Source organism: Vanellus vanellus (assembly GCF_965231255.1).
Source record: "Vanellus vanellus genome assembly, chromosome: 1".
NCBI lineage: Eukaryota > Metazoa > Chordata > Aves > Charadriiformes > Charadriidae > Vanellus > Vanellus vanellus.
In genome coordinates, this window is record NC_138905.1 from 201154567 (window position 1) to 201226655 (window position 72089).

The window sequence follows — 72089 nt, forward strand, 5'->3', positions numbered from 1 at the left end:
AAGTAAAGAAAAAAAAAGAAGAAAAACCTAACCCACCCGAAGGATCTTGCTTATTCAGAATTATACACAAATCTCAACGGTAATACCTAATAATACAAACCCATCAAATATAGGATTTTGAAATGTCAGAAAAGATCTATACACATTTGTATGAACCAGTGATAAAATTTACAATTTATATATTGTAACAAATATGGTGAAATGTAAGTTAATTTTTATAGTGATATTTTGAAATTCTGTGGTTTCTTTCATCTAGAAAACTCTAAATAATATTAATCACGTCTCTTAAGTTGATACTCTGTTTAGTGGGCAGAAAAACCTACAAGTGAATTTCTGATTTTATAAAAACTTGTTAATATGGGAATATATTCCCTTAAAACATTGAGAGAGCATTCAAGTTCCACTGATAACAGCTGAAAAACTAGGAACTAGCTGTTTCGAGATTTGCTGTCCTAGCCACGTCATTGTCCCTTTCCATATATACCTAGAGAATACGACTATCACCTAATGGTATTTGGCACATACCAAAATGAAACCGTGCCAAATGCTATCTGACACACGGGCAATTACTGCCAGACAGTAATGACTATTCATCTTCCATTGCTACAAACAAAACTACATATTGTAAATCATATTGAGAAAAATATGTGTGACCTAGATAAGGTTGATATTTTTAGTGACAGCAATAGATTTTCAGGGTGATATGCGAGTTCCATTGAAGTCAATGGCAAAAAAATGATTGACTTAGCAGTCTGTTTACCTCCCTTTCCTTCTCTTGAAAACGTCACCAAAAGAATTATGGCTTGATTTACAAAGAATTAACTATTGCACTTACATGTTTTCAGAATATGCATTTTTGTTTTTGTTAAATACTAATTACTTTCTACTTCTTATTTAAGAACAATATGAAAGTGGCATGCAAACCAAATGGAAGAGGATCAAAGGAAGGCAGTTTTATTTCTGCAGATCATCCAAAATTTTCATAATTACAGATAGCATAATTTTCTTAATTAAGTTCAGCGGATTATTAATATTAGTGGCAACTGCTTCTGTTCCTGCCTCTGTGTACAGGCACAGGAGACTATTTCAGCTTTCTAGCCAGAGCCTGCATAAGCGCTGAGTAACACCACCAGTACACATGATGTACTTTCGTATCCTTTCACAGACGAGCTACTTGTTGCTCCAAGTTCCTTCCAGTAGTAGGAAATGCCATTTTAAAAATACAGAGCACAGCTAATATTCAAAAAGATGTAACGATGAAGCAGCAGCAGAGTGACTTTTTGTGAGGATTACATCGTTATGTGGTAGAGGTGACTGTTTAGCACCTCTTCTCATTTTGACCTCCAACCTGCATTTTCTCTGCAAATTAGAACACTGAGCTTTTAAAGATTAAATTATGTTTTATGGACAAATTTATGAGATGGGAATATGAATGGCATTGAAAAGCATTTGAGATTCTCTCTTCTGTTTCTGCTACTGCTTGTAACTTCGCAGAGGTTTTGTAAATATTTTTTGATGAACACTTGCATGTCTTTTATGCTTTGTTTACAATAAGCAAAGACAAGTCCTCAATTCTTCCCTCACAAACAAGGACCAGCCTCACATAATGGTTTTGTCATACAGCTATTAAACTGATTTTTCCCCCTGAAATTTAACGGAAAAAAAACACTGATAAATGCTGACTGGTGTACAGACTTACCCCTGTATTCTGGTTCACATTATTACTCAAACTGTAATGCTGAAATAACACCTTTCAAATTTAGCCAATGATTTAAAAATGTGAAACTGTTGGATCTCTTGTAGAGTTTTGGTTTATTTCAGCAATAGCTAGGTGTAACCTATGGAGAAACATAACCCTACAATGTTTTACAATTCTATTTTTATCTAGCTCTATGTTCCTTGAGTACTCACTCTCACTCCTTTGTAGTTATGTTTTTTACCTCTTTATCAGTCTGTAGAGTCATTTGCTGTTCCATTACGCTTTGTCTTTGGCTGGGTTTCAGCAGCCACTGAGTTCTGAAGTGATGAAACTTCTATGCATGTTCTCCGTTTGGAGATTTCAAAGGACTTTGCAATGTTTCCATCAAGAAACTTAGCTGAAATAAGTACTTCACTTAGATCCTGGTTATTATCCGACTCAACAGTGGCTGCATTCTCAGTCTCGGGACTGCAGGATTTTGCAGATCCTCCAGCCAGTTCTGAATACGATTCACAGACAGAAACGCTGTCGCAACAAGCTGAGTTTTGCATAAGAGGCCAAGCATCTGAAATGTCTCCACAGGTAGAGTGTGAAAGAGAACCAAGGAAGGTAGGAATCATTTCTCCAACAGAATCAGAAGCCCTGCAAAAGGATAAAAGACACATGGTTTCAAATGCATTCTAGAAAATGTTATCAGTATTGTAATTATTGTCATTAATAATTATAGGTATTTCAAGAAGGTTTAACAGTTTTATATTAAGTTAATACTCTAGAGGCATCCTGTACAAACAAATGTTTTTTAAAAGGAATACAATTTCTCACCTGGAAATGAAGAAAGCTCTGGAGAACACTACTAAAGGTAAAGCAGATGCCTAGAGCCCTTCACACTGTGAATTCAGGGTTTTAGAAAACACGAACTACAGTTGGGGATGTTTACAGTCTAAAGTACAGAAATATGATAAAAATTACCATAGTACTGTTCAGATACAAAGACTGTTTTAAAGAGGAAGAAATTTATCTGTTCGCAATGCATGGGCAGGGAGGGGTGTTAAGACAAGATATAACAAGCTTAAGTTGCAGCAAGAAAGATGTTTGGGAAGACTGTGGAATCTCCAACACTAGGGTTTTTTTTTCCCCGAAAACAACAGGCTAGACAAATATCTAGCAGAAGTAAAAGAAGTAAAGTAGGTTCAGTGGGAGAAGGGAATAGACAACAAGACTACTTGAAACTCCTTCTATCTGTGTGATTTCATATTGAACATGCATTCACTTTAGATTTTTCAGTTTCTTCTGTCTAGCCTTCAAAACATGAAAAGAAAAGTTTTTCTCCTATTCTCTTTCATGTGGAAAGGACAGAATATTAATGAAGGGCAAGGATTTTTAATTCTCACAAGGATTTTTTTTATTTTACAGAAAATGGAAGAAAGTGGAAGCAGAAACTCAGTATTATCTATCTCAAGTGTATTTAAGGTGCACGATGGTACTGACATGTCTGAGTGTGCTATATATGCCTATCTCTGTTGAAAGCCTCGTAATGTTTTTTACTACAGTGTACTAACATGTTTTATCTCCAAAAACTGTCTACAGGTTTATAAAACTGTAAAGTCTATATTAAGTCTGATATACAGTAATAATTTGTGTGACAAAATTCATGCCACATTGACATTGCCTGTAATAGATTTTAAGTAGCCTTACTCATTTCCAAAACATGATGCATTAATAGCTTTAATATACACACAAAGCATTTTTATAGATGAGGCCAAAAGTCAGGACATTGCACCACAATTGAAGGAAATACATTATTTTGGCAAAGGAAATCGGAGCAAATTCCATTTCTACTGGAAGGAACCATGGGATCTTTGATGTCCACATAGCATGGATATGACATTTATTTTTAAAGCCTTAACCAAAAGATCTCTCACAAAGTACACAGCTCTCAATTTGTCTGCCTTGGTGGTATAAAAGGATGACTCAAGCTTGCTGGTATTTAAACACGTTGTTATAGAAAATTTAGGTATTTTGTATCTTGTACTTCGGTCACTAATTCATCTTGCATAAACAACACCTATGAAGAAGCTGCCTGTACATTTTTAGTTACATTTGGCCATAAGAAGAAAACAGCTGGAGACCAATTTAAACCTTATACGGAAAATGATTCTAGCCAAAAGAAATAAATACATTGTGTGTTAAAATCTGTAAACGGGAAACTCTGAAAGACACCATAAATTTTATATATTTAGCTCACGGCACTGCTGTAGAAATAACCGCTCTACTACTGTATTTATATTCAGCTGATCAGGAGAAAATAATGGTTACAATCTGATAGAAATTCAGTAATACTAGATATTTCAAATCTCACAAACATTAGGCGTTTCTAAAAAAAGAAAATCTTCATAACACTTCTAAACTGTACCCTAACCACCCCAGATTCACAGGTTTATGCAGCACCTTGCTAATCCATAGCAGAAGAGGGGGTCACCAAAGCCTCTTAAGCACCACAGAGTAAAAGGAAGACTCTCTACTTGTGAGAGAAGTAACTCACTACTTCTTCAGAGAAACTGATATCAAGTCAGCACTTATTAAGTAATATTTAAAATCGATTTTTCACCATAAATATTTTTGCACAAAATGGGAGGGTACGGCTACAGTTCATCAAAATCACTCATTCCACTCCAAAAAGCTATTGTAACTGTAGAAATACTGATATGACAGCATAAAAATATTTAATGTTTAATAGACATTTATAAACTACGTTACCTTTCATTAAGTGTAGTCTGTGAGTGGAAAGCGCAACTGTGACTGCTGTGCTCCAAGCTACACGTTTCATCACAGCACAGTGATGGAATCAAGTGAACTGGTCCTGAGGAATGAAAAATAATTTAATGATGTTAAAAGTGTTAAAGCTCTGTAAAAACTTAAGTCTCCATACTCTTTCAAACTTGAGTATTAGTTTGCCAGATACATTATAATATATGGGTTGAGGAAAGAGATTTCGTATTGCAAAATATGGGTTAAATTATTACTTTAAAATCGAATTATTTATAAATGCCAAGCCCTTCCTCCAGGAGTAATATAGATGCCAGTCATGCGTATCTACTTTTTAAATTAATATGCTTTTCAATTAGATATGCATGAGAGGAAATCCCACATTCTGAGTTAATGTATTAGGATGATATTTAAGCCTGTGCTCTTGTGTTAAATTATGTATTTGCTAACATCATAAATGCATCCATTCTGACATGACTTCACAAAATCTCAATAATTTGAATTGTTCAGGTTGTTAATGTCCTTTAGCGTTCATATCACATTCTTAGATAGTCCGGTAAATCCTTCACACTAATTCAAGTCTCAAAGCCAGATACATTGCTATTTTTACCAGAAAAAAATGAGATAGACATTTAAAGCCTTTTTTTTTTTTTTTAAGTGAAGGGTCATTGGAATGAAAACAGGAAAAAAAATTATAACCAAACAGCTACTTAGAAATTCTATCTGCTTATTGAGAAATTAGCCTAGGACAAAGGGTAGTTTGACAATGTTAGCTCTGTTGTTAAAGTTAAATGTCACAACTCAAGTGTTAGATAAATATCAGATAAATGTTCATGATGCCATAAAGTCACCTTTCAGTACACATACCACATGTCTGTGATGTGCTTCTCTGGCACTGGCAACACGTTCTGCGGTCATATTCATTTAGCCGTGGTCTATCAAAACATGACAATTCAGAGCCATTGTAGTGAATGTCTTGTGATCTCAGAGACCCTTTGGATAAAATGAATAAAAATATATATTAGTAAATTATACTCTTTTTCCTGCTCAGAGCCTCCTATCTTCACAGAATGTTTAAATGTCATGATGGACAGCATTTCCATACATTGTCCAACTGAAAGATCCACAATGATCATATGGTTTCATATAATGAAAAACACAGATTTTGCAACAAACCCTGTAACAGCTGGTTCAACCACAGCCTCTTCTAGGAAGACATCAGCTCTTATTTTGATGATTTGAGAGTATATCTTATTCACTGCTACATTTTCTCAGTGTTTAAGAATTCTCAGTGATTCCCATCTGAAATTTTCCACGTTCAGCTTTCAGCCACTGGGATTTTGTTTATGTTATCTTAAAGAGCTTTATATTAACAGCAGAGTTACTTTAATCTATATAATGGTAGGCCAATGCAAACGAGTAACTAAACTTCACTAACTGAAGTTTGAATTCACTGTGTCTGAATTTCTCAAAACTTAGATTGGAAAGCATCTTCTAGGTTAGGAACAAGTCTTTCAATTACTCTCTCAATCTTTTTGTTTTTGATTCTGCTGTAAGCAGTGATAATGTCAATGCTTCCTACGTATTATTCCTGTTTGACATCCAGGGTTCACTAGATGCTATAAACATATTTTAATAAAAGTTTTTTTAAAATTATAAATGGGAACTAGAGTGCGTTTGACTTTTTTCTTTCTTAATTTAAGGGCCAGAAAAAATGTTTATTATAGACAAACAGAATTACACAGATGAGGTGTTATGGATTTTCTTTAAAATTTACAAATCTAACTGGCTTAGGCATTTAACTCATCTTGAATATGCTCATAAAACCAAAATTGTTAATGACAAATCTGCCATCTACACTAGCCACATTCATTACCTTGATGAGCTAATCTGTGTTTCATAATAGCATGTGATGCACAGATCCTCCAAGCTGGTATTTCCAAATTGGCACTGCAACTCTATAATGATGTCCCAGCTTGGATCCCAAATGGTCCAAATATATCTGTGCAGCATCTAACAGAGCATGGCACAGAATCAGTGCAACTGGACTATTTCTGGACATCTGCACAGCATTTTCTCAGTAGAAGACGGAACATCCACACAGAGCTGGCAACCTTGTATGGGGTCTCGGGTTTCTTCTAGCTTGTTCATCTCAACACTAAACTTGCTTAAATGCTGTAGGCATTGCATTCATTCACCGACAGAGAGATCTGCCAAACTAATACCAGTATATAAACATGACAAAGAAACAGTAATATTTGGAAACTCACAGCTTGGTTTCTTCTCCATAAACTGCCTCTTACAATAGATAACACAAAGGATAAGAAGAGCTAAGAGCACTGTTGCAAGTGCACTGCATATAACTGCTGCTAGAGCAGTGTCTCGAGGACTGGAAGCAGTTGAAGGGATCTTCACAAGATTTACTTTGGTGGTACCTGAAATATAATTAAATAATAATTAAGGTGAAGTACAAAATATAGTCATGTATAATAATAAATAAAAAATAGTCAGGAATATAGTCATGTAAATGAAAGTCTGGGAAATAGAAGAGGTTTGTAGAATAGAAAAAAAAAGAATGTTCCATCTGTAAATGTATAAACATTAGTTGTACAAACAAATAGATAAATTATCAGCAACCACCTTATGAAAAAAATTTTGAAAAAAATATATTGCAAAAAGAGTGATAATAAGTGGAGATGCACACAAAAGCACAATCTGAGTGTCCATGAGAATGGAATCAGATCTTCACCATGAAAACAAAGACCTCAATTTTTAACGTAAGATGATTTTAATATGGAGAACATTTCCTAGTGTATAGTTGAGAAAGCTATCCACTAGAGGGAGTCACAAATGCATGAACTTCCCTTTACAAGGAAACTTTTTGAGAACGAGGACACTCGCAAAAGTTCAAATACTGTCAAAAGTATCATTTTGCTTGGTTATGTATGTCATGACAGCATGATCATTTCTAGGATCAGACCTAGGATTCCACTGTGCTATTTTTATTTAGTGATAGTTTTTTAATACAGATACTACCTCCAGTAAAAATTCAACAGATTGACTTCATATCCATATTAGTAAAGACTTAAGCAATATTTCTAGCTTTGATTGACATTGTTACTTCTAGATGGAAAGTGAAAAAGATTTTAAAAGTATTACAACTTCAACTACAACTATTGCAACTATCTTAAATTACGAATGGTCTTATAAAATTAAATTATTTTTTAAAAACTTATGACTTTTGGTAGCTCATCTATTTCATCTACTTTGAAGACCACATCAATTCAATAATATTTTATGAGTAAAAAGGAACAAAACATTGAGCATTTCTCTGACAGCAAATTTTTTAAAAAACACAAACCATATTTTATTAACTTTTATAAATAAGTTAAATGTGCCTCTTTACCATTGAAAACCTTTGGTTAAAACCTAAAGACTATAGTTTCCTAAGAAATGGTCCATGCAGTCATAAGTTTAAATTGGGAGATAAACGTCTGCCAGAGACATTCAATTGCTTGACATCTTAACTGCAATACCATATTAGCAGGAGAGAACTTACTTACTACCTTAGTTAGTGCAATCAATGGAATTATACTAATCATGAATAATTATCTGAAATAATGATGGTATTTCCTCTACACACATCAAACGTGAGCACCAGAGCGTTTACAATACCATATTGCTTTTTTATAATGGCCAGATTGCCAAAAAACTAGGTGTTTTGAAAATCAACTTAATTCCATCCAATTCTAAGTCTTCAGAGCACTTAACAACAAAGAAAATATTAACTTCTAGGAAATAAAGGACCCCAATTTTTAAAAAAGACACCCAACATATTAAATAAAAACAGTTTCTGTGGGTTATAGTATCTTGTAGTTGCTGGTAAGTGGAGAATATAAAAAAGTGTAGAGGTCAGATCATGGCTATTATTTAGAAGAAAGAATGTTTAATTGCTAATTTCCTGATTTCAATGTGAAGAGAAGCAAGTATTACTGCATTTACATCTGCTCAAATGTTTCTTTCATTTGCACTGTTATGCTCCACTGTCACATGTGTGAAGAGCAAATTTATAGCAGCTCTTTCTTATATCCTTTTAACTTGCCAGATTGGACAGAGTGGAGCTACTGGAGAGAGTCCAATGAAGGGCCACAAAAATGACTGAGGAACTGGAGCCCTTCTACTATGATGAAAGGCTATGTCAGCTGGGACTGCTCAGCCTGGAGAGGAGAAGGCTCAGGGGAATCTCATCAACATGCACAAATCCTTGAAGGGAGGGTGCAAAGAGGACACAGCCAGGTTCTTTTCAGTGGACCAGGGGCAATGGGCACCAACTGAAACACAGGAGGTTCCCTTGGAACATCAGGAAACACTTTTTTAACTGTGATGGTGACTGAGCACTGGCACAGGTTGTGGTTGTGCAGCGTCCCTCCTGGGAGATGCTTAAAAGCCATCTGGACAAGGTCTTGGGCCCTAGGTGACCCTGCTTGAGCTGAGGGGTTGAACCAGGTGATGTCCGTAGGTCCCCTTCTACCTCAACCATTCTGTGACTCCAAGTTATGAAAATACAGCAGATCTTAAAACTCAAGTCAACAAAGAGGCTGAAGTCTCTACCTGAACTAGAAATACATTTTGAAACTCTGTCCTTGTGCTGAAATTTAACCATTTTTGTTATCATAGCAGATGGTCTATGTATTGTTTGTGTTCTAGATAACAGAATAAAATTCCAATTCAGGGTCTCAGGTACTTTTCCTCTCAAATAATTAAGTGTCCTTCTCCTTATATTCTTCTATAATCCCTATTACTCAAAGACCTAAGTTCTATGACCTCTTTTCAAGATCTTCGTTGTTATTTACAAGAAAAAGCAACCAATGTCATAATCTTTTTGTCACAACTTGAATGCTCTTGGCAGCAGCATTGCAATCTTCCACAGAGAAAACTTTTCACTCTGTTTCTAGGATTCTTGCGGCTGTAGTTTTAAGTTTATAGTTTTAACAGACTGCATAAATTTCTGCATGGTATGTAAACTTCCAGGATATAATTCTGTGAAAAGCAGTAATACTTTATATATATTTTAAAAAAAGCTGTCTATACAGCAACATGTACTGGCTTTGGCATGAAAATCAAGGACTGTGCTTTGATATCAGGTTTTCAATTTTAGTCAACTGCCTGATCTAGTCTTTAGAAGCTTAAAGACAGCCTGGACAAGTATTAAAAAAAAAAAAAAAAGACAATAAAAAACTGATCAGAATGTCTTAATATATTTTTCACATCAATATACCTACTTGTATCAACGTACCTACCTAACAGCACTAAACAAACAGTTCTTAGAAATTAGGCCTTCATAATTAGTAGAAAAAAGAATTGTTAATTTTGAAAGCAAAAATAGAACAAGAGCACTGGAGGTGGAGCTGCTATATTTTTGTCCCTCTTCATTTGCTCACAAAATATATCTATTTGCAAGTGTAATTACATATTACGCATTCTGGGAAATTATAAATTATATATATTTCTTTAGTGCCCATCAGCAACACCCAAACTCAAAATACAGCCATTTTATTTTAAATAGGGATGGCAAAAGTTTAAATTTATTATAGCCATCTAGTTTTTTAAGATTTATTTTATTTGGTTGATTTTTTTTTTTTTAACTCGAGAAAGCAATTTTCTATTCCTGAGAATGCCTACCACTCATCTTCACCTTCAAAGAACTTTTTGGAGTAGCTACTGTGAGCAGTTCATTGTAGTGCAGCTCTAATTATAATGATAGTGATCTTCCCTGCAGAGACCGACATTTCAGAAGAGAATTGCTATTGTAGAAGTGGCCTGTTGGGCATTGCTGAACTCTGCTTTCAGTGTTACGCAGATATGTATGCATTTTCATAAACTCCCTCTTTCTTTTCAGGCTCACAGACTTAATGGCCCCATTTCAGTAAAGCAAGAAGGGGCATTTTAAACTTTAAACTTGTACGTACATCTGTTAAATGATTACATGATTAACTTTAAATGTATAATTAAACATTTTGTAAATTGGATGTGATACATTAAGAAAGGAGAGAGGAGGTGCACACTGGTTTATGATTCTGGAAAGCACGTGCATATTACGCATCACAAAAATAAAACAAAAAATACATTTTATTTAAGAAATAGATTTCCTTTTCTAAGTCTTAGTTCCAACATATTCTGGAAAAATGCCTGTGCTAAAGAAGAATTACCCCAAATACCAAGCTGTCTCCTGCATAATTTTGAGCAGTAAGCCTAAATACACATTCTTCCTTTAATTAACCAATAGTACATCATAATGTTAATATACACAAAGGTGTGATTCTTAAAAGCAAGCAAAGTTTCTCTTAATCCAAGATGGTTAAATATCAGTAACTCAGCTGATACGGAACATATGAATCCCAGCTGTATCACTATAACTTCTGCCAATAAACAGAATAGTTGAATTTTCGGCCTATTCTACCAAACATCCAGAGAAAGGACAAAATGTAAAAAGACCTCCTTTATCACTTATTTCATGCCTATTTTCTCAGTTTCTTTTTTTCAGAACCATGATTAGCTACAGTCACTACTAAAATCAGCATGCCTAAAAGAAAGCTTTCTGTGGTAGATTAACCATGTGAAAACAGAACTTGCAATATTTTATGTTTCTTCCATGGTTATAATAAACAATACTATAATAATAATATAATAATTACCAAAGTTGAGGAGAATAAAATGTGGAATATTATGTTTTGGTCGTCTTTTTTACTGTGTCAAGTCAATGGTAACCCAAAGAGGGTTTACTCAATAATCGAAGCTCATAGATAACCATAACATGGTAACAATGGACAGAGTGCCATCTTTTACAATCAGGACTGAAAGATAATATACAAAAGTAAATTAAAATGTTGTTAATTCCTGGAATATGGGTATTTCTGTTCAAGAGAGGGGAAAAGAGCATTTGCCTATTATATAAAGTGTTTGCCCGTGGATTGGCCCAAGTCAGTGCTATCAACCTTAATTTGACAAGAATTAAGGGTTCAGACATACCCTCAAGTTACAATAATTTAACAAGTTACTGCCTGTCAGCTGAATTGCAGTGGCTATCTGTATGTGTGCTCTTGATCTATAGGAAATGCAAGGCAATGTGACTTATCTTGAAACTCCTTCGTTTTGAAAAAAGTTTAAAAGATGATTATGTTCATTTAAAAATAAAAAGGCAGTACCTCTACCTGGTCCCCAATAAGCAAAAGAATGTATATATATAAACATGATGTGTGTATATATAAATCAGATAGTATATGTATGATATATGTATACATATATATAAAATACATGTGTAATATATCCTGCTGAGCATTAACATCAATGGAAAGTAAGTTGCCCTGAGTGTATTTTTGAGTCTTTACAAAGCCACAGATTGCCTTCCTTCTCCTGATCTTTCAAGCAGGAGGTAAGAAACTTGGTTAAACTTTACTGTTGGAGACTGTGGTAAACATTGGAGAGAGAGAGTCTCCCAAGATCTGTAAAAGGACAGCCATTTGTGTGCATGGCCTACACCCAAAAGCTCATCATGTCAAACCACACTTTTCAAATGCACTCCAAGTGCTGACTTTAAAGCCTTTAGTTTCCAAGTTAGTACCCTACAACTTTCTCGTTTTATTTTGTTGGGTTTGTTATTTTTTTAAATAAATGTACCAAAAAGCCGTAGGGGAGAAAATTACTATTCAAGTATTTATCCATCGTTTGGAAATCCTGAGAAATGCGCTTATAAATTAAAATCTTTGGAATTTGATTTATTCATTTCCAACACCATTCCTCTTGCACTGCATATTTTCACAACTGCTGACAGCCTTTTATGTTTAAAATGGTAGAACAATTACACTGTGTATGTGAATTTAAAATATGTATGAACTCCACAGTACTAGATACGCACCACCATGTCTGTAAGGCATAGTCAACCTCTGCAAGATGTTTTTCTTTTAGTAATTAAGAGATGTTCATTCTTGGTACCACCCCGGTCATCTAAATCTAACTGATATATGGGCACAAAAGTAACATTGTTTCATGCTTTCACCTCTGAGAATTGCCCAGCCTTTTAAAAATACTACACAAGAATAAATCCTCAAATCACCAGTACCCTCAAATAACCTGAAAAAAAACCTGAGAGCAAGGAAAAAAATCAGAAGTGGGATGAAAATCTGTGTCACTGCTGAACTACATATTCTCCCCCCTCCCAACATAACATAACTGGTTATCAATGTGAGTATGTCTCTCCTCCATAAATTGGAAATACTTAGCACGATCTGGTGGCACAAAGTATATATTACTGTTAATATGACTGTGGTGTTGTCAGCAATTACCTTTCTGACTTTTGCTACTAGCAGCTCACTTTGCAACTCTGACAGTTGAGGGTGTCTAATACCTACTTTGCAGAAAATGCCATTTCTTTCTCAGGCGTTTCCATGTGTTAAATCAGAGAGGGGCTTCCATCTGCTCTTAAAACTCTCCTGAGAACAAAATCTATGATCTTATTTTAAAATTAAATTCAGGGGGAAGAAATAATGAACATGGCTTGTAACATCTTTCAGATGCAACTCTTTCAAAAGGAGATAATGACAGGGTTTCTCCCTTCTGTAGAAGCTTAAGTCCTTTGCTAAGAAGCATGAGATGGGGTTCAATTGCCTCCTCTGCCACCTCCATGGAGACTATTTTAGCCATTAGGCTATAAGTGGAGCAGGGTAAAAGCTTATTTCATCTTTCCAGTTGAATTTGCCGAGTTGTAAAGCTTAAGTAGAAGTAGTAAGGACCCCTCTTTGTGTAGCCAACAGTCACATGAAATACATTTGTGGAATGCCATAAAATTAAATAAACCATACACAAGCTTGCCAGCTTGCCCACCACCTCCCCCCGTTATAATTATGTTAAAATATCATTAACATGGGTTAAATTGTCCAGGCAAGGCAACTACTTCTAAATGTGGGGTGGGTGGGTGGTTTTTAGGGGGTGGGGTGGGAGTGGGGGTAGGGTGGGATTATTTTTCTGTTTTTTAAAAACCTAACTGCTAGCCATTTCCACATATTGGGGGGAAAATGTCTGTACTATGGAAAACACAGAGTGTGTTTACGTAATTAAGACTGTTTCATAATACTTACACACAACTGGGTTGAATTATGATTCTGAATTCAGGTGGAAGTTAAGAGTTGCATAACCAACCCTAATAGTATTTTCTTTCTCACTTTTTAATGTTCAACTTTGCAACCTCAGCATCTTTTAGAAATGTTTTTTGGGAAGTATTCTGAAATACATGGGATTATATATAAATTTTCATAATGTTCTAACATATAGCCTTAACACCTTTAGAAGTTGGACATTTATCACCAGCTTACTGTAATACTGCAAATATGAAAGTAAATGTCAAGATTTACTGCAAAGAAAATTACCTGCTGTGCAATAGCAAGCATGCACATAAAAACTATAGTACAGATGAAAAAGCTGTAGCTTTGAAGTCAGAAATAATAATAGCTTATAAAAAGCAGTTTTTAATTCACCACTTAAAGCTTTACGGATAAAGTCAAATCATACAGAACAAAAGGCTGCTGCATACAAGATCCTTGCTTTGTTATATTACCTAATCTGAAACATAACATCTCCCCACTTCAACAGAAGTCAATGAGAATTAGTCATAGAATACAGAAGACACTGAAAGGTTATCTTGGAAAAGTCAAGCTCTATTGGCGAGATCCATCTGACCAAAGCAAACATCTGCTTCTGAGGGAGTCACCTGAACTTTCTCTACCCAGTGGTGGTCAGGAGGAGAAAAGTCCTCTTACGGTGCAATTAATCTGATTTGTTTTAAACAACTCTCTTGATCATTCCTTTCCACCAAATATAGAGTGAGCCTAAGGTCACCAGCTTATAGACGTAGACATTATAGATACCCACAGTCAAGAAGGAGGCATCCTACTTTGGGTTTGTCAAGTAAGGATGCAGGGTCTTGGATGCCTTTGACTGTTTTGACTTGAGTTTCTGTTTCAGTTCATTAACTGTATAACAGTCACTATACGTTTTACATCGCTTCTATTGTAAAGATAAAAGTCAGTAACAACTGCAAAAATTTGTGACAACTGCTTTACAGCGGCAGAACCACAGAAAAGCCCAGCAGTAATTAGTAGCTCACATTCTGCATGGAATATAAAACAGTGTGCAGCAAATAAGGCCAGACAGAATTATAGGTTTTGCCTATGCTGTGCTTTGGGAAACAGCATATGCAACAATGTAAATAAAACCTGTATCAGAGTGACTATATACAAAGGAATCTAATTATGGCTGCAGGCCTCAACTCTGACACATTCTAACTTTGGCAAGTTTTCTTAGAACGGGGGCTTTGGTTTCTAAGAAACATTTCATCAAAGAATACAAACACATTTTTTTAAATTTATTTTTTATTTATGTTTTTATTTACTTAGCAGGAGTGAAAAAAAAATAACCTATAGTCTAATTTTCCACCTTAAAATTAATAAAAAAGGTAAGAGGAAGATCAGGTTTTAAGACAGACACAATTATTCAATACTGAATTTGCAGTTTTCATCTAACCTGATACTGGCAACTAGATGAAACTAACTTCAGAAGTCTAAAGGTGAAGTCAGAACTACTCACCTTGGGCACTCTTTCTAAAACAGAGCCAGAATTAGAAATCTTCAGAGAAGTAATTAATCTGAACTGTCTTAAAAGACTGATTAGTGTTAGTTATTGAAGCTTACCTTATCTGGCTTGCCTGAACTCCTGAGGTACCTAATTCTCTCCAGTGATTATCACTGGGAGTTCGGGCTGACAACTTCAGCGCTAAGCATTAACTTTTACATGCCTAAATTAGGGTGCATTAATACCATCCTAAGTTTCCACATACAGCTATATAACTATAAATATATGTTCATTCAGCAGCATGCACATACAATTATACCATTGGTCTTAAATGAAACATTAAAACTGGTGGATGAAACCCTTTACTTAAGAAAGCTATAACAAAGAACTAATCTTTTTAAGAAGCAGTCGCAGCCTATACCTCAGACAAAGGCACATGTCACTGCCCAAAATAACACGTCAGATGGCTCTATGATCTTTGCAAAAGAGGTTGGCAGCGCACTGCTTTAGCACAAGTGAACCAGTAAGAGTGAGAATGTATGAGGCCTATCACCCTAAAAATTAGAGGGGAGCAAACTAGAGAGCAACAACTGGAATGATACAAAAGCAATCAGTAGGAACGTTAGGCCTTTTTCTATTCGGTTGTTTCCAGCTCATGAGGTGTTATTTCATAATGAATTACTGAGGCCCTTAGTGCATGACTTGTTTTAAGGCAACTGCATTTTATCCTATTTCCGAAACATTCCAGTCTTCCAGGTCATTCCACTCCTCTGGTGAGATATTTCAGTGTTATTTTGGTTTTCAATTATTTTCTTATTAATAGAGAGTTGGCAATATGGAAAGTTTCAGCCTACACAGATTCCCCGTTTTCTGCTGCTGGTTTTATTTTTTTTTTTTTAAACAAGAAAGTTAAGAGAAACACAGCCTGAGTATTTTGTAGCCAAGTAACAGAGCCAATAGTATCTACCAGCACAAAGCACAATAAAAACACCCAACACACTATCGTGTGATGGTTTAGCAGTATTTTATACTCGCATGTCAGTTGTGACTTGGACTCTCTGTACCCGAAATCCGTAACAGTCAGCATGTATTTGTATGGCAGGCACCAAAACTCAGTGCTCTTGAAGAGGTGCTAGTGCAACCATTTCCAAAATTAGTTGGGTCGTTATATGAGATAAACTAGTATTTTCAGTCTGAACATAGCTTAAAAGCATGTTATTAAATTCATGTATTGAAAATAGTCTAATGTTCTGTAATTCGCAATTGTCTAAAAAAAAAAAAAATCCTAAAAAGTTACTGAAAAGCTGTAACTACTACTTATTGTTTCAAATTACCACTAAACACAATAAAGTAAAAATTAACTGAAAAAATGTTTTGCAGCTTTACTGCAGTGTATGCAATACTGGAATAATTTTGATCAACCTAATGGCCAAGTTAAATAAAAACCTTGCAAACCCACTCCATACAACAAACAGGCGATTGCCTATAGCCACTGCAAGACTGGGCTAAAGGGCTAGCCACATTACTAAGGACACATAAGAAAAACCCCATAGGAAATAGTACTTATTCAGTACAGGTCAACGATTAGCCCCTTCTCTGTAACTCAGGAACTTCAAGTTCACTTTAATCTAGTGTAATTGAGCTAACCAGCTCTTATATTAAAAAGTAATGATTAAGTTAAATTTCTTGCAGACATTCTGTACCTAAAACAAACATGCAGTATGCCTCTGGCAAAGAAGGATACTAATTATAGGATTGACTCATAAGATGAAAGGTTGCACAAGTTACTACTAGAAACAAAAGTATGGCAAACTGGTTTGAAAAAACATATTGAAATTCTCATACTCTGCAGTTAAGACGAGAATTTAATTTTCTAACTGTACTTAACAGTGTCAAGAAACCAAACTAAATATGCTTGCAAACTGCTTGTTCATGTTTTAGATGAACAAACTAGAAGTAAACACTGCAACTACAAACTTCATCATTCTATACACTAAAGAATTTTTTTAACCTAATAACAAAGTGAGCTCTCTACAGTGAATTTTTACTACACAAAGCCATGAAAAACTAAGTATTGGTCACCCTCAGTGTTCTTTTGTTATATAAAATATGCTCTTAAATGGATATTTAAGGATTCATTGCATTGTCAGGCAATAAATTCCTAACTTTGCTCTTCATGCAACAATTCACTCTCTGATTTAAAAGGAATCATAAAAGAAACACATCACCAACGCTCCAGACATCTGGGGGGAAGGATATGCAAATTCAAAAGTAGTTTTGTATTTCAAACTGAAGCTTTCATTGGAATTAGCAGATAGGGTTGCCAGCTGTGAGTTAGAACAAAGATACGAAATCTGCCCTATACGTTACTGTGTACTGATTCAATATAACCATCTGAATGCCAGATGGGCATCACTTGTGTAAACTCTTACTTACAGTTGCATGAGCTTGTGATGCAAATTCATTAAATAAATGGAATTTAATTCAATTTATTCTAAAATCATAAGTTGACAACTCCATTTTCATCTCAAGCTACACATTTTCCATCATATTATATCATATTATAGCAAGCAGTAAGGAATGTATTTTCAAAGAGTTTCACGTTGGTATTTTGTGCTTTTTACAAAATACATCAATACATGCTTTAGTAGATAAAAATGGATTACACACAATTAGTTCAACTCTCATGCTGAAACCAGAAAGCCAATGCCTTTCAGTGCAATTCAACTTTGTCAAATATCACCTCAGCTTCATATCATCTGCTTAAAAGTTTACTGGATTACGATCATACATATTTTATATATTACATTTTCAGAGTTTACAAACAAATAGTGTTGAAAAACAACATTTCAATTCCTAATTTATTCTAGGATGTCCACTTGTATGATGGAAGCCATTTACATCTGCTCACTCTGAAAATAATTTAATAATTATATTGCTAACAGCTTTCTAAATAGGGACTGCTAATAGTCATCTTCTATATTTTATATTAGAGTAGATGATTTTTTCTAGGGAGCTAAACTTCCAGTATTCAGATTTTCCAGTTCCCCTCCATAATCATAATAAATGAGCACTTTCAAGAAGTCTACAAATTGCCATTTGTTTTACATTATTTTCCTGTAAGTAGATTTTCTGTTGTTGAAGAATGCGGTAGGAGCTTATGCTACAACCTTCTCAGTAAGTGCACTAATGTAGCTCCCTATTCACTACTAGATCACTTGTTTTTATAAAATCAGGAAATTCCTTTTCTGAGGTCTCTGTTACTCTGTCCGCGTGGACAGAAATTAATTATGAGGGTCAAAGGATTTCAAAGAGATAATAAATGACATTATCGTATACACTGCATTCACTTACGAAACCAAACTGAAGACGACACAATTCTAATCTTCTAATATTATCATGTATCTTAAGAAGCCGAATCTTTAAAATATTATGAGGTTTGCAATAACACTTGAATTTACAATTCTGAAATTATTTTTAGCAGCCAGAAATGACAACTGTCACACCTATGGGTCACTGGCAACATTCACTATGTTTCAAATATTTCATAGTTAAAAATAATTAAAGACAAATTCTCTGTTCTCAGAACCCTGGCCTTCATGGGCCAGGAAGGGAGTTTCCCCCTAGAGAATGCTAAACTGCCAAGAAGGAGAATTCTTTCACGGATCCAGAGACTAGGATGATGCAGGCATTAAAGAAATGATCCATGTGCTCACCGATAAACACCAAACACTCTGATCAGTGTTCAGCCAACAAACCCAATTCAGCTCAATACCGTAAGTCTAGAACTTAAATGATACAGATGTAGAATGACAGGGAACATTTGACTGTCAGCAAGAAAGGACTTCCTATTAATAGCCTCAGGCATGTCTGTGAGGGTCAACCAGCACAAGGGTGGCGCACAAAACAATTCTGGAAGATAAAACCTTGAGGTAGCATCCCACCTGCGTTACATCACAAGCTTGCACAAAGTAACAACAGGAATGAACTAGAAAGGGTTGTTTTGGTTTGGTATTTTTGCACTGTCAGAAGAGCTAAAGCATTCCTTCACTCGTCAGCTAGCAACAGAAGTAGTGATATTCATGAGTCTCTACCGCTAGAGACAGTAAAGTGTGAATCCTTAAAAAGTACAAATGTCTTAATTTGCATACTGACACAAAATGAGCATTCTATCTCCTTATTTATCACTTACTAGCAGCAACAGTATTTTGCATAAAATGTATATATATATATGACTCCCCTTGAATCAAAGGAAAGAGCATGATTTTCAGACACATATAAAAAAAACCCAACCTTTACTTTTGCCAAGACAAAGTGAGGTTACGATATTGTTTATTTACTGAAAGATGGACGGTTTTCACTGTTGGTGTACCAGTTTGGGCTTCCTTCTTCCATTAAGTACCACCTCAATCAGACAGATTTTACATACAAAAAAAACCTCTTCGCTGTGGAACTTTCTATCTACATTTTGATCCAGAAGAAAGTTTCACAATCCACCAATCCACCTCACACAGCCTTAATTATGGCAACATGTGTGATATCAATCTAACAAACCATGTTTTGCCAAGAGAAAAATCACATACTGTAATTACCATATGTAATAAAAAAAAAAGTTTTAACAATTTCCTTGAAAAATGACACAAAGAAATGGGGTAGTCAAAGCACATCTTTCTGGAGAGCCTCCAGAAACAAATACTATCAAGTATGCATTAAATGCAAATCTTGTTTGGCTTTGCACTGCTACTGCAAATTCTACGGTAGTGAACCATACCTTGATCTTGCATATGCCACAGAAATATTTAATTGTATTTCAAGGATATTCTGTGCTTTTAAAGCTGCTCAGAAAATATTTTCATTACAGAAGTACAAACATAATTATAATCTAGGAAAGAAAAAAAGACAATACTTTTCTGAATGAAAAGGCACAAAACCCACACTAGTTAATATAGCAGAAATGTCTTTTAGTGATTCTTTTGTGCAGATTCATTCCCTGACGTACAGGATTATTCATTATAGTGCATGAAGCAGTGCATTGAACTTTTTTGGTTCAATAAATCGTATTTTAGAATGTATTCCTGATGTGTTCTACTTGAATTTACAATTACCAAGTTTCATCCCATTACTCATAAACCAGTTTCTGGAAAACTGTGACATACTTTCCTTCCTGTTGATCATTCTTGGGGGGGTAGAGGAGATCAAAGGTAAACTTTTTGTCTGGTTTATATTTTTCTTCCTTTTTTTTTTTTTTGATGTGCGTTGATTTTTGCTAAACTTTGCAGAGTCTTTACAGAGCGGTATTCAGCTTTTTTAATTTCTATTGGATATTACCAGCAGATCTCCTCTAGGATTTGCTGGTCAGTCTTAACACATCTAGTAATACAAAGGTAGCGAGAAGGAAAACAGAGGACTGCCCATTACTTGAGATTAAAGAGCAGAATAATTGAAATAGAAAGTCTGACCTAGTCACCTGTGCTTCACACAAACACATAGAGCAGGAAGTAGGGAGGAAAGTTTGGCTGATTAGTCAATCATTTAAATTGAAATTCACTAATTTACAGCTTATACTTTACTTCAAAAATACAACTCAAATTCTTACCTATATGAAGAAAATGAACAGTCATATTGGTGTACTTTAATCAGCATATCCAAACAGCAGATAGCGGATATGCTTTTCCCCTCATTTTGAAAAGCTATTAGTATTAAATTGGAATTTATTATTTAACCATCACTTGTGGCTGCAGTCAGAATGGGAGAATTATGAACAACGTCATTATCTTAAGAAGGTATCTTAGAACAATTGAGCTGTATTCAGACTTATTAATTGGATCAGGCATGAAACTAGGATCACAAAAGAGGCAAAGGCCTTACAGTGCTAAGCACTCTACCATCTAGGCTGCGTACACCACAATAGAAACCTACTTGTGATATAAGAATCCAAGAGTAAGGACAAGAAGCCAACACACTGTCAACATAAGGAAAGAATTCTGGACTCAAAGTAGTTATCAAGAAAGAGACTCCTAGCCAATATCCCAATCTGCTCTGCTGAGCTTGGCATCAGAAGACACCATACAACAAATTTTCCAAAGATGAGTGACAGACTGATTAGCTTTTAGATCCTGATGGTTTCGGTGCCAGCTGGGCACATAGCTGCTCAGCGTTGCAAAAATTTTGAGATGATCACTGAAGAGTAGAGAGAACGTTGTACGCACCTCCTTAAATTCCAATTCTGTTACCTCTTGGATAAACTATGAAAGAGAATGGGGTCTGTATTCTCCAATTAGGCACCTATTGAGACCATCCTGCCCAGTCCACGCATATGTATTTCCTTCCATGGCAGTAAGGGGAAAGCAAGTGAGCCACAAGCCTTTTGGCCTAACCTAAAGCTGCAATGTGTCTAAGGCACCTGGACCCAGAATCTCGGAAATGCTCCTGGAGACCATTGTCTATGAATGTTTTTAGGTCTCTTGGGCTTTTAAGCATTTGCACAGTTAGGTAGCTGTCAAGCAGGACAGTTGGTGATGCAATTCTGGAGTCAGGATCCCAGGCCTATTTGGATATTTAAGTCTTAACTACTTCTAAATACTTGACAAGGCTAATGCTGTCTATACTAGGCATATTTCTAAAACATTCACTACTGGCCTAGTTCTCTTAGGTTGTAGCTTGAAATGGGTTACTTGAAACTCACTTAGTGAAATAAAAATTTCACTGTGCAAAACAATGTAAGTTAGATTTGAAGTCACAGGCACAAAGTAAGTGACCCTGCTTACTGTCGTAGTAAGAGCTTCAATGAATACTTCAAACACTTGTTAGAATTGCTGAAGTTGTTCAGGTTACTATTCTTGTACTAGAGACTCAAACGATAAATCTTTCATAACAGAGCAGACATACTATATTGAGTACTTCTAAGTGAATCAATTCACTAGAACAGCCCTCACACCTACAGTTTTGCAGTACTAAGCTACGTTACATGCGATTGGAAGTTTTTCTGATAGAACAAGTTTTCCTCTGTAAAAAGTAACCTGCTGTCGTGGTTTAGGCCAAATCCACCACTGGGGACCTGAGGGACCCCAGACGGGACCGACAGATGCTCCCCTCTACAAAAAGAGAGGCAGAGGAGGAAAAAGAGACTTATGAGTTTAGAAGAAACTAAACTACTTTAATGAAATATTAATAATAAAATAAAAAGAAATAATGAAAAATATATATAAAACTGTATCAAGCTCCCGAGATGACAATCACGTCACCAGCTGGCACTGGGGCAGTCCCAGGCTGGACTCAGTGACGGACGGGAACTGGATTCCGGATCTGGAGTCAGGATTGGGATCACAGGCAGACAAACAGACAGAGTCCTCCTCAGACGTCAGCCATCGAAGGAAGAACCCGTGACCCTTTGATCCCTCAGCTTTTACACTGAGCATGAGGCAGATGGGATGGAATACCCTGTTGGTCAGTTTTGGGTCACCTGTCCTGTCCGCTCCTCCCCGCAGGTGGGACCCCACTATGCTTTTCCGCTTCCAACCCTCCAACGTGGCAAATAACCAAGTTGGTTGCCCTTGGCTGTTATAGCAGTAAGTATAAGCAGGAGCCTCTCTGCATCCCATGCCTGGGCATCAGCTCTAAACATTGGTCTTATCACTCTGAGAGAGTGGACATTTTCTGCACAATATGCAGTTAATTTCAGTTGTTAGAAAAGGCCCAGCTAAGAAGCGAAGTTACTGAACAAAATTGGTTCTGTTTTACCTCAAACCAGGACACCTGCATGGAACAAAACATTTAAGGATAGTGCAAGAAAGTGGACTGAAGTCTAACAGGAAGCCCTGGGAGCTTTGGTTTCCAAATTTTGATTCCTTGGTAAAGTGTCTGGCTACACAGAAATTCTGTTGGGTTGGAGTAGCACCTCCTTGCAACATCATTTCAATATTTTTAAGCTAGATTTTCTTCTATGGAAAATTTGTTGGTTTTTTTTTTTTTTTCCATTGTGTTTTGACACACTGCAGGTTTTTTTTTTGTTGGTTTTTTTGTTTGTTTGTTTGTTTTGTTTTGAGAAGGACTAGAGGGGATGGTGGATAGACATGAGGGAAATGCTTCTGACCAGTTCTGTCCACTAACTGTAACACATATTTAGTGATAACAAGCTATATAATGAAGTACTTCTACACATACAGGCACAGAAATTAGAGGTACAGAAAACAGGAGTTAGCGACAGTAAGTTGGGAATGTGTATATAAAAAAGAGCTATTCTCTGAGCTAGACAAGGAGAAAGTTTTGGAACATGATTAAATTACACAATGAATCTAAATTTCCTCTCCATTAAGTAATGTTTCAGAACTATTATGTCTAATTTTAGTGGTAACATCTCTGTTTGCAACTTTTTGTTTTAGGAGGGGAGCCCAGCATGTAAAGCAAATTCAGAACAAGAAGAAAAGGAGCTGTTTGACTTTAAGTCATACATGAATCTTTCCCCAATGGGTCAGAAGCATCACAATTATCAAGGACAAGGAATTGAAAACATTTAGATTTTCTAGGTTAACTCTCTTTGATCTATGATGAGTGAAAGAAATAAAATTCTAATAAAACTTTATTAGACATGAATAGCAATTCTCATCTCTCTGAAACACCTAGTCAAATTTGTTTCAGACTTCCTGGAGATAAGTTACTCCATTATCGGGTCACATATGGAAAATATCAGACTGACTTATTACATTTTTACAAAAGTGTACATTTCATTTATGAGATAATGGAAAGCTAATGTTTCTGTAATAAAACAATACTGATATTTATAAGTTAGTGATGCTTTTACCTGTACCTAAATTAGCTGTCACTCCTTATGACTTTAGTGAAAGGTTTACACAATATTCCAGCTGCTTTCTATCACAGTCTCCAATGTGGCAAAGAAGATTATGAGAGATGATGTGAGGTAACCCCAAATCAGAAAAAAATACCGAAATAAAATAGACATATATGTTGGAATAGAACCAAATAATTAAAAATAGTTTCACTTTTTAGTTTTCAGCTGCTGGTTGCCTCATATGCACATATGCAGCCTACCTTCAAAGGCTGCTTTGCATTAGTAATACAAAGTTTACTGTATAAAACAACCAAATAAAAATTACAGAAAAAGTTAATAGCTGGAAAAACTTTATCTGGAGTCTGAGAGCTTTCAAATCACAAAATTCTGTAAACAGAAAGAAGAAAGTGATATGAATAAATTAAAATTCCACTATGTAAACAGAGGAAGTAATGTAGAATTGAATGTCATCCAAAAATTACTCTCAAGTTAAAATGCTATACTTAAGTTTAATGGAATAATGTAAAAGACTCCAGCAAAGCTGAGACAGTGGGAATTTTTCTCTTTTACCACTAGCAAAAGTATTTTACAGAATATACATGTAGCTAGCAAGCTTCCAGCTCCACCCTTACTTTTAACCATGTATTTTGTAACCCTACAATATTACCCTGCAGACTGTAATTTCTAGGATTTTATCTTCTTTGTTCTGAAGTATAATCCTTGCATACCCCAAATACCCATTACTCTCACATAAAAGTTTACAAAATCACAGATCCTAATCTTGTAAATGTAAATATATACTAAATCTTACTTTTCTTATACTAGCTACTTTTAACACCGGGAAGGAAATGCCACCAGATTTTAATCCCTTAAATAGCACCTTTTCTTAGTGAAACAACCTACCTTGTAGATTTAAAGAGCAAGACTCAGCTGCAGTTTAGGACACTGACATTTACTTCTCAGAAAAACAATTCTGTAAATATACGGAAGCAAACATAAGAAAAAAAACAACCCACAACTACAGCAGAAAATTGTAAACGGGGCTTTACAATTAGTCTTAATGGAGGTAGCCAAAATGTTGTAGAAGTTCCATAAAAAACAAAATTTAAAGCAAGTAAAATATAGATGCCTCACATGAAAATGTAATGTTTTCACTGTGAACTGTATTTAAGACAAAATATGTATTTTGTCTTAAAAAGTCAGTCTTTACTTTTATTCCTCATCCTAGTAAAAACTGTTTATTTTCTAGTTTGAGATATTCTTTATATTTGAAATCACTATCACTGAAATCAATATCTCAAAACATGGCTCATGGCAAAACAAGTCACAATTTTAGACCCAACAGCAGGTTTATTTCAAAGGCACATGATGTTACAATCAAATCTTAGACATTTCCACTGCTGTGACTTATTCAACAAAACATTTCTGCTTCATTGAAGCAAAGAATGCCTTTATTTCCTGGAACATGTAGAGGCTAGTTTCCCAAGCTCCACACGGAATGGTATCCCAGCCCCGTCCTTATCCACCCCAGCTTTCCATGCTCCTTGCTTTGTGTCATGAAGACATGCAGTAGTCTTGAAGAAGGAATGAGTTTGGATGGACATACTGTGCAATTTTTACTGTGTAACTTTTTTTTTTTTATAAATATAATACTGCAGAGAATTAAAAAAAAAAAAAAAAAGACAAGGCTGTTCCTTTGGTGGTAGTTTGGCTGTAAAATGCTGGTGGTGCCTAGGTGTTCATTTCCGCTCTTCCTTGACTCTCACAAGTTATTCCAATTTAATTGTTTGTACAGCCAAATTCTAGACTGAATTTACACATAACAGGGGAACACCACTGACTGTAGATTGGTCCAGAAAGGAACAGTAACGTAGAAGTGCTAGGAACTATGTTTTTAATACAGCTTGAAAAGTTCAATGTCACGGGTTCTTCTGCTTAGTAGAAAGCCTGCCCAGAAGCTAAAGGATTCTGGTGGCCAATGCAGTTCTGCATTGTGAATTGAACAACACAACCGGAAACACTTGGAGGAACAGCTGACATAGCCAAGCTGATAAAATAATTCTGTTGCTTTAATTTTAATCTGCCATCTTCTTATGACCAAAAGAAGATAATGAGTACGGTTTCTAATGTGTTTTTTTGTTTGTTTGTTTATTTGCTAAGATAGACTAGCTGAAAAACATAATGCTTGCTCAAAGAAAGCAATGGCATCTTTGGAAAATCTTCCGCTCCTTTCCCACATCTCTCCTTCGCTTGTACCACCACAAGTGTTTTGCGGTTGAGAAACTCATTAGATTTAAAAATAACCTCAAGAAGGGATTATTTTAATTCTTTTTATTTCATGGATAGCTTCACAATCTATCTTACTGAAGAATTTCATTAAGAGTTTAAGCCTAACCATTGGGGCAGCACAATACTGGCCTGAGCAGACAGAAGAGTGAACTCTGCAAGCCCAAATTGGTCCCGAAAAAAAAGAATCATTGAACCGCATCTACATCACTGTTTCTCTGCTGAATGGAGATCAGTTTGGGACAGTCTATGCTACCTTCCATTTCAGAAATTATGTCTTTGATTGATTGCGTTTTCACTCTAGTTCCCAGTTCAAAGGACTCCTTTTCTGTCATTCAGTTGAGAAAAAAAAATGTCTTCAGGTGAGAAAAATGTCTTCAGTTTACAAAGTGAACATAAATAGCAATTTTAAAAACATGCTTTCATTTCTTATCTAATGTTTAGATGCTGACCCTATATATAGGATTGGTATTTACAGTTTATTTACCTGAACTAAGCAAATTAAAATATAACTATATCATTGTGTATTTAATTTTCTGACATCCTAAAAACACACATAAGTCATTGTGTCCCCTTTAAAGTTTACACAAAGGTGATAGCAACTCTCCTGGCCTCTAATGCTCTCTTTACTTGTTCATTATAGAATCCTTTCAACTTTGCCTCTAGCAATTCACAAACTCATTTTTTTCATGAGTAAATATTTAAACCAGATCTGTTTTAAAATGTCTGCAGAAAGAAAGAAGATAAAAGCAAGTATTTAGATTTATAGCTAACCGGGTAATAATCAACTGCTACTAGTGCTGAAAGAACTTCATCCATGTCTCAGCTTTAACATGAACCTTTAGTTCAGGTAGGGGGCTCTGAGCCTTTGTGCCCTTATGGTAATGTTCTTAAGCAAACAAAAGATTGCCACACACCTCACGGGACAATTAATTCATTGAAACTTTTCCTTTTAATCTGTAATATAAGAGTTAGCTGCACTAATATTTGACTTTCTGTTTCACAGTGGAAAGAGAGAAGGATAAGAAAGGCAGAGAATAAGAACTTAGTCCTCTGATCATTGAGAACTTGCCCCATACACCTCATTGTCTGTCTCCATTTAACTTCAAGTAATGCAGTCTTAAACCTCTAAACTATCAAAATACATTAATTATTGAAATAAACAGCAAACATTTTCAGCATTAGCTGGAAAAAGCTTGCTTTCACACACCTTTACTTATACTTCCTTGTAGAATCATATTTTTGACTTAGTCTTAAAACTATTTGATGTGAAGTAAAACTCAAAACAGATTTCAGTTTATTCAGCTACTGTCATAGGAATAACTTCCTAGGCTGCTCTGAGAAAGGCATGTACACTCTCCTAAACTGAGACAGCTTACGTTACAGACCTGAAGAATCAATATACAAATTCCAAACAAAGCCTTCTGAAAACCACAGTGACATTCGGTAATCATACTTCATGGTAGGGTTTCCATTATTTAAGATTTTAATGGTTGGCTAGTATGTAAATAAAGAACATTTTAATGATTTCAAACTTTTTATTACTGCTTCTGTAAAAGCTGGATATGCTTGCCAATTCTCACAACTTGCCACCAGAAATATGAACAACAAGCAGTTGTTAACACTTACGTTATTTAGTCAAATATTTTTCAATAGTCAAAGTCAAAGGTTTTGTCATGGCCATGAAATTAGGGAACAAAAAAGTCTCTAATCTGGATTTACCATCACAGCTTGCGCCAGAGAAAAATGTTCTTCTCCATAGGGCTGTCTATTGCCCCCTTAAAATTAGTAATTCCTAACAGTAAACTCCTAACAGTTCAATTTAGGATTCAAGCTTAAGCTCAATTACAAAGACCAAATCACTACAAACTAAACAATTATGAGCTATTTCAGAGGACTTGGTAACCATTCTTTCACTCTCTTAAAAAAATCAAAATTTGTGATTTTGGAAAAGAGGGAAATACTCATATCAGTCACTAACTACGGTCAAAGTGGAAAGATGTAAGGGAGGTAATTTCTTCTTCTTCCCTGTCTTTGATAGTGCCAGAGAACAGAATTCATGTTTGAATAGCATGCTTTCTTATAAGAAGGGAAAAACAGGAAAAGAAGAAAAATTGCACAAAATGAATTTACACAAGAGATCATAGATCAGAATAATACTGCTGCACTTTGGATTTCACTAACGTTCTTTTTTTGTAGATAAAAAGAGAGTAAAAACAAATGAAGGGGATAATACTTAGTTTGATCAATTGGGGGGAATTAAAATAAATGTACATATGAAATTGCCTGTTTGGGTTCAAATTCTGTCTAGAAATACCTTCTGCAACTCATTGAATTTGAAGCGATTTCCTCCAGTGAGTCAAGATCAGCTTTTCATTCTTGGCAAACCCCATAGTGTTTGCTATGAAGAACATAACATCTTAAAAGTGTTTAGAGAATGTATGTTGTTTACACTACAAAAATAGTTGATAAATTTTGAATTTACTTTCTAGGCTCATGTTATACATGGGCAGGAGTTACTGCTGCAAACATTGTAACTTATTTGACTTATTCTTTTTATGGAAATCTGATTTACTGGTTTTCAGTGTTGCCACCTTCAACAAAAATTTAATTATTCTGGTTCAAAGGTACATAATGAAATTTTCTCAAGCCATAAGAGAAGCGGACAGGAAGCCACATTTATAAAAACTTTTACTATTAAAGATACTGCCTGAGAATATGTTTTTTTAAGTTTATTCCTCAAAAGACACTAAAACTAGAATGGAAGCAAAACAAGGAAATTGGGCTCATGTGAAAAATTACTACCTAAGCAATATATGAAATGCTGATGAATCCTTATTTCATTACATTTAATGCAATATAAAACTATTTAAAAGTATGATTTTTATGCACATTAGTATATACTTGGTTATACTGTAATTTAGCACAATTAAAAAACAAAGAATGTTTATTAGAAACAGTGTGTGCTTATTAAAGTAGCATGAAGCATTTCAGGAACTTGACAATTTGTTTTTTCTATAAACATTTTTTCTGCTCGGAATAAGAGAAAAAATGTCCCAAAACATAAATTCACAGTTACAGAAACAAACAAGTATCCCCAAGGTTTTCCAGAAGATTATGTTGAATAAATTTTATTTTTCATATTATAAAGCAGACAGCAATAAATGAAACAACAATAATTCACTCCCTTTATGGAATTAAAAAAAAAACAAAACAAAACCCAGGAAGTAGACCATCACCAGTCTTGGAAGAAGTAGTAAAAAGGCTTCTGTTGCAGAATAAAGGGGTTCTCTCCTTTTAAAGAGATTCTGATCCTCTCATTGGCCAAAAACAAATAGAGAAACTGATTACTCATTTCCTTCTTAATGTATATAGTACTATAAAGATATTTATCCATAATGTTCTCTCCTGCTGTAACCTTAGTACGAAAGTTATTTTCAAAGGTATCAACAAATTACCCCTTTTGGGTGTCAGGAAAGAATTCATACTCACCGAGGCCTACCAGATAACAGGCAGAGGGTTTAGGGAGACTGTCTTTCTTTTGGCATTACCACAAAACAGAAATTAAAATTAATATGACAACATCAGAAGTGGAGTCAAGACTCCCTAAATACGTGGTATGACAGGAACGTCTATCCTCAAGTGACTGGTCATATGCAATGATAGTGCTGGACCTGCTGAAATGTAGTAACAAAATCTAACTAACAAGAAAACAAGCCTTTAAAAGATTTCTTCATAACTGTGAGTGTCATTGTTTGCCAAGATTTCAAGTTAAAACAGGAAACATTCTGAAGCAAAAAAGTTAATCCCACTCCAACAGGAGGAAAATGGCACTTACAGTGAGGCTCATAGGGAGGAGGAGGATCACCACAAGGAACACACTCCATGTCTTGAAAGCCTCCAAGCTTAGTTTTCCTGTAAAATCTAGACGATAAAGAATGAAAAAACAGTTAATCAAACATAGCTATTTTTCCACACAAAATTAATCAGGTGTTTTAACAAAATCCTCTATAACTGCAAACTTTTGTCAATCTGTGTCTCCATGCAAACCATCAGGAAATAGAAGAAAATAAAAGTAAACAAGAGTACAGAAGATGTTAATTAATAGTACAGCAGTAGATCTAAAGTAACTTGAGGAAAAATTCTAAATCTGTTAGTCCAAATGCATGTCATCATAGTCTTATATTCACATAAGAAATAAACAATTCTGGAGATTTCAGACAGAAATCAATATCCTGTTTTCCACATAGAACACAACATACAAGACAAGTATGACGAAGTTATATTATGCAAGTTTATTTATACATTTAAAATATAAAAATGAACTAGTTAATCTATATAACTCTCCTAAAAGAAACAAGATATTCAAGGTAATTATCACCACTAACAGTATATAAAGGACCAGACGCCAATGCTTTCTAGTTAAAATCCCTAAGATATCCTCTAGCTCAGAGAAGGAAGAGGATCACTCAAATTGGTTCATTTATGTGCTTCTACAGAAGGGCATCATCCCACCCCCCCCCCCCCCCCAAAAAAAAAGTTTTAACACGCTGTGTGACAAAATCTTCAGAAAATAAGATTATTCTGATCATTTTGTAGAATGGCAAAAGAGTAAAATAGGCTCTTTAGAACTGTATTTTAAGAAACCAACAATCCTCCTCTGACTCTTCCTTGTCCTCTAGGAAGATCTTCACCACCAACCAAAATCACAATGTGCACGGACTATGAATGCAAATTAATGAAGAGACCATGTGAGTCTTAATCTACATGATCCAATTCTCTGTTTTCATATTTCAGTTAAATGTATAGTTTGCTATCTAGAATTTTTAAACATTTCAAGGTATGAAAAAAAGGATATTGCAAACAGAAGTATCAGTCAGATGGTTTAGATAAGTAATAGCAATGGGAGGCCACAAGCAGTAACAGGAAAACAATAAAATAAAACTCTATAAGCAAACTAATCAGCCATCTGCTCATTCCTAAAGAAATTAATGCCAAAACATTAAAAAAAAAAAATAACAGCTATGTTATGTATGACAGTATGCCATTATCTAAAGAACTTATCTACAACAGCTCCCTAATCGCATAGGTCTTTCTGTCTTGCAACCAGTCATGAGTACTAGGCTAAACAGCTGTGGTCTGTTCAAGATGAGTAAGTGAATTGTTTTCTGTAGTGGTAGTAGCACATTAAATAACAAGTACTAACTCTACCTTTGTTAAATTACTAGCACTGCAAGTGCCATTAAAGTATGAAGACTGTATCAGCTAAGGCAAACAGCTTTCCAACTGCTCAAGAAACTCAGCTTTAACAATGTGAACAGAAATTCATAGGCTGCAAGACTGAAGTGGCCACTGTGATCATTTACTCTGAAAGAAGTGTGTTAATATTTGTTTTTAGCTGACATGCTCACTGTAGTGTTTTGAAGCTGAACAATAGGGAATGGTATGTTGGAAACCCGTGCAAAACAGAAATAAATATGATTGCTGAGAGGTAAAACATTAGCCAAACCATTTGGTTTGGCTAGCTATATTCTCCATTCACTTAGGCAGCATCTAAACTGATGACAGGTGTGAGTGGTGGGGTGTTTCACAGTTCTGTTCCCCAAAACGTCCAGATCAGATGCCCTGTGACTCCCCCAACCACTATTCCCTTCCTCCTCATGTTTCCAACTTTGCTGCCAGTAAATGCAGGTTGTGGAAACAGCTCTCATTTTAACTTGTACTCAACACACATATCTAGAATACATTCTAGACCAGAACACTAAGAAGCATTACCAGGTCCAGTTTAGATTTACCCTTAATTCATGTTTTACTCTGGTTTCTTTTTTGTCCCTTTCTCAACTTCCAAAATTTACTTATACTGTCTACACCACAAGAAGGAAATCTCCCTGCTGAGAGCCAAATAAGCCCTACAATACACATATATATTAATCTGCAATAAGAGCATAAATCAATCCACCACGTGGATGCAGGTAGTATCAAAAGTGCTTGTGAGTAAGATCTAACACCTGGAGCTGCACCTTCTTATACCATGATTTAAAATAACATTAGTTACCATTGCTTTACTAAGTGTTTTTAAATGAAAAGACCTCATTTCTGGCTTAAGAGGAATAACTGTAGGAGCTTCAACAGTCTTCAGGTATTTGATAGCTGGTATTAAAAATAAGTGTATAAAAATAAATAAGATAAAATTGCTGATATATATATAGGAAACAAATATATGAACTTCTAAGCATCTTTGAAATATATACCCTGAAAATACAAAGGCTGTTACAATTGCAAGTTAGTTCTCATAACCTACTCCTATCAATTAAACCACCAACCCATAGTTCAAGAAAGCATCGGAAATGCCTTTTAACAAATTCATGACAGGTATTTATAATAGCAGAACTTGGCCACAATATAAAGAATAGCCTTTTAGAAATCTTAATACTACAAACAGAAAATTAGCAACAGAGATCTGGGATGACTAGACAACAAACTAAGCACAGGTCTTGATTTAAAACTGCAGTTTCAGTGAGCCTCCACAGTGTTACAATTTGTTCCAAAACAATTCTTTCAGATCCATTTATGATTCTCAGGCAGAATCACGCTCTGTGAATTTACCAACATGGTGAAGGAAACTCAGGAGCATAAACCACAACCAACACTTTTGACCTAAGAATATACGTGCATAATAATTATTTGGTATTGACCAAAGGAGATGAAAAAAAGCAAGCAAATAATGTGATCATTCTTCAAGAAGGTAACTATGTGTTTTCCAAATGTTTAATTCTTCATAACAATGAAGTAAGCCACCAGTAACACTCAATATTTTGAAGTATTTTGCTCAGGCGCTGTATAGACAATACTTTCATAGATCACATAGTAATTATCAAGCCATTTTTATAGATGTGATAATTAAGCCTGCAATTCTGAAATTATGTGCTCAGATCATACAATAAATTGTTGGCAAGGCCAATATTAGAACCTAGGACTTTCACATATACATAAAGGATACAAACATTTATCCAGGAAACATGAAGAAGCAAATGCTAATGCAAATCAGTTTTGAATTTGTTCAAGTCTTGTCTTCAGAAATGGACTTACCCTGGTAAACAGTCTCCACATAGCGCATTGCTGGTGGCAGAACAGTTAGCCTTCTGAAACCGGTTAACTAATGCACAATCCAGACAAGGCTTGCACTTCTGAAAGCCCCAGTCTTCCTTGAATCTGTTTGGTCTGCATGTCATGCACTGTGCATCCTCCCCATATCCAAAGCCGCATTCCTGTAGGGATTAACAAGCAATAGCAAGCTATTCAGTCACTGAAAGCGTGAACAAGAAGAGAATGCTGGGATAAAATGAAGACCTAGTGTAATTATTACTGAGAGAGTAGGTCTTTCTAGAGACAAAAGCCATCCTTTCAGCAAGTTCAAATGTGTCTTCCACTGCTAATAATCTCCCTTACTGCTATAAGTAATACTTAGTCATCCACTTTATTCATGAAACCACAGTGCATTTGAATGATAAAGGGCTTCGAGGACTCCCACAGTTTCATTATTACTAGCTTATGGTAGAATTATTGAGCTGTCTGTTTTTTAATTAGGTCAGTCATGTGAAAGTGCAGAAACTGGGACAAGTGAAGTATAAAGGCACTTACTCAGTTACAAAAACAGCAAAGAAGCACTTTGATATTAAGGTTCATAGCTAAGGTGAACAAAGTTAATTGCTGAAGAGAGTGCACTGATCTTCAAAGGCTTGGAATTTCTGTTACCAAATAAAACAGAGCCGGTTAATGACCATCAGCTAGGCATGAAACGTTGCTTAGCCACTCACAATTTCAGAAACTCAATCCGCTCCAGTTCTAACAGTTCTTAAACTGTTGGAAAAGTTTAATAGCTCTGTGGATCACAGGGAGGCACAGTACTTTACTATACAAGAAATATCGTTACGATTGGTTATTTATCCCAAACTTAGCTGTTTAAAGTCATCATTTCCATTCATTTTGCAAAAGGACACCCAATACAACTGACAGGCTGCAAAGAGAAACACTTCATCCAACAATATGTAATAGTTTGGGGACTGAATTATACAGATTATCAAGAACTATTAATCTATTTCATTTTTATGTCACTATTTCTTAGAATTATCAAGTTACTAAGAGTTGCTATGCCTTATTCTTATCTGAATATCCTATTAATTTTTTTGCAGTACTTCGAAGTTACATTTGATGCATTAGTGACGCACTGCAAAATGGCAAGAGGAATACAACAAACTGCTGGAAAGGACTTATTGGGAAGGGAGTAGGTGGGAAAGGTATAATGTGGGGACCACCTCCTCCAGTATGTGGTCTCAGTGGAAGAATAGGGCATCTTCCCAGTGGGAAAACAATAGGAAAGCTTCAACTGTGGCAACTTAAGAGAAGGTTTCCACCAGTTTCGTCCACAACACATGCATGTTTGATGCATACAAATAACCTTTTGGAAAAAGTCACCCACCTGTGCAAATCTGCTGCACTAAAAAAGCCTTGAACCTTAGAAATGCACTCAGGATTCTCCAAGGTTTTGCATTGAGAAAGCATCATGGAACAAGCTCTGTGCTAGAGTTGGCCAATATGTATTTTATAGTGCCTCTAATTCGCAATGATGAAGTAAAAATAAACAACTTTACTGGATACATTTTACTGGATATTCTAAGAATTTTCAATTTTCCCTTATGTCAAGAGTACCTTTACTATCCTCTGAAGAACAAGCACTCAAGTACACAGAAAACGGACAATTCTAAGAAAGCAACTACAAATGGACACTGAAAATAGCTTTCTTCCTCTGTCTCTAGACCCCTAGACCCATGAATTCAATGTTTTAATTTTTGGTTTAGTTCGGTTTTTAGCTGAAATGTAATTTCTTATTATTGACTATTATTCCAATTAAGGAGCAGTAAGACAAATCATTGCAGTTAGTAACAACAAAATAAGCATACTACAGCTTCATACACTGTACAGCACAATCCTCCTGCAAGATATTTACACTAATAAAGCTGGTAGGGAAAAAGGGGGTAAAAATATTTCCTTTTTTTTTATTTTACATTTACTTCAGCCATACAGCATTTTCTAACATTTTATTTCAAACCTACCAGTTTCTGCTAGGAACCAATGCCAAAATAATGGAGGTTCTAGCAGTTCTATTTTATGTCATCTAAAAATACCTTACTGTGTTCAGTTTTACACTCAATTTCATTTATGCAATTGTAAGACTGTATGCAAAGCTACATGATTAACACCAAGGACTGGAACTAGACTAATTTCTGTTAGGAGGTTTTGCCCTTCCTAAGTCTAAATAAATTTTTTCATTGAATCTCATTATTCCTTAACACATTCTTTCTAAATACCTACTCTTTACTCTTTCTGTTTAGATCAGCCAAATAGTAATGTTATAGGATATATTATACAGCTCAGTCAAATTATTCGTATCTTTTGATAAATCACTTGGAATCAGTCCCTCCCAAGTCCTAGTAAACTTTCAAATATAAGGCTTAAATTAACTTAATTATAAGTTTTCCTTACCAGACTACCTTTGAAGTTTCAGATTAAAAACAAGCAAACACCAGGAAATAAAGTTAGAATTAAATGCCTTCAACTCACTGGCCCAAAGTACCAAAGCTTGAGTAAATTGTTTCTAGCTCTATCAGATCTGCTTTGCCATAGTTGGATGTATGGACACATCTTCCTGGTCCTTTGTAACATGGAATGGTATACTTTAAAGCTATAATAATGGTGGATGCAATATAAAAAAAAATAATCTTCTGCCCAAGGAATTTACAGTCTCCAGTCTTTTCAAAGATGGCTTCTAAGTCTTTGCCAGAAATTCTGCAGATATAATCCATAACAACTACAACTTTATGTATGTGCTTTTTATGTTCACATAATATTTGGTAGTTAACTGCCTGGCAGGTGCAAATAAATATTTAAGCTTGTAAACCAGGCAGAACTTCAAACAGATCTGTACTCATAATTAACCACATTCCCCAAACTGAAGGATATGATTTAGATGATGGATTCAAACCCTTTGAAATCCTAGACTTTATTAGCAGTCCAGCAAAGATACAAAATTGACCGTTCATCTTTTATCAGTACATGTGCAAAAATGATGTGCACCAGTTTTCTTAGTGCTCTGTTTATGAAGCTGTCAAGTTATGTGTCTCATGAGATCTGAATAGTTCCCAACTTCCCTCACCCCCTCTACCCTCCCACTCCTATTTTTAAAAGAGGGCTTATCTCCTGTGGCAGTTCACCTCAGGACTGCAGAAAAGAGAAATAAAACTTGTAACCTCAATTAGCTAAATTTAAAAAAACCCAAACACCTTTTTTTTTTAATTTTTGTGCTAGAAAGAAAAAGAGCAGGTAAATATATCCTATATTTATGTCTCCTATTGTGAAGCATATTGTGAAGAACACTTAGCTCACTATTCCCTTTCCACTTTGCCTTTTCGACGCTACTATCAATGGTACCAGATAACATTAACAAAAAATTTCCCTCTCAAATGATACACAGTACAAGCCAGAAAAACTCAAACTAATTTAGAAAGCTGCATTAAAAGTAATAATAATAAAAAAAAATCCTCAAAATTCAAATGCACTTCTATTTTCTGGATATTTATGCAGCTTTCACTATCAAAGTATTGTGACATCTCATTACCTTTAATGTATGTATCCCAAGAACAACTTTGTTCAGAAGTGGGTTTCACTAAGGTATCAAGTGACATGACTGGTCAAAGCCACGTAAGAATCTGTAACAAGCTAGTTAACTAATCTCATAACTTATTGTATGCTTTTAATATTTTTAGCTTGAAACTAATACAGACACCTCGTAAAGTACTACCTTGGCAGTGTTAACACTTTATTTTGGTATATACTACACAAACACTGACTCAGACAGAATGACCAAAAGTATAGCAGACTATAAAGGGTAATGGAGTTAAGTGGTATGGTTTTTCCCTAAAAGTTGAATGCAACGCAGAGAGTAAATGAACAGTAAATTAGATTTTAAACATTCTTTCAATTAAAATAACCTCAAATTTCATTTAAAAATGCTTTCAGGCATTATTAAGATTATAATCTGCCAGTCCGTTTTAGAATTTGTTTCTAGTTCCACTGATTATCCACAACCTACGTAAGTCCCTAGATAGTAAAGCACAGAGAAGTTCCACTTAGGCCATGATGATTACAAGAATATTTGATTATTCTCAAGAGAAAGCCTTCCAGTCATTGAGGCACTTTTAATTGATGTCAGGTCACATAACAGGTTGCAGCACTACACTGGCGCTGGGAAATGAAGTTTTTAGTAATACCTTTGAGTATACGGCCTTGTTAAATAGTACACAGTTTTAGCTTCCAAGAGTACCTTAGGCTTTGGATCAGCCTCATCCAGGATCCAATAACCTGCTGTATGTATCAGCAGAAGTCTCTGAGCAGGACAGGCTGCAAGTGTGCTGCAAATGTCAAATTTAGCTGCTGTTGCAAAGTGCAAAGTTAATGTCAGAAAAGTTTTATGCTCAGTAAGATCTGACATGCCTACATGCAGCTGCTCCAGCTTCCAGGAGACTGACCCAGAAACATGTGTTAGCCTCTCCCGACCTGAGATACAGCACGCTTCCTCACAAGCTGCTCTCTTGCTTTGAAAAGTTACAGAGTGCCTGCTAAACATGGTAGCAGCTGCTCTCAGCCAGTTCACTGGGACAACAAGTCAGACATAGCACATCACATTTCACGTTGTGTATGAGGACAGTTACATACAGAAGTAGAAACAGTACCTTCCTGTTTAATTCACAATTCCTTTTCTGAGACAAGATGCAGGTCTCCTTTTCCTTTATCACACACCTGGTGCGAGGAAGCAACCTATGATATGCAGCCCTGCTTCCGCAACCATCAAGCTCCCTCTGTCCCACAAGCTCTCTGTACAGCAGCAGTCTCTTGGTGACAGTATTTATCATCACATATTTGGTGGCTTTGCTGGCTTAAGGCACTCTCTCCTTTCCACCTCTGCTTTTTCTTGCTTGGCATACATTGTCCTCAACTGTACTGATACAACTGATTATGAGGCTGAGCTGTAAATCTGACCACAGGACTGATCCAGGTTAAAAGTGATCAGTTCAGCAATCTGTTCCGTAGTACAGCCTAAAAATATACTGTGTCAGTATAACCGCACAGGTAGGACATTGTGGAAAGAACTTACTATTGCCAAAACTGTCATTTCAATGTTTCTGAACTACCACCTCAGATGTGATCTGTTGACAAAACAATCCAGAATTGCAGGTAAAGTTCTGAGTTGCAATACAAGCCTGATGAGGCTGAGATACAGATTGCCTTTTCATATATAAATAAATACATGGAAGCTACAAAAAGGTTGTGTTTGGTTTTTTTTAAAGGCAAATTACAGTGAAAGGACTAGAGGACTCATTTCTGCACTGGAACATTTTCAGGAAAAGGCTGAAACCCAAACTATCCCAGTTTATTTTTCTACATTAATTGTGATTTATATAAGTTTGAATTATATATAAGCTTTGATTTATACAGAAACACATTACTGGTAAGATATGACAAAAAAGGCTCTTACTATGAAGCCACACCAATGACTATTCAGGCACTGGCAACTTGAAGCCACTTAAAGAATGAAAACCCCATGATGCTTTGTTTCCTACTAAATGAATGAGAAATAAAATAATGTTGAGCCACACAAAGCAAACACTTCTTTCTGAATCAATACAATCATTTTAGTGTCCCACCCTAGGAGAAAACACTGCTTAAAAAAACCAAAACATCAAAATAAAACAACCAAACTACAAACCCAAAGAACAACCCCAAACAAAAAACCCACATGCTCAAAATCAAGCTATTTCAGTGGTTCAAAGGCTTCACAAATATTATGGAGGACACATGTTTATGAGAAAAGGCTATAGTGATATTTTTTTAAATGAAAAGAATAGAAACAAACAAACAGGAAAAGCAGGTTTCACTCCCTCATCAATGCTAAATTGTTGATAAAATAACAAAGCTGGCTTTCTTATGATGGCAATATGTTAATAGTACTTATGTTGATTGTGTTTTTTATAAAGTAACTCACAGATTTTAGTTCTAAGTTAATGCAACATCTGCATCACTGCTGTTAGAACAGTTGACGGTGAATCAGAAGGAAAAGTTGAGGGTGTAACATTTTTTTCTTATTTTAAGGAGGAATTACTTTAAAAACATTGTTGAAAAAAAGAGCCCCACTAAACTGTGACAGAGAAAGATGAAAAGAACTTATGCTCTAAACTGGTTGCTGATCAATTCAGTGGCAATGTATTTAAGTCATAGTACCCATCTGTACCATGATATTTATCTTAATTTTTATCTTGAGAGCTCCGGTCTTCCTTTCATAGTGTTTAGCCTACTAATTCTACTTGGCTTTTGAAAGGAACACAGTTCCTATTTTTGTCTAGTCAGTAATAACAAGAGAGAAATCTACATATTTCGATTGTAACTAAGATGGAGTAGTTTCTCATAAATAAGAGTGAAGTGATGGCTCTACAGTCCTTGACATCGGACCTGTCTGCTTCAGCTTACTCAGCAGTAGAAGTTCTACCTGAACTGAGTTTCAAGGGAAGGAAATAGGGACCTATGTTTTATGTCAACTGTTCACATGGTCCAGTGCTGCATGACCCAACAGCTGGCTTTTTGTATTCAACAATATAGGCTGAGGGTTTTTTTGTTACGAAGGTAAAAAATAAACCTGTCAGTCAACTGCTTAAAACACTTGGAGGGGGGTGGGGGGGGGTGGGCAAAGCAAAAAACCCACTGATAACATTGTATTTTACTATATACTTAAACATACAGTCATGCTCACATAATCAGCAGTATATCTTGTTTTATCCATAAGCACTAAATATTTGATAGGAAAACAGAAATATTATTTGTTATTAAGAAACTGTTATTAAACTACAGCATAATTATACCACTTCTTTCTCACATGTAAAAAAACCCAAGCAAACAAGACTCCCCCTGTGCTGCAAATTACTTCAAGTATATCATTAAATCTCTTTTCCCTTTGAGTTCTGACCTTTGACTTAACATACTTTGTCACTTCAAGCTGTAGTTCAGCATGACTACTCTCAACTGCATTTCAGTAACAGCCACAGCATCACATCCTTCACTAGGATTCACAGAAAATTGTACCTGTTTATAAAGGAAATTATGCTTCCTCTCACATTCAGGTTTGAGCAAAAGCTGTTTAGTTATTTCAATTCTAGTGTAGTAGAAAAAAAAAAAAAGTATTTGAAATCCTATTCATGTCTGGGAGAAGTAATTGCTTACACATTGAAATTAATTAAGCATTCATATTTTCAGAAAAAGTAGTCCTAAGAATCAGGACTATCAGAGTTTAAACAAAAATAGTGAAAGTAAAAACACTGTTTGCAATAGTACACTATTCAAGTTATGACCTTCCTATTTTAGTTTAGCATTTCTTTATTAAATTGGAATAAAACTCTAAGTACTGAAGGCATTAGTTCCTACACTTTTGGGTTTTATTTGCTATATCAATGCATATAATACTGCTTTACTGGGACCACTGTTATGAAGTGCCATGTTTACAAGTGCCTTTATAAATTAGAACACACCCCCCAGAACCTTTCAGTCCTCAAATTTAAGGCCAATCTGAAAAAAAAAAAAAAACAACCAACCCAAAACAAAACATCCAAACAAAACCACATCCATACCATTAGTCATCTTCAAATCTCTATTTAACAGCACTGTTTGTATGACTAAACCTTAACTAATACTGCCTAACATAGAAAGCAATCCTCACTAAACTGTAAAATTCAAGTATTTTTGTTAATGCACTGAACACTAGCTACAGGGGGTGGAGAGATAAGGAAAACGTGCCACTCAATTTCAGTAAATCTCTTCAAACTACCCACAAACCACAATACTTCTGCTTTTTTCAGAGCTGAATATAGTAAGGAATACAAAGCCACAAACTGAAAGCTTCTTTTTCCCTGTTATTTAAACACACATATGCACCAGACTTAGTAATGCTTTCTGTTAATTTTTCTTTTTTCAAAAATAACATTTCAAATTCCTGCTTGGATCTACAAAGGCAACCCTGAAAATTAGATTTCACTCCTCCTAAATAATACCTTAAATTCCACCTTTATCATCCTTTTTATGCTATCAGTAAGAGTACAAAATAGAGTAACCGGTATCCACCAGACTGCACAGATACGCCGGGGACACAGTTTTACACTCCTAACAATGAGCAAGACATAGGTATAGTAGCTGGACATTGAAGAATGAATCTTATGCATGAGACTTGACAAGTGTTCTCACCCTTCTTGATACCAGCTTGCACCCTCTCTTTTTTGCCTGACAATCTTCACATCTCTAGCATGACACACCTGCTCCCCCAAAACATCCAGTCTCCCCATGCCTCATAACTCATTGTTATCTCCCTCATCTCCAGTGATCAAGTTAATGAATCACACCACATCCCTCCCTCCCTCCCTCTAGTTTCAGCTATATTTTCCTTTATAGTTATCGATTCTTGCTTATACAGAGCACCTACTTTGTCTGTGCTGAAAGCAACTAAGATCACCCTCGTGACGTGCATTCAGACTTGGAATTTTGCTGCAAGTGTTGCCAAGTTAACTTCCTAGTTCTACTGAATCCCAGTCCATATCCTCAGTCACCATTCATCTCCATTTATTCACTTCTGCCCTCCTAAAAAAATCTTCTATTCCTAAAACTTTTATGTGGATTTTCTTTTGCAACGGATGCAGTTCTAAAAGAAAAAAAAAATTACATAAGGCTCACAATAACAATCCTTCCTTCTCCGTGATATTAACAAGGACTTCTTATGTGCTTTCTTCATATTACCATGAATTCTTCTGGCCTCAACCTTCTCAATTAATTTACACAGCATAAAGATACAGACTAGGTTAGTAGAATTTTCAGTAAGTTGTAAAACAAAGAAATTGAGCCCTACTTCAATGTAGATCCCCCGCACAAAGTGCTCCAAACCACTGAGCTAGTGAAAACTGACCAATCACCTGTCTCCCAGCTGTTCTAAGGAAATATCTCTGTTCTCACTTGAATCCTATTCTGTATTTATGTGCTTATGCCCTTGTTTTTATTATAAACCATTGTGCTAAAACAAGTCGTTGTAGAGAAAACATTTCAACATTGCCTATAGTGCCAGTTTCACCTAAAATCCAGAACTGATTCTGAAAGTAGGCACTGTAAAAAATCAAGCACCCCCCAATTTAGTGGTCTGTACCAATCACTAGTTTGAAATGAGGTTATTCAGTCTTAATTATCTGTATTTTTTTTCCCCTTATGTAGCACTAACTCACCTTTAAAAAAAAATCATTTTAATTTGGGAGCCCAGATCCTCTAATGGTACTGCCTACTTTATTAATAGCATCATCACTTTCTGAACTAAGAATTTTATATAAAGAGAACCAGAAAACACAATACTTGAAAAAATGTAAAAGGTTCAAATACTGAAATCAAAAGTATTTCCATATGAATACAGATATGTATTGTTTTAACCACATATGTAAATGTACTTATTGGAAACAAAATAAATTCAAGAAAGCATGATTGGCTTACCTTTGAGAGTTCCATTCCAGGTCCACACTGTTTGCAGAGGACACAGGTTCCGGTGTGGTCCCTAAATTCTTGCTCTCTGCAATCTCCAGTCTCACAAATTACCCTAGTTAGCTTAAAAAAAAAAAAAAAAAAAAAAAAAAAAAGGTAAACTCACTAAAATATAATTACTCTGTGATTACCTTATAATGTATATGAACTCTAAATCTGAGGAATAAATTCCTGTTTCTATCTTAAAAATAACTTTCTGCATTACAAAAAAACTTTAAATATGTCAATGAAAGTTAATAACCTAACTCCAAAGATGGGTAAGTGGCCTGAATTTTAAAAGTTCTCAGTACTCAGTCAGTTGCAGTAATTTTACACTTTTTAGAAGACCTGCTTGATATTTGCATTATGAAAAGTGGACATGACCATTTACTAAAGCTACAATTTTCATGACAGTAAGATACATCATATTACATTATATTGCTGTGTTTCATTTATTTGTGATTTTTAAAGTTTTTTAATGATGCTATTACAATTGACTAAATTAACTAAAATGCATTCCTTTGAACATAAATATTTAGAGATTTCTAAAAGGTCACTCAAACCTGCTGGAAACTTAAAAAGCACCCCAAATCTACATGAATACCATTTATTCTAAATTTCACTGTCACTTTACATTTAATGGGCCCAATGAGAGAATCCAATGTCTGCCTTCAAAGACATGCAAGTACATTATCTGACCAAACCAGAAACTAAGGTTATGAGAAATACCATAAGCAGTAATATCAGCCATGCAAAGTCTCAGTATAATCACTGGCATCCTACCCAGGAGCATTAGCAAACCCTGTGAGATCCCACAATAGAATTTTAAATTAAATGCCTACATACAGACTTCCATCACAGAAAGCGCTCTCCACAACTGCTACTAAATTCTTACTTTGTGTATTACTCTTTTCAGAAAGACCAAAGCCTTTCTGATAGCTATGAAGCGTTAATTACCCTTAGTTCTAGAGCTTGTCTCTGCAAGCCAGAGTTGAAATATGCTTAGTAGGCAATGTAATTGTGGGCTATGCTATGTTCTGTGGATAAACTGAATACTCCAAACTCATAAACTATATATATTAGCATACTGTACTAAGAGACAGCCACTGCAAACTGCCTAGAATTCTTGGCATCTCTCTACAGTGAAGCAGTATCACCTATTCATCTGTATTTTCTGTCCTAATCCTTCTTCCATGAAGAGGCTCAGAAGGTAAAATTTCATAATTGTACGTGAGGAGTAGCGAGAAATTATAGAAATCAGTTGACCAAGCTCACTTTTAAATTGATCAAATGAGTATGTAATTGTCTGTGTATGTGTGCTTAAGACTTTTAGTGTTATCAGTAATGTGTAAGACAAAAGACACCATTCCTATGTTCAATACAGTTTTTTCAATGTTCATCCTGGGGAAAAACATAAAAAATAATTTTTAACTTACCAAATATGCTAGTAAAATTATAAGCATCTTCAGTTTATCTTCTCCTTGTAATCCTTTAGCATCCATTTCTTCCAATTAAACCTTTCGCCCTAGGAAAAAAATAAAGGAAAAAAGAAAAAATCATTATATTTCACAATGTTGTTTAAATTGCAAATGTAATATGCCCATAGTACTTCATGTCACTCAGCATGTCAAAATATGTATCAGTTAATGCCATTAAAATATGTCAGATGGATTCCTGCAAGCTAAACAACAAACATACACTTTAAAAATCATGTTCTTTTTTAGATGAAAAGGCAATATACACAAAGTTTCTATAGCCTTAATTCTCAAAGGAAGAGACTGCTATCAGTCTAGATTAGAGATCAACGTTTGTAAATCTAACATCTTCTAACATCCCTAACATATCTTGCTTGCCTGTTAGATGCTCAACTAAGTACATGATTAACAGACAAAACCCAATTTTTTCAAATATCCCACATATCAGCCAAGACAAAGCTGACCATGGGAATGTTCCTTTTATGTTGCAATGTGGAGCAGAATGGGTTTGCCTAGTGGTCAAGAGAACCTCTTCTACCTCATTCTGAACTAGAGGCATACACAGGATCTGTTTCTGTCATTTACCTAAGGAATACTAACTTCTTAAGATGTATTAACATGATCATTTATGATCTGGTAGGCAAAGAGTATTATAGAACACATTTCAAACAGCATAACCAAATCGCATCTTATTGCGGACAATTTTTATCAATAGCAGAAAAAGAGGAAAGAACAGTCAATAAATTCTTGCTTAGTTATTTTTTAAGAAGTAGTAACAAACATGATAAAAAAATGAAGGGGAGCTATTTGAAACCCTCATGGAAAGGAAGTTCTAACTTGGAGTTAGGATTTATGGATTATTAAATCAACAAATTGCACCCCCAATCATTAAGAATATTGTGCTTGGCCAACAAAACATTTTTTCTCTGCTTCTTCTCCTTTTGTTTATTTGGGTCTTTGTGTTAATTTCCAGTTTCTTACTTTTTTGGTTTTGTCATTTACCTGGTAATGCAAGTGTAACTTTTAGTTCAGAAATCCAAACTATATAGGAACAATAACCAGAAAAGAATAAATAAATCCAGCCTACATAACATGCTATTTGAATTTTATCTTCGTTTGCATACCTTATACGACTGTAATATAATGTCATTGCTTTCAGCTAAACGTGAAAAATGTTTAAAATGGTTTTGGCCTACTTTATAGCCTAAGGACTGATGCTAAATTATGCTGTTTTAAAAGACAAGATAAGTAATTTTTATCATTTAAGAGTAGAAGACACTGACAAATGAAAGGATGGAACCCAAAACATAAGGAATACAGTATAGAAATAGATTAAGAACAGTTGCAAAATACTTTACAATATGGAACTATAACAACGATAATACACTTCAAAAAATATATAACCAGAATGAGCATAAACTATAATTAACACACAAGTTCACATTTTACTGCATTAATATCCTAATTAACAAATTCTACTCAATAAGAAAGCATACTCCAGTGGCACTATTGATATATTTTAAGATAAACTGCATTTTGAAGTGTAAAAAGAGCTAAACTCTGCTAGGAAGAACGGAACGGGCAAAGAGGTGTGTCAGTTAGCACTCTACAGGAAAGCCAAGATTACATTTTTATGGTTATTTCTCACTTAGTGATGGCGATGGTCTATGGGCCAAAGACAATTACCAAATTATAAGAATATCAACATGGGTAAAAAAGAAGGCATACCATCAAGTAATACAAATACACACCAATACAGTATTTGACAGAGCTTGGGGTTTTTTCATTCTGAGGAAGAAAAAAAAAAAAAAAAGAAAAGCTAAGAAATGGGAAAACTCAAAGAATTCTGGATGACCCAAATACAACAGTTTGATGTAAAAAGTACTGTAGAACAAATGGAAAAATGGAAGAGTCAAACTTCAAAAGTTAAGGGCACAAAGTTGGCACAAGAAGCTGACAGTGCTAATGCTGCAAAGAAAGTTATGTGTATAAGAACAACAGTATATAGGATAAAAACAACTTCTAGTAATAGCAAAGATGAAACAGTGGACAGAGACAGTAAAAATACTGTTAAGGGAACCCAGAAGTTTAAAGAAATGTTTCTTATCTATGTTTGGAAAGAAACAAGATGGATAAAAACCACACACCATTAATAAATACACCTTCTAGCTGATTAGTAACTGAAGAGCTGCTAAATAAAAACAGATTAGACAAAAGACAAACTGTGAGACTGTACCTCAGTAACCTTGAAAAAAAAAAGGTATCAGGAAAGACTTAAGATTGCTGCTTTTTAATTTTTATACATTTGGAATGCTACAGAAATTCAAGAGCAGTAATGTTATGAAAAGATTAAAAAAGAACAAAGAATAGTAATACAATAAACTCCTCTCTGCAAAAAAGCAGTCCTGCAAAACAAATTTGACTTCATTTGATTCAGAGAAGACAAAACAATAAAGCTAAAGGTCTAAAAGCACCATGATCCAAACTGATTAAATATGACTTCAAAGAATCAAGCTGAAATTAAAGGGCTTTGGGAAAAAAATCCCCATTGACTTCTTGATTTCACATAATGGTATTCAGTGGAATAAAATAAATACTTTATATGCTTTCTTAATTGCTATAGGATGCAAAACTTTACATAAGCGTGCAAGTGAAATAAAACCGTAAATGTAATTGCTTTGCTTAGAACTGAATGTCGTGTTCTAAGTCGTATCAATTTATAGACATTAAATTCCTTAATACTATTGTTAAAGAAATAGAACATAGCACAGTTCTAATGTAATTATCACCATCTATATAATAGTACCAAAATTTTAAAAATAGGATTCTTTATAAGTTTAAATGTATGTTTTATTTTAAATTTTAAGATTTACTTTTGCTTGTGAAAATAGATGTGTGACATATCAAAAAAGAAATTGGATATCATAATAATTGTACATTTTTATGTCATTTCATATAGAATTATCAATACAAACAATATTGCTGAGCTATACTAAGCCTAATGATCTAAAATATGGAGCTGTGGCATAATCTAAACAGTCTGTATTTTTCTGAGCACATCACCTGAAGTATGGAAAAATAATGAAAATTAAGAACAGCTCGATTAACTGGCCAGCAGATTCAGTACTTGCCATCTTATTGCAATTAAACTATATTAGCTTTATGTAATGAAGCCACATTCATCCTATACATTTTTCCAATATGCAGTAACCTGAAGAATTAATATGGTAAAAAAGTTAGCTAGCATATAAACAATTTATTAAAATCAATATTGAAACAAAGCTAATGATGTATTTTCATGTTTGTAATATTCTGCAGTTACAACTGGACTCAAAACCAAATGCCAGTTCTTAACAGAAGGTAGTACAGAATAACAAGCAGTATTAAAAATGTTGCTGGTGATGCTGACAGCTTGTATCTCAGCTTTTGGAGTTTCCATATCTATTACACGATGATCTCCTAGAACGTACTTCAAAGATTTTCAGAACACAGAAAGCACACGGAGAAGCATGCTGTATTAAAACACATTTTGTTGACTTAGGTGTGGAAATTTTATTGCACCTGTGAAATATTTTCTATTTAAAAGAAAGTCTGCTGCCTTTATAACACTCTTGCCAAATCCAACACCTTCAAACATCAGGAGTTCCAAAACCCAGAGTAAATTTCCAAAATCAAGTAATTCAGAACTGGCATCAAACTATCCCTGACTTCTCCAACTCATCTACACATTTTACTGGGCTTCAAATTTGTAGACTGATCATCGTCTGTAAGATGCAATCTCATGGCTTTAGGTCTATGATGTAACACAAGATATCTTCTAGGCAATTTGTCTTTTATAATCATCAGATCTTCCAAAATACGCTTGCAGGTCTATGGGCCTTAAACTTCAGTGCACTTAGTAGCACCAAAACATGTTCAAATCATTTCAGAAGACACGTATGAATGCCTGTGGTATTGTATCATGCAATCATTGTGCTTATTCTCCCAGTTCCTACCGAGAAAACCCTCAAAGACTATATACTGGCTGTAACATACGAGAAAGAAATTAACTGATGTACAATCAAAAACCTCTGTTCAGAGTACAAAAAAAAGCAAAGGTTTATCAAAGTGTTGTCATGAAAAGAAAAATAATGCAAATGGTTAAGGCACATTAATAACTCGTTGTATTGAAAGCAAGTCCCAAAGGAGACGTAACTGTGCCAGCTGCTTGTTTCCTGTTTCTGTCTGCAGTTCGGTTAAAAGCCCTGCTTAAAAAGCAGACACTGCAGCACTTAATAATAGGTTGCCATTGGGCAAATTTGTTCTGTCTTGATATCAAGTGGCATTACACTGATGTCTGTTGGAAACAAGCCACTCACCTCATATGCATTCAAGTAAGAAGTAACTTGAAGAATTTTTTCCTTCTAAAATAGAGGCAAATAGACTAAATAGAAGTTCAATACATTTAAACACTCTTTGTTCTTATTTGGATACTGATATTTACAATGCTGAGTTCAGTTAACCTCATTTTTATTAAATGAAAGAAAACTGCAGACACATATTTTTGAGGTCAGTAAATCATTCCAAATGCATCTTTTTAGGTTAACAGTAATACGCTTCACCAAATTACTCAGGGAAAAGCAATCATCATTGGCAGTGTACTGAACTCAAAAGATACAGAATTTCCATTAAGAAATGCGATTGCATAGTTTTAAGGTTGTGTGGGCCCTACTATGCATATGTATAAAGAGGGCAACGTCAAACAATAAATAAAGAACATGTAATAAATATACTGTTGAAGTAAGAACTTCCGACCTTCCAGGGTCCTAGAATCCATTGTCCTCCAAAATTTACTCCTACTTTTACTTGCTCTCCTGAGCTGTAGTCATCATTCTATTTCAAAGTCAATCTGTCGGGAAAATATTTCTTCCATCTCTCAATTGAAAAAAAAAAAAAAAAAAAGTTTCACCACCAACAACATATCACTTCAAGACCTGACGAAGCGTGATTAAATTAAGGCCTACTAACACATTTCTCATACATATAAGCATCGAAATTTGAAGTCAATATCATCCATCTTCCAAGGGAAATTTCTGAAGGGATGAAGGATTCCAACTTCAAATTCACTTAGCTTTCCTACATCTCATAAGTTTCCCATATTTGATTTGATATTCATACTTGACGACCACTTTTCAGCTTCTCCATAACACTGGCAGAGAGTACTCTGAGAAGTTCTGGATAAGAGAGAGGGAAAAATATAATCACCTTATCTTGCCAACAGAGGTCTCTAATATCCAACAAATAAGATCTCAGCTCCCTTCTAACCACCCTGTTTCCCACCTGCAGCTGTCAACTGCATGCAATAAAATGACAAGGAGCAGCAGATGGCTTTAGCAGAGTCAGTGCCCCACAGGCAAGAAACAAGAGGAGGGAAAGTACTTAGGCTGCTGCAATGATAAAGACAAAGGGGAAAAGTTAGGGACATGAACTTCCACTACAGAACTATACATTGTTATTCTGTCTCATACTTGTAGAACACCTTCCCTTCACACCTTGCCTACAACCCTTGTACTCTTCACCTTTGTGAAGTAAATGAGGTCTTGTCTGACCACACTTGCTCCAACTGCCCTGAAAAGGCCCACGTGGGGGAAAAAAAAAATAAAATAAAATACTGTCAGCTAGGTAGCATTCATCACATTAAATATTGTGTTGAAGAAATATGTATTTTTCAGAAGCTGCCATACATGAAATTGTACAAAATCAGGCAGCTATGAATTTATTTCTAGAGTTGTAAAGACAGAGATAGCAAATTAAAGTTGGAACACTGCTGGTAATAGAAAACATTTATATGTATTTTAGGGGCTGAGGGAGAAGAGAGATTTACACATAGCCAGGAAACATTTGTGCTCCTTCTGAGTATGCCATGCTTTGCGTTATGTTAGCTGAAAACCTGACTTTACAGGAATAATGGCAATAATAATTTAACGCCCCAAAGAAGCATTGTGCATACAGTGTCTTCATTATCATATACAGGATTTACAAAATGCATTATATCCCAGTGTCTCAAAAAGGGTATAATCAGCAGAACTTGAGAATGAACTACGTGACTCATCCCTGGTTTTGCTACTTGCAAACGTTGTTCCAAATCCATACTAGTAAAACTATGTAAAATAGTTATCATCCATGTTCTTCAACATATCCAGACTATCATTAATTAGCAATTAGAATGGCATATCATAACAAAGGTGCAATGTGGTGACATTTTTCCTACACTTCAACAAAGCTTTTTACAGGATCAGAACCTGTGATTCACACAACTCCTAATCCCATTGAAGTTGATGAGACTGTTTATAATGAGTAATTCTGTGCTTCAACATCAAAACTAGTAAAAAAATGTTACTCCTTCTTTTTAATACATCTCGCTCATCTCAACTTCTAGTACTCCTTCTTTTTAATACATCTCGCTCATCTCAACTTCTAGTACTCCTTCTTTTTAATACATCTCGCTCATCTCAACTTCTAGTACTCCTTCTTTTTAATACATCTCGCTCATCTCAACTTCTAGTACTCCTTCTTTTTAATACATCTCGCTCATCTCAACTTCTAGAAGACACTAGTTTGCTAGATGAAACCTCAACATAAAGTTGCGTTTGTAAACATTTGTACTTAGAGATGTGAATAAGTAATACAACAAAATTAGAAGGCCAATATTAGATTCATATTTCATTTACACCAAATTATACTAATAATTCTTTTTCAAAGTAATTCTTAAGAATCGTAAATTATAACGCATTGGACTAGTTAATACAGTAACTACTGAAACAGTGCAATACTAACGTGCTACATTTATCCCGCCACCCTTTAGTGCTTTTGGATAGCGCGGTTTTGGATAGCACGCAATGTATTCATTCTCAGCATTCTCTTTCATTAGGATTGCAACTGCAAATTGTGAGAACTGAGAAAAAGTAATTTACTTCCTCCTTAACTAACAATTTAAACATCTTATTACTGAACTAATAAAGAAGTTTAGTCCTATTTCTGAAAAAAATCCTCTTTGCTTATATGGTAAAAAGCTTCCAGTTAATATACCCAACTTGTTTTACGTGTGATGGTGAAGGTATGCTTGAAAGAGATAATGCAGTAGTTAACAAGCCTATCTACAGATTGAATCAATTTGCCACTTTCACGTATACTAACTGCTACCGGACCCCTTCGTTAATTTGATAAAAGCATTCGTTTAAAGTAGTTGTAAGTACAAAGGTGATAAATAGGTAGTAAGTATCAAGAGTCTTCATGAATATCAGGCAAAGCTTTCAGTCCAAGGTCAGATCAATGGAGAGAGGCATCAGGAAAGGAAGTCAAACAACCAAAGGCTTTTCAACAGAACCGTAATTGTGGCTTTTCAACCTCTTACCAGCCAAGAGAAAAAGTTACTAGCTCCTGTTACTTCAGCTCCAGCTCCAAAATTGTTTGAAGCGAACAGCAACTTATTTGTGCAGCAGACAGGAGAAGAGCCTGCGAACAAGAGCCCGGCTTTCAAGGGCTTTTTGTTCGCCGCACCCCGGAGCGCGGAGGAGTTACTCCAGGGCTGCCGAGATCTGCAAAACCCAGCGACATCGGCTGCGACCCCCCTGCGCTGCGCGGAGCCCTTCGTACCCACCGCGGGACACCTCGGGGCGGAGGGGCCGGTTAGAGAGAGGCGGAGCTGGAGCCATCTCGGAGGGGAAGGGATCCAGCGGAGCTCCCCCCCCCCCCCACCGCAGCCTGCGTTTATCCACAGAGGCTCACTCCTATCATCTCCCTCGCCGCCCCCACAGGAAGGCAGAGCGGGTCGGTGCCAGGCGCACGGCGGGGCTGCGGGCGCCCAGCACTCCCGGGTCAGCGCCCAGCCAGGCCGGTGACCCGTGGGGGAAAGCTGCGCGGAGCCCCGGGGAGTGGGGGCGCCGCTGCTTTCCCCCACACACACACACCCCGGCGGCTGCCCCGCTCCGCGTACCCCCACCTCAGAGCCTCCCTCCTGCCCGCGGACGGGGGCGAGAGGGCGCCTCTCTGAGGGAGGGGGAAGGCCGGGTACGCTCCGAGGCTGAGGGGATTGGGCCCGCCCGGATCGCCCACGCACCCACCTGCCACGCCGCGGCCGCCCGCCGCCGAGGAGCGCTCGCCCCGCGCCCACCCGCTCCCTCCTTCACCTCCGCTCGCCCCGTCACCCCGGCAACGCCGCGCCGCGCCGCTCCCTCCTTCGCCGAGGGGCCGGGCTCAGGTGACCGCAGGCAGCCAATCGGCAGCAACCCCGGCCCACGTGCCCCGTGGCGGGGAGGCGCGCGCCGGCGGAGGCAGCCGCGGGAGGGAGGGGCCGCGCGGCCGAGGCGGTTGGGCGGCGGCGGCGGTTGGGCGTCGCGCGGGCCCCGCGGCGGGGAGCGGCCGTTATCGCCCGCCGCCTCAGGGGGCGGGAGGGGCCTTGCTCCCGCCTCGTCCTCTGTGAGGGGCTGCCCGCCTCCCGCCTGGGTCTGCTGCCTGCCGGGAGATGCGCCTGCTGGTGAGCGGTGGGGTGTGTCTCCTACTAGTGGTGCTCGGCCAGGGGGAACCACAAATGAGGCGCTCAGGTCCCTTTTATCCTACCAGTAGGGTGGCGGAGACTTGCTGTGTGCACCTAGGTGGTTCGTTGCAGGCTGCGGCTGCCACCCTGCCTCCAGAGGCTGCCTGGGCTTTGGGGGCTGCAGCCTTGGTGTTGCTGATGTCCCTCAGTAGGAGTCCTGGCTTAGAAGCGCCTATGGCTGCCTAGCCGTGGGCTCTTGGGCTGTTGTTAAATGGACTGGGCAAAACCCTTTGCTACCATTCAGAAGGTGAATGTAGGAGTCCTTGTAACTCACCAAAGTCCTTTCTGCCTACCCCACCCAAAGTGCACGATGGAGACCCTCTGACAATGCACTGCAAAATTCTCTCCAAAGTACTTGAGTAGCTTTTTTCCCTGCTGGCTCAGCCATCTATAAACGTTTCAATACCAAATGCAAGTTCACAAATGCAGCCCTTCAGAGAGAATAAACTATTCACAGTCACTAGAAAGGGTGTACTTCACTGATGCTTAGTGGGATGTAAATTAGGAGCTTTCCTGAAGTTAGTGATGCTCCAACATTGGTGAAACCAATCTTGAAGACCTTGGTGGAAGGACTGCTACTGCAGGGATTTTGGGTCATTAGTTTTACTTCTAATGAAAAGGTTAGTGATACCTCTACAGTCTAGACAATTGTATGGATACACTGGGAACTGAGTTAGGTTCTGAAGAGAATGAATGAATGGCTATACTTGGCAGTAAAGCATTTTCAAATAAACAGAATTTTGGGGAGCTTCTCACAGAGATTTTGGAGCTTGCCAGCCATGTGGACTTCTGTAAAAACAAGTAGTTCCTGTTGAAATAAAGCAAGATATCTGTGAAGAGACAAATGGTTGCTGCAAAATTAGTTGTTTTCAATTTTAAAAGAAATTCAAGTAACTCAGAATTTGCAGGGATTTTCATGTAATTATCTTATAAAGGGCCTTCAAAGAAGAGTTTTGCTTCAGGACCCTTGCCAGAAGGAGCTCTGCAAGAGGGTGGAATTTCAGTGAGGAATGGCATGCTGCGGCGCATCTGTTGTGAAAGGCAGCTGCTGCACAGCACTGAGCATGCTACATCCTCTCGCTGTTTACAACTGGTTTGTATGTTGTCTGTTTTCTGTAGACACCAGTGAAATGTATTGTGTGAGTTTCTTAGTAGAGTCATCACGTGTGTTTCAGATATTTGTTTAAAAGTAATATAGTTAGACAAAATAGATGTGTTAAAACATCCAGGAGTTCTTAAAGTGTTGACTAAACACTGAGGATTACCATATAAAGAAATATTAAAACTTTCTCATCAGACAGGGGGTTACTATACTAATGAATTAGGGGCAAAGTGTAGTCTGTAACACTGAAACTTAAAAGTTTAAGTCCCTGTTGTACCATGTAAAATATTTCCTCTAAATGTAAAATGGATGAGTTAATTCAATTCATCATTGAAAGATGTTGAAAATTGCAGGGTTTCCTTTGTTTTAAATCATGATGCTGCTTCTAAGGAAAAGGAAGAAGCGAACTAACTGTTAGAGCAACTAGTGCAGATGCAAGTATAGAGATTCTCACTACAGTAGAGAAAGCAGAAAAGAATATTTGGAAAGTAGTTTCAGCTGACCCCTTTGATAAGACAAAGTTGCGTGACATATCTGATGTGGAAGCAGAAATTGTACAGCAATAGGAAGTTGTTATCTCCATATCTCAAATGCTAACACAGTTCTCCCAGACAACTGTGAGATAGATCTACTCTTGTTATGACAGCTGTTGGAAACTGATGTCAGTAAAACTGTGCAATGTCTTTTGATAGTCTTAACTATTACAAACCTTAAAATATGTTTATGATGTTATCTAAGACACAGTGTTTGGAAATGGCTCTATTTATAATCAGAAATTGCTCAAGCTATTTTAATAAATAAATTATATACTTGTGAGTTTCCCAGTCAGATTTGCTTGAAAAAGCATTGTCAACTACTTCTTTCTGAAGACTTAAGCCTAAGGATTAATTAATGTTTATATAGCACTTTGTAAAAGCAAAGTCATAAGTGCCAAGAATTATTATTATTTAATCTTTAAAAGTCAGATCAATGAAAGACTAAACTGTCAGAGAAGTGCTATTTAAAATAACAAAAAGGCTGAAAATCCTCTCCCCCCATACTTAAGTATGTCCAACTCTGCTTTCATTTCGGTCTCACTTACATACAGACAAGCAAAGCTTTTTTTTTCAGTTTAGATGGGTTAACGCCCATCTGCGTTTAAATATGTGGGAAGATTACCTAAAATCCTAGGGACTTTCTACAAAATGAAAAAAAAAAAATCTTTGTTTCTGAATTGCATTTCTAGGGCCTAAATATTGCAATATGTGGAAGTCCTACTCTTAAGTGTAGTCCATCTGATTAACCAGTGTTACTTCTGTGCATAGCTTTACCCGTTTGTGTGATGGGTCAGATCCTTATAGTGATAGTTTAATTGTATTAGACTGACATAGTTATTTTGACTTCTGTGGAAAAAGAATCCTTACATTATTTTAAAATTTGCTTCTCTTTCTACTTTACAGCAAACAGAGGTATGGTATAGAAACAATTTTCCTCAGAAGATAAATTTACATGTTAGAAAACTAGCAACGAGCAAGAGAAGACTGGAAAGGTAGAGAAGCTCATCAGTGAAGTATGGAATTAATAAGTAAAACCATCTTTTTAGGGTTACAGAAACAGGTATTAGTACATCATTGTAATTTAAGGAAAAATACAAATTTAGTATTTGCTTTGGCTATGCCTTAAACAATATTCTTCCTTGACAGCTATGCACATATTATTCATGCAGTGCTAATTACTTTCCTTACAATGTAATTGACTTGTTAAGTCAGAATATGAATTAATTGGTGGTATAGAAAAGTAAATGATACCAAGTCAGGCCTAGTTAATCTCTGTCTGGCATACTATCTCTTGATATTCAGTAAATTTAAAATTTATATATACAAATATACTTTTAATTAGAAGAAACAAAGTTTGCAGACTGACTAATGAAAGCTGACTACATTTATCTGGAAGTGCTGATAACTTAATCTTATTCAGATGCAAGCAGACTGCTAAAATTTGGGTTTGCATGTTACTATGGTACATACCGAAATGTGAACATTTGAGGGTCCTAGGGACTGATAAACCACCTAAAGAATAGTTTTCAAACAATGCTTAACAGCTATCAGTTATGCTGTCTTTTAGTTGCAATTTGTTAATAAACAGATGTACTTAAGATCTATATACACTTAAATTTGGATTCAAGAATATACATCTAAAGTCAGTATTTCAGAAGAACTCACTACCCACCATTAAGACTAGATTTTCAAAGAGCTCAGTGTCTGGAATGTTGAACTTCTTTGCAAGTCTGGCCCCAATTATGGGTTCTAAGTTCTTCTGAAAATCTAAATTATATTTAAATACCTACAGAAGCAGCTTGAGTCTTATTTTAACAGACTGGCTCCGGCTGCAGCCATGGAACACTCATGGGTTTGGCCCAAACTCACCTAAAAATCTGGCCCTTTAAAACTGCAAAGGTATAGTAAATAATCCTGAATCTTCTAATGATTGTTCCTTTATAATGAATTTCTGGAATAGATGTCCTAAATTTTCTTAAATGCAGTACATGTTCATAGATAGGAATTTGAGGAACAGAATACAAAATAGTTTCTTTATTAAAATGTCTTAAAGGGAACTTTTATAATCAGTTTAAAATGTTACTTTTATTATCAAGATTTCTTTTCCTACCCTGTAGTTGAACTATCATCAATCTTGAAATAAAACCATTTCCCTTTTGAATATAAGGATGTTATATTTATAAATTTAGTTCTAATACCTCATGGAAGAGGAGACTATTTTAATCTGAAGTATGGAACTATTAGGATTAAAGGTGTTACTTGAAGAAGTCACAGTTTAATAAAAGCACTGAGAGCAAATAAAGTACACACAGTGTGTAGGAAATATGGTTGATCTTTTCTTAGAAAAGAAATACTCCCCTAAGACATGTAATACTTGTATTCGAATATGACTTCACAAAACTATAGACAGTAGGAATGAGCAGTGCACACCAAAATCTTATATACCCCCAAAATATTGAAAAAATTTTGATTTTTCTTCATTTTCAATTGTATATATATTCTAGACAATTCTCAATGTAATTCTGAGTTGCAAATAAAACACTGCAAAAATTATATATGATCTTTCAAACTTTGTACACACAATAATGTGTAGTATTACTGTTTACGTGAACTTTGTAATTTCTTAAAATCTTGCAACACAAAGCTGAAAAAAGATACAAAATCCAGTACCTGTTATCTGATGAAGTTTTCCAGTGCCCAGGCTTTCTGCAGCTTAATTTCACACTGCCAGAGCTTCTGTATTAAATGCTTTTACCTCCTTAAAAAAAAAAAAAAAGTATGTCAGCACAAGCCCAGACGAAACTCCAAATCCGGGAAAATAAAATTAACCATGCAGATCAAAGGCAGACGAGCACTGAGACCAAATGCCTGTAATCTGATCAGTGATCAGTTGCCATACATCAAAGGCAGTGCTTTGGAGAGGAAAAAAAAGCTCCTTTTCCAGCAGGTAGTTGCACTCTTAAATTCTGCCTTCCATTACTCTCGTTCTTTTGTTAAAAATCGATCACTAGCTTCACACCCCACCCCACCCCCCCCTTCCTTGCTTGTGCTGGGAGAATGCCCACGATTCTGAAACGCTAAGAGTTGAGTGGCTGGATCTGTAGCTTTTGAGTTCCCAAGCTGTGTTGTGGATTGTGTGTTGGAAGCTTTCCCCAGTGCCAGCGGGTTCCGCTTTATCCCTTTCATCTCGCTGAGCTGCAGATCCCATGACATCATTCAATGCTGTGGGACTGGTTAGAGAGCTATAATACACCCTGTGGGGGAATACAGCTAAAGAGCAACAAGAGTTTGCATGATTTCTAATCAGGTTAGTCCATTGTAACAAACCCAAGGCTCACTTCAAAGTTGTCGTTACATTAAAGTTTCCTCCCCAAAAGGGAGAATAGTGTAGCTATAAGGTTTTCTTGAAAAGATGTGTTATAATTTTGTCTCCAACAGGAAGTTACAATTTTCCATAAAGTTCTGGAAGTCAGACATGCAGGTCAGTTTGCTAGGCAGCTGTAATATACGACAGAAAATAATTTTGTTTGTCTCTTCACTGAGTTTTGGGGAGGAAGAAATGATGTATTTTGTGCACTGGAATTGCTTTTTTGCACTGGCAAAATCAAGCACAATAGAGCATGCTCTTAGTCCCTGATTCATGTCCTGCTACTTACTGTGTGGCCGTTTGCAAATCATTTTATTTGAGCCTGATTCATCTGTGGCTCATGATTCCTGTATGTAAATGAGCTGTAAAGCTGCCATAAGTAACTCTCCGAAGCTTTTTAGTGTAAAGGCATTTTTTAGCTGGGGTAGATTCAAAGGGGTTGCCATTGCGCTGTCAGCAGAGGGAGGCTTTGGGGGGAGTACAAGTATATTGACAGACATTCTCCGTGCTGCTGCAGTTCACAGGCACAAGAATTGTTGGAGGGTGCTGTGCAGCCCTGGAAAGCAGGGGAATTCTCAAGGCTGCTGTGACTTGCACTGTTTCAGTGCAGAGGAACTGCAGAAGAAATGTGCAACTGAATTTGATTTTCTCTCATCTGAGGCAAGGTTAGCTTTTGGCACAAGGATTAATTCAGCCCTCTGTACTTCAGCTATTAATAAAACATACAAATATCAAGCAGGATGGCTTTTAGGATAATCAGCCATATTGAAGATATCGCTGAAGTTCTCATAAACATATACCCCTTACTTTGGGCATACCACATGTGCAGATGAAAGTGATAGAAGCACGTCAACTGGTAGCCATTCGTAGAGTCCTGCAAATATTTGCACACTGAGTAACTGAGAATTCATTTAAAAGGCAAAAGTAAAAAGAGGAAATATGCTAGTCACGGTTGCCTTGAGCATTAAAACCAAAAGTACACAATCAGCAGATAATGGGTACTGGATAGTCGAGTGCGAGAGCGATAAACTAAGTGTCCTGTTGAGATTCCTAGTTCTGTGCCCCGTTTGCAGGCCGCAGCCTCCTCGCTCTCGCCGCTGCCCCCTGTCCCGTGTTCTCCCCCCCCCGGCCGTGATTCCCCTGCTCCCGCCTTTGGCAGCCCGGGGAGGGCCGGTTCCTCGCCGCCCAGCCCGCCCCAGGCTGCTGCCCGCTGCCCCCGGCTCCGAGTTGCCCACGGCGTGCTCGGCCGCACTCGGTAGATTAGGGAGCCGTCTGCTGGTGGGATCATGTACTGTGGACAGCACCGGGACGGTAACGAGCACTGTGCTTCATAGCGATGGTAATTAACATTTGCTTTGAGATCCTTATAACCAGTGCTAGATAATGTAATTTTGTTGCTAGTTGGACATAGTTTAAATATTGTTTTGAATCATCTATCCAGGTAGGCCTTTGGGGGATGTTCTGTTAATTGAGATGGAGAGGTGTTGCAGGTACAAAGGAGTGTCATGCAGGTAATGAATCTGACTTTCGGGAATACACTGCTGGAAAAATATGTAAACAAACCATAAATTTCTCTCTTTCTCTAATTTCCACTTCCATCTATTATAAATAAAAGAAAATTATCCAGGCTGCTTACTTCTATTTTAACATTAATTTGCACTCCTCTGACATACAACTTCCCCTTACTCACTGGAAGATTTTTTTGATAACAGTCCATTTGTTGCTTTCATGGTAAAACTGGGAATGCTTATGTTGAAATAAAATTTAAGGGTGAGCTGTACAGAACTGAAATAACCCTTTTCTGTTCATTTCAGAGGTGCTTTTCTTTAAGAACAATGTTGTTCACAGAAAGCACCTTTTAGTTCTCTGGATTTTAAGCAAAAGCAAGTCCTGAAGGTCTATTAGAGGTCTTTGATCTTTCTTTTGTACATATGAAAAAGAGAAGTAAGGTTAATTATTACCAATTTAACCTTCTAAAGCTTACACATTGCATTTTGCATTTATGACACTATTTTTCACTATGGAACCTGGAAGCCTGAATGATCTGCTATTTCCTATTCTACAGCTTTCTCAAAATTTGATCAGAAGTGTGTAATAATTACCACAGTTGTCTATATAATCCAGTATTTTTCCAAAGGTTGATAATAATCTTTTCTCCTTATATAAAATGAGGATAATACATATATATTGTGATTTGTATAAGGCACAGAACAGACTTGTACCAGAGCCAGAAATAGAACCTATGTAACATGACACTTCACTTGCACCTTCTGATTATCAGCTCATGCTTCCTCTTGTAGCCACTAATCCAGCAAAGCATTCAAGCACAAGTGGTCGATTAAAGTCCATTAGGCTACTCACTAGATGTTTGATTCTAATCACTGAAATCACTGTGGTAGGATCTGACCTGAAATTACTGGAATTGGGTATCCAGCTTATATTCACTGTTTAGGTATCTAACAATCTTTTCTAGAAGAAGTGCTTGTGTTTCCTGTGTGAAACCAGAGAGAGAAGTGTCTCTGAAGTCCTGCAGAGGGAGATACTGTCTTCCCAATTCATTGCTTAAACTTTTCTGAATTTAGAACCTTCTTTGAGAAATATTTGGTGGGTTTACCATTCTCTGTTTACTATGTGAGAACCTCAAGCTTTTAAGGAGGTTGCTTCATTTGTCTCCTAAAGGTTAGGCAAGAATTAGAGAAGACTCTTATGCTAAGCAAGTTAGGTCCCATTTTAGGAATTTTTAGGCACAGAACAAAGCCCAGGGCTGCTATTCATGCCCGAAGTGCTTCACTGGGTCAAAGCCATAAAGGATAGTGAGCTGGTAGAAATGAGAACTTTCTGGAGATGTTTCTTAGAAGAAACAATCAAACCTATCAAACAACTGACAGAGGTTATACAAACCCCTGCCCCATGCTTACCAATGATCTTCTAGCATTCATGCTGTGCCTAACACACGTGTATCATATACATCAAACAATTTACAATGTTGCTTTATATACATGCTGTCTACACCACTTTGCTGTACTTCTTCTGTCACCTTTCCTCTACTTCAGTCCCTAGATGCTCCAAAAGAGGTTCAGAAAAGAATTCAGGAGTTATCATAGGAAATGCAATGCCATCATTATAGCCCACTCACTGGCCATGCAACCGTTGTTTGTGCTTACCACAGCCTTTCTAAGTGTGGCATAGACACTGGATATCCTATTAAAAATGTCACACCAGCAACATCAGTGCAGTTGCAAGCTTTCATCATGCACATCTACTGGGACAGATGTGTCCTGGTGATCAGTGATGGGCTGCTGATTTATAGAGGTGGAACACAATTTTCAGAGCTTTTTGTGGCAAGTCAGCACTGGCTGTGAAGCAGTAGTTGTCAGTCTAGGCCCCAGTTGTAGTCAGAAGTGCCGATCCTCACCCTTCTAAAGTATTAGGGGGATATCATTCCATGAGACTGGTCAGTCCTGTGGTCAGGGGAGATGTTTTAGAATACCCAAATCCATCCTCCTGCACGATCTGCATTGCCATCCCAATAGACGTTAACGCGCTGTTTCTGCCTTATCACATGGGTGTTGTTAGGCCAGGTATTGGTGATACCTACTCCCACTCTATGCTACAGTGCTTACAACCTCCTTGGTAGTCATAAGGTTCATAAGAACTTCAACTACAGCACCTTTAGGCAGAAAAATCAAAACCCTTTGGCATTTCCTGAAAGATTGGCTCACTGTATCTCATCAGACTTACCATAATCTGCAACACTCTGCACAGTCATAGCAGAGCAACTTGTTCTAGTCAACACTAGCTTTGAATGTAGCCCTAGCAGTTTTTGACTTTCAGGGAAAAAGCTCTGTCTGCCATTTATTTGTGCGCCAGTGGCACGTTTTTGACCTAATGACTTGTGAGGAGAAAACAGCTTTGGTTTGCTTCTCTTTCGTCCTGAATTTTTATTGCTGTTTGTCTGTGTTTTTTCCCCGTGGCTTTTCATGGGACCCAGCTTTGACTGGTTCCCTTATAGGTAGCCTATGATCTAAGCAAAATGGAGATTTTTGGTTCTTGGCTCACCATGTGAATCACTCTAAAGGAAGCCTCAAGGGCATTCCCGCATCTAGATAATGCAGAAGGTTGGGAATTTGGCTTTGAGGTTGTCCTCAAGGATAATGTAGATGCACCCGGTAGGAAGTATTAGTTAATTCACTTGTGATTGGGAGTCAGAAATTGTGGTTTTATTCCTGGTTCTATCACATGGTTATGACTGGAGGCAAGTTGCTTTTTCTCACTGGGTTAGATCCTCAGTTGTCTAAGTTATAGCTGAAATGAAATCAAAGGAGCAATGGCAGTTTATATCATATGGCCATCTAGTCCCCCCCAGTATGCTTTCGTATCTCTTTAAAAATAGTGTAAAGGTAATTATTTGTAATACTGTGCTTAAGATAATGCAAAACAATTCTGTATGTATTCCAAATGAAAAAAAACTGGTTCTGAAACTTCAAAAGTTTCTGTATTTAAAGTGTTTTTGAAGAATAGTAAGAATAATAAGCATCCCTATGGCACTAGTGTGCTTCTTACTTTACTGTGCACTGAAGTTTCACAGCCCTTAGCTATCCTCACACACATGAGAGAAGTGAATCAACAGCAAAAGTTGTGTCTTTGTAATTGTTCCTTATTGTTTATTTGATTGAAAATATAAAGTTTCTTCCCTCTTTTAGATCAAGTTTTTCAGTTGTACTGAAATGGTCCACTGTGATTTTCTACCTGTTAGGGTGGCTGAAGCTCTGCACCAGCACGCAAATTATAATAACACAGCATTCTTTCCAGAGGTGCTGGTGGAGTTGTCAATGAACTGACTTGCCCCAAGGCTGTTGGAGTTTGATCAGCAATATTGTTCATGTAGCTAGAACAGGAGATTCGTTAGACCCGTGATTTTGTAGTTCATATTTCAGAAGCCAACGGATGGTTTTGAGACACTATATTTTCAGCCTACTTTTAAAATTTTCTGTACATAGTAGCATGCCCTTCTCTTTGGAACACTTTATTATCCAACCTTTACTCTTAAAAGCATGCTAAGGTCTCAACCAGATTACACCATGTTTTGCTAGATGTTGCAAAAAACAGTATAAAAACTCCAACACTCCAAATCCAAATCTAACTGTTCTATAGAAGAGGCAATGAAAGCAGGCTAAGTGGGAAGAAAGGGAATGGAGAAACAAATCTGATATGTGCAATTAACTGATCAGAAGTAGAGATCATAGCTGGCCACCTGCCTAGTTGTTATCAAAACACATGTTTAGAAGTATTCCCTTAAGGCAACTCCAGCGAAACTATTTCTAAAAGATCATGAAGTTAGTTTCAACTAAAAAGAATGTTCTTATTTTAGACAAAATGATGTTTATAAATACTTATGTCTGATCATAGAGAGACTGCAGTCACCTGACCACACTTCTATCTTCAAACATTTGCTCAGTTTTGCCCTTTATTTTCACTTTGTAGTTCAGAATTTTCCCTCTTTAAATAAAACACCCTCAGTCTATCTCACAGATCTTATACTACTTCTCCCTTCCTCTTCCCTTTTTTCTGTCAATCTTAACCAGAATTGGCCGTCTTTCCCAATCTTTTTCCCCCCTCATGTAATCAAGAGCAAACAGAGAACAAGTTTACTTACTTTTTTCTATCAGTGCTTCATTTTAATTTTTTTTTCTAAAATACTATTATGCGCCAGAGCTTTGATTCAGTAGCCTACTTAGTTAAGGTGTAAACTTGTAGAAATGTAGTAGTCAAGATCCTCAGCTAATACTTGTAGTTTCCTTTGAGTTCTATTAGTACAGACCTGCTAATGGTATGCAATTCTACTTTCTCCGATTTGTCATTACTTCGGCATCTGGGAGCTCACTTCAATAGTTCAAATGTAAAATCCTTTACTGCCTATATCAAACCCTTTACTCCAAAGTACACATTCTGCAAGCACAAATCCAAGTTTCTGTGCTGAGCAATTTCAGTTCCTTATGGAATAACTGCAACCTGTGGGTACTTATTCCCTCTGCAGTTAAGATCCTAAGAGCCTGAATTTAGTCACTTGAAAGTTCCTAATCATCTTGAAAAGTGCACAAGAGGTAGAGAGTTGAGGTGCCTTTAATTCCATCCCTATAGCAAAGTGCTAGCATGTCTGTATCTTTAAGCAGGAGACAGTCAATAGGACTTAAGTATACTCGTATTTCTGAACTGCGCCCTGGCCCCCGTGTTATTTTTGGAGATTCAGGCATAAACAGGCTTTCCTCAGACGATGATATAGTAACTGACTCGTAGAGCAGCATTAGTCTAATTTTTGGATGAGTTTTGCTTCCTAGAGAAAAGTAGGTTTATTCGAAGAAATTAAAGACAAGGAGATGTACAGATTGTCACCACTCTTAAACAGGCAGCTTTGATGAATAATGCTATCATTAAGAAGACATCTGAACAGAATCAATGTCTCAGAAGAAATAGTAACTAGATCTAATCCCTAAGCAATTGTCTGCAGCCCCAGTTGCAGTACATCATTTTTTCACATATTCTACTTTGAAAGAGTTGACAGATTTTATTATTTTTCTTTTTTTTTTTTTTCTCCCTGGTTATATACGATAAACTATATTTTCCCTGTATGATGTGATAGCAGCTGCATCCTACTGTCTATAAGAAATCTTCCATATTAGCTAGAGCCATAAAATGCCAAAAGAATAAAGAAAAAGATAAACAAAAGAGCAGAAGTTATAAAAAGAATCAGGCTCAGCTGACACTTGCTGCCAGCTTTTTTAAAGCAGATGTTCTTCTTCTGACATTCATCTGGTTTTAGTCTGGAGTTCTGTATCTAGTTTGACACACATTTCCTAGCTCATGATTTGTAAAGCTTTCATATATTTTCCCTGGATACATTGTTGCACTTTTCCTCACCTTAAAACTCTATGCTCTTCTAAAAAACAAACAGAGCTATGAAAAAATAGTTTAACATGACCTAAAACCAAGAGATTCTAAAGACTGAATGAAGATGAATCAGGAAAACCAATCATGGGTTCTAATAATATCTTCAAAGTAATAATATAAGTGATGAGAGGACAGCTTTAAGATTTGGTTGGAAAGAGTTATGAAGGTATATTTTTTTTTTAATCAAGAAAATACTGTGACAGCAGTTTATCTTAGGAAAGGTAACAAAAGAAATCATAGTGAAGGTTGGTGACTATCACCTAATGCACATTAATTTCTTACTGAAACTCCATAGAAAAATTACTTCTTAAAAGCCTGTTTATTCTGTAGAACATGATCTTGCATGACAAAGTGTTTTATTTCTTGATTTATTTTTGTGTAATGTGCTTGCTCTCCCTCAAATGTTGAGCTATAGAAATGTGGCTCCATTATTTATATGATGTATTCCAGCTTCTGACCTATTCTATGTACTTTGGTGTTAAACATATACTTTTATCAAGGAATGAACTGAACTTTACAGAATGGCCAAAACCATCAGAAACATGATAATGCCCCTATTGTTCTGCAGCTTAACATCATACTCTATGAAGCAATTCCTCCTTTTGTTTATTCTGGACCTGGTGACTTGTTTCATTTGATACCTACAAGTTCTTGTAATAAAATATACAGGGAATATTTGTTCCGTACCAACATTTGGGATTTTATTTTAAGTTTTCAATAATCTTTGCTTTTGCACTCTAGAAAATACTGTTATGAAACTACTGTCTCATTTTGCACTTAGTATTAATACCTAGCAATTGAAGGGCTCCACGGTCTATGAGGTATTGGATCCCTGGTATGTTCCACAAGATCAGAGCAAATGTCTCTACTAAGCTCCATTGGACTCCTGCCCAATGGCATGTTCATGCAGCAGTGTTGATCTGAAAGAAAATCATCTGGAAGGAACAGACATAGGTAGGTGTAAAAAAATGGAGGTATCAAAGGCATCAGATTTAGAGGGATCAGAAGCCTGTGTGGGAAGCGTCAGTAGGTCGAAGATAGCAGCCTGGCAATCTGCTGCAAAGGGAAAATCAGTTATTTGGGGGGCTGGAGATTTTGTAAGCAGGCACTGTGTGGAGATGCAGTCTACAAGAGGCTGCAGAATGGGAATATAGGGTGATGATATACTGAGATCACCGTAATATCTCAGTAGCAAGTGTTTTCAGAAATTTAAGTGCCATTGCTATGACAGTGTAACGGTTTGCAGCAATCACTATACACATCTTGTGTTCAGCTCCTCCTGACTCTGCAGCATCTGGCCCTACACTGTACCAGCCTTTCTTCTGCAACCCAGAACAAATGTAACTTACACAGTCTCCCTCCTCCAGCAGAAGAAGCAGAGGCTACAGGCTCTCTGTGTTCTCACATCCTTTGAAACACCTGCTTCTTCTCACAGCAGACTGGAGTATTCAGTAGGGAACCTGTACGTCCTAGAAGGGGAGAGGATGACAAAATGAGGTGCTCTGGGACAGGAGAGCCAAAGGAGGCGACTGTAGAGGAGATCTCAGTGCTCTGAGACCTGAATGCTTTGGATGCTTTGGATGCTTTGCAGCATCCACTGTCAGAAGCTATTTTGAAGGAGAGGTCCTGATTCTTCCATGAGACCAAAGAGACCACACTGACTATTTGTGCAAAAAATTTAGTAAGACTGAAACACTTATGAATTAATGATAACTAGTTGGTACAGGTATCACTGAAAGATTCAAAAAGTATCACTTATCACTGCTGCAGGAAAAACATGTCTGAAGGGATCTCTGAGAATAGTTTCCTCTTATTTCTTACTGATCTTTGCCATAATTTTTTACTTAAAGTGAAGAAAGCCTGTTGTTTCGTCAGCTTCTATATGTCTCTCTCCAATATAGTGTTTGTTCAGATAAGGAAAGCTAAATCAGTCAAACCAGCTATAAGTACCTGCTCTGCACAGCTATGCCACGCTCATGTTCTGGTAAACTGCAGCTACGCTGACTTCTGCAGCCCCAGTTAAGCACTAGGCTTCCTACAGCTGTATCTTTTGGTCTAAAGTGCCAAACAAAATTGTGCCACTATTCAAATTTTTCACAGGGTCTTATGGAAGAACTTGTTTGACCTTCCCTTTCACATGCTGCAAACTGTAACATGCCAACATCTTAAGTTAAATAAAACACATAAGGCTATGCCCAGTCTCACTTGACTCCATGACCTGACTTACAGCCCGTGCTGAAAAGCAGCACTTCCCTGCAGCGTCTCTTTCAGCAGGAGGCAGAAGGGCCAGAAACAATGGCGAGAGTTCTGGGTTCCCCTCCGGAGGATGGAGCGAGTGGCTGATGAGAGAACATGCAGATTGTGTATGAACTTGGCATTATATCGACACCAGGTGCTGATTTTAATAGCTATATAATCTCCTGTACTAAACAGTAATCGGAAACAGGTTTGCTGATACCATGTTGTCAGACTACATGCAGGCAGCCATCAGTTCTGCCTTGCAGAACAGGGCTGTCAAGAACTACCTGGAGATATCCTGGTTGGAGAAGAAAATCTGTATTGCTGGCCATTTGTGAGGCAATTATTCCTGTGATTTATCCAACCTGCATGAGCACTGCTGATGAACAAGCATCAGACTAGGACAAGGGAACAGCTAGAACAATGAATTTTATATATGTGCACTTTGTTTCCCTTCCTAGCTCTACTTGATAAATATATGTAAATAATTCAAAAAGAAAGAATGGTTATTCTTTCATTTTATACCTCTTCTTCAGCCACAGGAAAGAATCATAGAATCATAGAATGGTTTAGGTTGGAAGGGACCTTAAAGATCATCTAGTTCCAACCTCCCTGCCATGGGCAGGGACACCTCCCACTAGACCAGGTTGCTCAAAGCTCCATCCAGCCTGGCCTTAAACACCTACAGGGATGGGGCTTCCATAATGTCCCTGGACAACCTGTTCCAGTGCCTAACCACCCTCAGACTGAAAAATTTCTTCCTAATATGTAATCTAAATCTCCCCTCTTCCAGTTTGAAGCCATTCCCCCTCATCGTTTCACTACATGCCCTTGTAAAAAGTCCCTCCCCAGCTTTCCTGTAAGCCCCCTTTTGGTACTGGAAGGCTGCTATAAGGTCTCCCTGGAGCCTTCTCTTCTCCAGGCTGAACAACCTCAACTATCTCAGCCTGTCTTCATCGGAGTGGTGCTCCAGCCCTCTGACTGTCTTTGTGGCCCTCCTCTGGACCTGTGAACGAATATTGGTAAGGACGCAATGATAGGACATCTGATATCTCTGAGACTCGTCTATCTGAAGGACAAGGGGGAATCTTACTACCTCCAGATAAATGTACGGGACCACTGTTCATTGCTAATTCAGAGAGCCCGACCTATTTTCTAGTACCCTACCTCACAAAGCTGTATGCTGTACCTGGCAGAAGATCTAATTACTCAAAGACTAGTTGCTTGACGGTGAATTTTGGCTGACTAAAACAAAAAGGGTTTGTTCTGTAAACCCGTCTGAATGGTGATGTGTCTAGTACTATTCATATTGTTGGGAAAGAGCTTTAACCAGAAGTGGGTTCAAGATGGTACCTGATGACAGGTGCGACTTCAGGAACCCTCAGGATGCCACTACTACCTGGAGAAGTGGAAAGCGCTGTCTGTGAAGAAACAGAGAGGGAGATGGGGGTGTATGTGTCAAATACTAGTCATTTCAGATGGTTTTATATGATTTCAAATAAACTCATATTTCCTAGACTCTATGTTGATGGCAGTGTGCAGACGCAGGCCAAAAGCCATTATGTAGAGTGTTTCATTTCAAGAAAGCTATCATTTCCTGATGGTAGTCCTCATTTTAAGAACAAAAGCTAGCAGAAGATTTTTAATTGCTGGAGAAGACCTCTAGCGCAGAGGAAATCAGTGGGCAGAACGGCAGGTGAACACAAACGAACACGTGTCAAAATGTGCATGAAGATAATGATAACCTGCAGTTAAGAGGTATATTGCGGTATTTATGAAAATGCACAGAGGTTTACAAATGAGAGCTACATTTTCATGCAAAATTTGCAGCAGAGCAACCTTGAAAAGTATCTGTAAGACCTTGCACAGCGTTACAGTTATTCAAAGAGAGAATTACAAATAATAAGTGCTATAATAAATACTCTTCTTTTGCAACATAAAATGAAAGCTTCTAATGTTTCAAGAATTCCTCAAGATCCTTAGCGCTGTAAATAGGAATGTATGTTATTGGCGCTGTGATTTACTGCAACTTTTTCACACTGTGTTAAAAGCTTATACTTTAGGCAACTATGGAAAAGGGACTTAATTTTCAGCGGTTATGGGCTGTACTAACATGACATGTAGATTAATTCTGCACATCTGCTGTTCCTTCAGCCTTGCTAGTTCAGCCCCAGTCAAAGCTCACTGTTGCCCGGCCAAGACCACACCAGAGGATTTGTGGGGGTGCTGGCTCCTTTGCCAGGGAACAGCTTGCCTGCACATCATGCTCAGCAGGAAGGTCTTCATCCTTCCACCCCAAGCCACAAGCTGTGCAGGCTCCCTGAGGTCCTGCCCAGCAGTGTTGGTGTCGCCCCTGAGTCGTTGGGTCAGTGAGTGTTTGTCTGTCTTTGGTTTGGGCTGTCTGGTGGGCCAGTGGTCCCCACCGAGTCAAGGAGCAGATGCTGCCTTTCACCCTGTAAAGAGGCAATATGCAGCATATTATGTGCTGCTTGGTTCTTTCTGCCTAACACAGAGGGAGCAGCGTGTATCAGCACTGGGGGCACCGCTTTGACTTGGACTGAATCAGTATAAATATTTACCGAGCCTTTAATTCTTCAAAAATCATGTAACACTGTACATGTCTTGCTATTTTGATATTCACAACTTTGACATGCCTCTTCCTCAGCATACATGCTTTGAAAATAGAAAAGTGTGTTGGAATAAGACCGTATAGAAGAAGGACAGTATAAGCTTAACATTTTGGGAACCAGGAATCTCTCTGGTTTAAAAGGCTTTGATAGCAACCTTTTAATTAAGGATCTGCAAACAGCAATTTTCATCCCTATTTCACAAGAAATGTAGTTCTGTTCAAAGCTGTCCTATGGCATGATATGATTACCCTAACTACTCCTTACAGCTAGGCTCTTTCTCTTCTTGCTGAGGCGATGCAGATACTTATTTTGAAAGACAAGGTATTGTGGATATGATTCACATTTGCCTGTCGTTACATCTATTTCATCTTCCTCTTTTGTAAATAGTATTTCCTACTTCCAATAAGCAATTTAACTTAACCACTGCTTTCTGCAGGAGCTCAGAATTAAACTCTAAATGTTATTTACGTCCCTTTAATTATAAAAATACATCAGGTTAGTTTGTAATTAAGGATAATGATAACGTTGTTTGATACCTTGTGGGAAGAAGTTTAAATATTCCATGACCAAGGAGCTGTAGAAAGGAGTGTAGCAAAGACAGCGGAAGTTTCTTTTTTCTCTCTCTCCCGGAATGGAGAACAAAGATAATAAACCCCTGGCAAATTTGGCATGCAAACTGAATGCAAGAAGATAGTAGCAGTTGTAGACCCATCTCGTGTAAGAGAAGAGAGGGAGCACTTGAAAAGCACAGAGATGAGATCAGTAGATTTTGAGGCCCACCTTCAGGAGGTCACCACCCCTACCTAACTGCTTGTGTCCTCCCAATGGAGACAGCAAAAATAGGGCATCAGGGGGTTTAGGCCAGATCCACCAATTTAAGCTGCACGTAAAAATGGGTTATGTAAAGATGCTGGTCTTGGCCCAAAAGTGGCGAAGGCTTTGTTGCAGGTCTACTTGAAGGACTCTCCTATGCAGGAATTTCTTTCAAAGAGGTAGAAGAGACAGTTGGATCTCCTAATGTTATTAAGTCACCACAGCAATATACAGAAGTGCCTTCTCAGCACTCTGAAGTAGAAAGGGCCACTGCTGAATGATATTTTTGCATCCTCATGAGTGAAGTCAGTATTATTATAGAAAAATGTGTATATGTGAGGAGGATTGTTAATAAATCAGAGGTTTGTCAAGCTTGAATATCACTTGAAGAGATTGGTTTGCATCTGATATTCAAGTATATTGAAACTTTTATGTATCTTTGCTAATTATGCCTTCACAGAAGGGGAAGGAATGAAACAAATGAGGGTCATTATACTATATACTCATATACTTATTCACAGCTAATTATCACTGTATTGAAAAGGCAATATATCCCCCTACCACATAAGCAAAAAATGTACCTCAGACATTCCTGATTTTTTAAACCATGAATGCTCAGCAATGTAACTAGCTTGTATATCCCTCAGGAGGTTTTAAATTCCAGCCCATAAAACACTGTGCATAGGGATGGCTTTCCTTCCCTACCTAGTTAAAGGAGGATAAACCTGAACTGGCATTTTGAAGTTTGCTGCTATTTCGTCTCCTTCCTGCTTTGTATGTGTATGTATTAGTAATAATCTCATGCAGGAGTTAATCCATCTTGATGGAGTTCTTTTTATATTTGAAATCTGCTGACATATGTGGGAGACAACACAAGAATGAGAGAAAAGAAGGTCTTTTACACAGCTGTAAAGAATGAATGAAAATCAGTCTGTTCTGGCTATGTGGGTTAAGTATGTCATTTGCTGAACTTGTGGGATATACCAAAGGCTGGATAACTTTTGTTGAGTTTGAAAGACTCGATTATTTATTTATTTTGTAAAAATATTGCTCTATGAGACATTGCAAATCTGTAAAAAATCTGTTACAGCATTATTTTATCTACAGATGTTAGCTATTTTAGAAGGCAATAAAGTTTACAGCTGAGATCACATTGAAACTCATATTTGTAATATTCTCTGCCTTGCTTTTTAAACGTATTTGACAGATGTGGCTGGTCCTTTGTGAATGCTTTCAGGGAGGGGAAGTGGGGCCGTTAGTCATAATTACCTACATTCCTTAAGTTCCCTGAATACAAAGAACAAGAAAAGTACAATTGCACGCTGACTCTAGAGAGATTGGAGAGAGCAAAGGAACTCAAATAACGCCTTATCTGAAAAGGTCAGATCCTATCCTTTGATGTGGGTTTGCCCCAGCAGAATCAGCTAGAAATGCTTTTGGGGACTCCTGTGAGGCTACACCATAGCTCTGCCATCCTCAGTACAGGCAAACTGCACCGTAAGTACTAACAGCCCATGGACAGTGCCTTTATAAAATAAAAGGGTCTTTAATAACACAAGAAGTGAGGTTATGCCTATGTTGCCATTGGGAGGT

At 36.9% G+C, this 72089-nt stretch overlaps 1 protein-coding gene across 1 annotated transcript; it reads right to left on the bottom strand.

Annotated features, from left to right (window-relative positions):
• Nucleotides 1-1947: 1947 nt before the first annotated feature.
• On the bottom strand, nt 1948-44314 carry TNFRSF19 (TNF receptor superfamily member 19; the record flags this gene model as incomplete). The annotated part of the gene is made up of 8 exons (XM_082487575.1): nt 1948-2341; nt 4457-4559; nt 5333-5458; nt 6736-6900; nt 30001-30086; nt 33252-33430; nt 42786-42896; nt 44249-44314. The coding sequence occupies 8 exons, from the start codon at nt 44312-44314 to the stop codon at nt 1948-1950; spliced, it is 1230 nt and encodes a 409-aa protein (XP_082343701.1).
• Between the last annotated feature and the right edge of the window lie 27775 nt (nt 44315-72089).